The sequence below is a fragment of the Phoenix dactylifera genome, chromosome 7, assembly GCF_051530095.1.
Source record: "Phoenix dactylifera cultivar Ajwa chromosome 7, Ajwa_hap1_PhDact_Kaust_v1.1, whole genome shotgun sequence".
Lineage (NCBI taxonomy): Eukaryota > Viridiplantae > Streptophyta > Magnoliopsida > Arecales > Arecaceae > Phoenix > Phoenix dactylifera.
Genome location: NC_143196.1, coordinates 7,812,905 through 7,884,777, shown reverse-complemented (window position 1 = coordinate 7,884,777; position 71,873 = coordinate 7,812,905). Strand labels below are relative to the sequence as shown.

Here is a 71,873-nt window from a genome sequence, read left to right as displayed (position 1 = left end):
AAAGTGCTTTGTTCAATTTATAAACATGATTAGGGTATTGATGATTTTCAAAACCAGGAGGTTGTTCTACATATACCTCCTCATTAATATACCCATTTAAAAATGCACTTTTTACATCCATTTGAAATAGTTTGAAGTTCTTAGAGCATGCATATGCTAATAATAATCTAATAGCCTCAAGTCTAGCTACAGGAGCAAAGGTTTCATCAAAATCTATACCTTCTTCTTGATTATACCCCTTTGCTACTAGTCTAGCCTTATTCCTTATTACGATTCCATTTTCATCTAGTTTATTTTTATAAATCATTTTTGTACCTATAATTGGATATTCAGAAGGTCTCTCAACTAGATTCCACACTTTGTTTCTAGTAAATTGGTTTAATTCTTCTTGCGTTGCATTTATCCAATTTACATCATTTTCGGCTTCTTCTATATGTTTGGGCTCAAAGTGTGAGACAAACGCTAGATGGTTATTTAAATTCCTAAGGGATGCTCTAGTCCTAACCGGTTGAGATGGGTCATCTAGAATTAGTTCCTTAGGATGCCCGTGAGCATACCTCCAAGCTTTAGTTAGCCCATGATCCACAATAGCCTCTTGGCTTGATGATGCTCCTTCAATCAATTTTTGATTATCATCTTGTAATGTCATTTCATCTATCTTTTCTTCAAGAATTTCAGCATCATCATCAAGGTTAACTTTCTTACTAGAGAAGATGTCACTAGAATCATCAAATACAACATGTATAGATTCTTCTATAACTAGGGTTCTTTTATTAAAGACTCTATAGGCTTTACTAGTCGTAGAGTAACCTAAGAATATGCCCTCATCAGATTTAGAGTCAAATTTACCTAGATTATCTTTTCCATTATTATGAACAAAACACCTACATCCAAAAACATGAAGGTAGTTTACCTTTGGTTTTCTGTTTTTCCAAAGTTCATAAGGTGTTTTTTTTATAATGGGTCTTAATAAAACTCTATTTAATATATGACAAGAAGTATTAATGGCTTCTCCCCAAAAGTACTTAGGGAGGTTACTTTCACATAACATAGTTCTAGCCATTTCCTCTAGAGTTCTATTTTTCCTCTCCACAACTCCATTTTGTTGTGGTGTCCTAGGTGCAGAAAAATTATGAGTTATTCCCTTTTTACTACAAAACTCATTGAATAACTGATTTTCAAATTCGGTACCATGGTCACTTCTAATGGCTATTACTGAAGTATCTCTAGCATTGGTTACTTCCTTATGAAACTTTTTAAATACTGAGAAAGCTTGATCTTTATGTGCTAAGAACATAACCCAAGTGTACCTAGAATAATCATCTACAATAACTAGACCATATTTATTTCCACCTAGGCTTGTTGTTCTAGTTGGTCCGAATAGGTCCATGTGTAATAATTCTAGAGGTCTAGAGGTAAAGACACATTTTATGGATTTAAATGAGTTCCTAGATTGTTTGCCAAATTGACATGCTTCACATATTTTGTTCTTTTCAAATTTTAATTTTGGCAAACCTATCACGGAATCTCTTTTAACTAGTTTAGTTATTGTGTCCATGCTTGCATGACCTAACTTACGGTGCCATAACCAACTAGCATCATTATCTTTAGTTTCATTAACAACTAAACATTGGTTATGTTTTGCAAGATCTTCAAGGTCTACAACATATACATTTCCACGTCTAATTCCTTTAAAGACTAAACTATTGTCATTAGGGTTTGTTATAATGTATAGTGATGGTTTAAACATAACATCATACCCTTTATCACATAATTGACTAATGCTTAACAAGTTATGCTTAAGACCATCAACATATCTAACATTATCAATAAAAGTAGAAGGGGTGATTTGAACTTTACCAATACCAATGATGTGACCTTGGTTGTTGTCTCCAAAAGTCACAGCACCTCCCTTCTTAGCTTCAAGGGTGAAAAATTGATCCTTATCACCCGTCATGTGTCTTGAGCAGCCACTATCCAAATACCAGCAGTTTTTGTTGACCTTGGCTGCAAGACACTCCTACACAAGCAAATCATGTCATCTTAGGTACCCAAGTTTTCTTGGGTCCTTCATGGTTAGTCAAGTTGGTTCCTTTTGGAACCCATACCCTTTTAATTTTCCTTTTTGTTTTACCTTTCCTAAAATTACACACATTTGCTTTATGACCTATAGTTCCACAACAAAAGCAAGTTATTTTCTTAGTTGTACTTTCCCCAGCTTTAACAAAGAAGTTACTAAGAAGTTTTTGTTTATTTCTTGGTTGATATCCTAAACCCGCTTTATTAAATACTGCTCGTTGACTATTTAGTATCATATTCAATTTTTCTGAGCTATATGTAAATTTTTCAACTAAGGATTTGTATTTGTTAAGTTCTTTGGTTAGTGTTTGATTTTCTGCCTCTAGATCATTTAGTTCTTTTGTGAGATCCTTGTTTAAGATTTGTTTATGGTTTTTAAGTTCTGAGAGTTCCGTAGTTAGTTTTTCATTATCCTTAGTTAAGGTATTAGTCTTTTGAGTTAAAAGTTGGTTGCTTGTCTTAAGGTCTATATTTTCTTTGGTGATTAAATCCTTATCCTTAACTAATTAATCATACTTACGGATATAAGTTTGGTTAGTTACTTTTAATTCTCTGTTTTTAACATTTATAGCCTTATATTCAATCATTAGTTCATTAAAGGCATCATAAAGCTCATCAAAAGTAAAATCTAAAGGCGATTCGAGCGTTACCTCATTTCCATTGGCCATGAAGCAGAAATTGGCCTTTTCCTCTTGTTCCTCATCCGATGAAGAGGATGATGAGTCTGAGTCGGATAGTGTCGTGACAAGAGCCTTCTTTTTCTTGTACTTGCTCCCCTTCTTCAGTAAAGGGCACTCAGCTCTTATGTGACCCGGCTTCTTGCACTCGTAACAGCCAATCCCCTCATTTTCCCTTTCCTTACCTTTGTCCTTGCGGTAGGAATTTGAGGGGCCTCTCCTTTGATGATAGGACTTCTTGTGGTTGATGAATTTTCTGAATTTGCGCACAAGAAGTGCCTCACCATCATCATCCTCATGTTCTTCTTCTTCACTGCTGCTACTGCAAGATAAGTCCTTGTTAGATGAAGTAGATTTTAGAGCTATTACATTTTTCTTATGGGAGGACTCTTCCTCGTTGTGTTGTTTCATGGTTAGCTCGTGCGTCATTAGGGATCCAAGAAGCTCCTCAAGTGGTAATTTGTTCAGGTCCTTGGCTTCTTGGATTGCGGTCACTTTAGCTTCCCATGACCTTGGTAGACACCGAAGGATTTTCCTGACAAGCTCACTATTAGTATAGTTCTTGCCAAGGCTTTTTAGGCCATTGACAATGTCAGTAAACCTAGTAAACATGCATGTAATTGTTTCATTAGAATCCATTTTAAATAGTTCATATTTATGAACCAAAATATTTATTTTGGATTCTTTGACTTGATTCGTGCCCTCATGGGTCACTTCAAGTCTGTCCCAAATCTCTTTTACAGAATTGCAAGTAGAGACCCTATTAAATTCATTTCTATCTAAGGCACAATAAAGCACATTCATAGCTTTAGAGTTTAGTTGTGCCTTCCTCATGTCATGTTCATCCCAATCCTTTTCTAGTTTGGGTATCGTGACACCCTCTACATATATGGATGGGATGTATGGGCCATTTACTACAATGGTCCACATCTCATAGTCTTGGGCTTGGATGAATATTCTCATCCTAGCCTTCCAATATGAGTAGTCGGATCCATTAAAGAATGGGGGTCTTTGGGTGGACTGACCCTCAATGTGGGAAGATCCAAATGGGATTGTCATTTTGATCTTTTACTCTTGGGTGGAAGAGTTTAAGCTCTGATACCACTTGTTGCCCAGATAGACAACCCAAGAGGGGGGGGTGAATTGGGTTTTAAAATAATTTTAACTATTAAAACGTTTGTGGGTGACTAATTAATGCTTTTTACAAGATGATTAATTAGTTGCTGTGATGTGTATGAAATGAGAGTAATGGTAAGAGACAAGCAATCACAAACACAAAGCTTTTATAGTGGTTCGGAGCTAACCCTTGCTCCTACGTCCACTCCCCTAGTCTCTCTTGGGAATTCACTATAACCCCTTGGATTACAGCCGGTTGTTTTCCAAGCTCACAACCAAACTTGTTGTTTTACGAGCTCACAACGAACTCGGTCGGTTTTCCCAGGCTCACCGACTAGAACCAACTCCGATTGTTTTTCCGGGATCACAATCGAACCCTTACACGTTGGTTTTACACTCGGCTCACCAACCAACCTCAATACTCTTGATTCAATGCCCCGATTGAACCAAGCAAAGACAAAGGTGTAGATAAAAGAGACAAACAGAAAAATACAGCTTCTCAAAAGCAGATAAATGGCAATATGAACAATAACGAAGTTAAGAGCCCTCAAACGCTTTTAAGTTGGAGAAGAGGAAGGGCTTCTTGAACTTCGGGTCTCCTCTTGAATGTGTAGTCGACTTGAATGCAGGAGAAGGCTCTTTCAATGTTGGGAAGAAGTAGGTGGATGCAGTTAATGCTGCTCTTCCCTCTTTTTCGTTGAAGAACAAGTTGCAGAGATTGAAAGCTTGATTACTTGGAGTGGAATGGTTGTTCTTTTTCTTGCTACAGTCCTCTGTGGCTATTTAAACCAACCCCCACGGAAACTAGCCGTTAGAGAGCTTTTTCTGCCCGTTCTGCACACTCTGTACAGTCTGACAATGTGTCCGTTGGTGGGTTGGAGTCGACTCGTGCGATCAGGAGTCGACTCGTCTGTAGCGGGAGTCGACTCATACTTTTCCGGAGTCGACTCTGCAACTGTTCCAGATTTGAATTAAAGTTGCCTTCACGACTGGGAGTCGACTCGTCTTGACCCAGAGTCGACTCGCCAACTTCTGGAGCTGACTTGGCTTTCTCGGAGTCGGCTCATCCCATGAAGTCCGTGGACGTATTTTTGAATTTGGTCCACTCGAGTCGACTCGACTGTCCTGGGAGTCGACTTGGCTCTCAGTTTCCGAAACTTGGTCTTCTGCCCTTTTGATGTGAAGCTGCCTTGGAGTCGACTCTAGCTGTCTGGGAGTCGACTCGAATCTCAGAGGCAGTAACTTGGTCTTCTGTCTTCTTTGTGGTCGCGGAGTCTCGGAGTCGACTCGCGTAATGCGGGAGTCGACTCGAATCTCAGAGTCCAGAATCTGCTCTCTGACTTTTCTTTGTGTACTGCTGAGAGTCGACTCTTGCTGTCTTTGGAGTCGACCTGCCAACCATCGGAGTCGACTCGCGTTCCACTGGAGTCGACTCGAATCTCAGACCCGAAAACTGCTCTCTGACTTTTTCTTTGTATTCCTCTTGGAGTCGACTCTTACTACCCTGGAGTCGACTCGGTGAACCTCGGAGTCGACTCGCACACTTCGGGAGTCGACTCGTTGACAGATTCTGAGTTGAAGCTTTCAGTTCGTCTGTCTGTTCTCAGTCGAGTCGACTCGTACTGATCCGGAGTCGACTCGAGCTCGTGCCAGTGAACTTGATACGCTTGGAGTCGACTCGTGATACTCTGGAGTCGACTCGAGTCTCAGACTTTGGTTCAAGCTGACTTCTTAACTTATCCAAAAATTATGAACCAAGTCTTGAGACACTTAGACAAGATTTTCACTGAAACACTTAATTGAATTCATTAGTAAACAAGAAATATACTCAAATGCTTTGAGCTCATCAAAATCAAATAGGGTTTTAATCAATCACTCCACAGAAAGGATGGACAAGAAATTCCTCAGATGAGACTAAGCTAGTAGGCAAAGAAATCAATACAATCTTGCACGTGCTATTGGTCGATCTTTCTATGAGCAATCAGATATAAAGATCTCTAGGGACCAGGAAGTCCCTCTAGAGAACCTCTATAGCTTTGGTCTCGTCTATGGATATGTTGGTCTATGGGAACACTAGCTAAGCAAGTTTTGGAGAAGGAAGAAAGGGAAAATAGAAATTTATGCTTTTGCAGGCTTGACCATCATTTAAAGTAATATGCAAAAGTGACAAAAGGGCCCTCCAAGCATGCATATTGCTAACTGATAAGAGTAACCTAGTGGATATCGAATAAATATAGTAGAATCTCTAGATAATAAGTATAAAGCAATATCTAGAGGATCTACAGAGAATCTTTACGCCTCTAGCTTCTCAAAGTGATCTCCCTGAGACCCTAGTAAAGATAGGTTAGTACAAGAGAAGCTAGCATTATTGGTCAATCTTCAACCAAGGTTGCAGCCAATATAAGATGTGCATTCACAACCTTGACTGATTAAGAGCATAAAAGATACTTCCAGACCCAAACCATAAAAAGGTAGCATATCTTGATGAGAAAATGGCTTGGTATTCTGGTAAAAGATTTGTATATAAGTATTATAACTAGCCTTTTACTCAAGTCCAAGCCAAATTTGTTGGGAACGTCAATTGGAGTATTTGCATTAAATACTTCACCGGTGGATCTAAGGTAGAGAAGAATCCCTAGGTCTAGCAAACTAGCGCTGGTCATTCCATGATTCAGATAAAAAGTATTGGTTGAGGGTAACCAAAAACACAGAACAACAAGAATCAAAATCAATTAGCTATGGGGGAAAATTTGCAAAAGACCAATATATCCTAGATAACATTCTTTTTCCGAATAGATAACTTTTGTTGGGAAACATGATCAAACTAATATTTCCAAAGGTTGCACAAGATGGGCCATGGCTAATAGTGATTGGAGTTCTTCTAAATCAAAGTTTTAAAATTTGGCCTCTCATAGAGAAAAGTTTTCTTGGGATGATAAAGAAAGATGGAGGAAAGAGATTCGGGCACACTAGACTTAAAGACAAGAACAAGCATATAGAGATCGAGAGCTCTCTAGTCAATACTTGGGGATCCACATATCATAAAACCCCGGAATGCTCGAGCTGCTTTTGCCCTTCGCGAGTGAGAGCATGAAGCGAAACAAATCCTAACTCATCTTACCATAGATAGGAGCAAGACTATAAGAATTTGGCGAAGACAAGGAGACTTTGGAAGATAGAAGTTGCTGAGGACAATAAAGGTGGAAAATGATATTTTGAGGCTTTATAAAGATCTTTGCACCGTACTAAACCATACCCTAGAAGGATTCTAACTGATTACAATATCGTAGGAAGTAACCTAATCAAATGGTGAGGTGCCTCATGATGATATGTGGCCAATCCTTAAAAAAGAGAAAATGTATTAGCAAGTATCATAAATAGAGAGAAAACCTCTAGGGGAGCTAGAATCTCAAAAGATGTATTTATTTCAAACACTTGGTTGCTAATACCCAATGAAATGTGGACATGGTGTTTAGTACATCTCATCACCCTCATGATCGATGATTGATAGGTTGAAGATAAATCATGACACCGAAGATAAATGTACGCATGGTAGCACTAAGATAAGGTAAAACAAATAGGATTCTCAAATCAAGGGGGTCTTGGACCAAGTACTTGGCCCAAGTACTTAGAGGACAAAGCTCTGACATTACAGAGTTTTGCTTGAGGAATGGACTAAGTAGTAGGAGAGTGGCTTAATGCGTGCATATCGTATAGACCGAGTGAGAAGACCATTAGCTTGGATAGGTTGAATAGCTATCAAAGATAGGCAAAGGGAGAGAACACTAGTTGAGTTGAGTTTGAGGCTGATCAAGTACGGTGACCTACGGGTCTTTTACCATCAACCTAAAAAAAAAGGGTCATAATATAGTACAAGACCCAATAGTTATCAGATATAGTATAGGACCTGATGGTAATGGAAAGTGGCATGGGAAGAGTAGTTGCCCTAGTAAGCAAAATCATTAAGAAAAGTGGAGACCAAATGTGGGCAAGTGTCAACACTAGAAGTGGGTGTTTACCAAACTGTTTATCATTCTAGGTATAAATATGGAGATGTAACTCTAAAGAAAGACCCCTTTGGCCAATCAGACACTTAGTGTTATCTTTTATCTTTCTATTTTACTTTGCTCTCGTATTTACCTTTAGTTTATCTGATATAGTTATCTTTTTTTAATTTTATCTATAGTTCTTAAAGTAGAATCATAGCCCTAGCTACAACTTATCTTCTCCTCTTTTGAGCATACAATATTATGGTAGTCAAGTCCTTGAAGATTAAGATATCAAGACGTGTGCTACCAACCCTTCACCTTCTCTTATTTTCGATTCTTAACACCCATAGCACATCCACACACTTGCACAAACTTGCCAGGTATGCCATGTTGTTCTTTCTCTAAATAGAGAATCTAACGGCGAACAACTCTATAAAAAGATCTTATTCTACTACTCTAGAATAAGCCTTCTTCTCTCTTATTTTCTCTTTTCTTGGAGAAGAAGCTCCCTCAAGCCACACTCTTCCTCTCTTTATTTTTCTTCATACCAAGGCTTGTCCCATGTGCCACAACCACAATCCTAGGGCATCTCCTCTATGATTGTATAGACGAGAGAGGTGCCATGGTTTCCTTGGGCACCTCTACTTGGGCACTTAGATTTTTGGTCCCCTATCACTCCAATGTAATTGAATGTCAATGAGTACTAATACATTGTTAGACCTTTCATCATACGATATTATGGTCGTACCCAAGGTATGCTGAACTGGTACCGATAAGCGTATCGATTCGAGACCGGTTCGTACAGGCTTGCCACAGAAATGCCACTCTGTGGCATTTATGACTCGCGCGAGCACGCTGCACGGATGAACTAGCCCACGCGGGCAAGGGAACCGTGCACGGGGCGGTTCCCAGTGCGGGGAAACGCGCCGCGCGCGATGGAACAGCGTGCAAAAACACGCGAAGGGGGGACTGCGCGCGGCCCCGCGCCCGCGCAGGGCGCTCTGCCTCGAGGGAGAGCGTGGCCCTTTTGGGCCATGCGCTCTAACACCACAGCGCGCGCTGTGGTTTAAAATCCACAACGCACATGCTATAGTTAAAAAAAAACGGTGCCGGTGCGAACCAGCCAGTTCGCACTGGTACGGGCTGGTACGAGACTGGTACCAGTCCAAAAATAGTTGAAATCGGTATCTATGCTGTCCGGATAGCGGTTCCAGGCCGGATCGGGCCAAACCGGTCAGTTCGTACCGATCGGTTCGGCAGATCATGGTCATACCTATGGTCATGTTAGACATTTTTTTAATAAAATCTATTCACATGAAATCTTTCAAAAGTAATTAATTATTAACTATAATGATTTTGTCGCAATAATAGCAGCAGTACAATATTGTTATTCCCAGGGAGAGAAGGTAGATTAGACCATCTTTATGATATGTAGACATGGTTGCTTATGATCTTTCAATAGCTAAGAGTATTGAGGATAAGAAACATTCCTCATATCAGGATGCAGAGAATCCTGCTGATATGTTGACTGAGCCACTTTCAATTGACAAGCTCAAGCATTTCTTAGACTTAATTGGTGTTTGCAGAGATTTATGCCCTTAGAGATAGGTGTGGAATAGACGGTAAAAAATGTTTTAATATATTTAACTTGGTAAACTTCAAGCCAAGGCTAGTATTTATAGAGTATGTTTTGAGTTTACAAGTTTTAGAAAGTCGAGTCCGTACCAGTTCTAGAAGGTCAACTTAGAATACTAGTAAGTCCACATCGACTTAGAGCACCAGTTATATAATGACCTAACTTGATTATTATAGGAATACCAGTTCAAGTCTAAATCAATTTATTTTATTATATATATATATATATATATATATATATATATATATCTTGTAACCCAAGGTAAAAGAGTAATTAAGTATCCTAGAGATCGGGTGTATTTGTGAGGTAATCTATGTACTCTATAATCTCCATAAAATTTTATAGTGAAGTTTTTGCTTTGTCTCTGCCTATGGACGTTAGTCAATAGGCCGAACTACATAAATATTGTATGCTCTTATTCTTTTTTTTTTTTCTTCTTATTTCATTATTCTCCATGCCTATCGCAACATGATGTATTACTAAAAGACAGAGCACTATAATGGTTTGCCAGTTTCTATAACAAGAGAAATTCTGTGCATATAGGCAGTGGTTGAATCAAGCTGTAATTGGTCAAAAATAGAAAATGACATTCCTAAAGAAAGATAAAGATGGAAAGGAAGGCCAAACTAGTTTTGAAATAAACTCTCCTGTTGAACTAGTGCACATAGTGAAGGATGTCAATACATACAAGGGAGGTTTTCGGCTATATACCCAAAGCTAGTGCATTTGGTCCAAAAATGTTGGCAGTACAAGAAATCTCTTTTCCTCTATATGAGAATGATTATCACGAAAATAAAGCAATAACAAATGCCTCAAATCAACAAAATAACAAGAGGCCAATAATTTTTACATGAAAAAGCACAATGGGGGACATGGCCCAAGTCTACATCAAACTTTCACTATCGCCGATGATAAGATTACAATGGTTTTCTTCTTCTTGGCCAAGCCAAGGATCATCATATTAAGAGACCCCCTCTCCTAGACCATAACCTTCTCAAGATCAAATTAAAGGCTATCAACATCAAGAGACAATCACTTGTGGCCTACCAAATAAATCTCCTCATCAAGTAATAGTGGATAACAACATTTAATAGATAGGAACATACACATCCAGGTGAAGCACTCAAAACCCTTCCAAGATCTTAGATTTGGTGATGCCAAGAATTATGGACATGGGCTTGTGGATAGATCATCACAAATTCACTGCACATCTTATTCTTCTCATCTTCCACTTCAAACAAAGCTCTTCCTAACCTATGGGGCTGCTAGGGCTTCATCAACAAGGTCACTTGCAGTTAGAAGTCTCTTTAGAAATAATTCCTGATCTCCTGCAGATCTTGTGAAAACAGCCAAGTCCAATATTTCTTTTTGCAGATGCTATGTCATCGGATTAATATGTAGGTGCCACATGTGACTAGGAAACTGTAATTTTAATGGCATTATGATGCATGTAAGTTGGAATTATGAAAGACAATATGCAACGGGACATATAATTATTCGTTGTCATGTTTATCTATCATTGCTTGTGGCAGTTGGTAGTAAAATTAAAACTTGGCACACTTATAAAACAACATTAATGAAACAGTATCATATATTCAATTGTCTGTAATGGCTTCTTTGACAGACGGTAATAGAGGCCTCCAAAAAAGCTAAGGCCCACTGGAAGCAAGTTGTTTCACGTTTTTTTTAAAAAAGATAACTTGTTTGTATTTTCATGAGGTTTATATGCAAGATATCAACTATTGGTTTCTAGAGAATGAATACAAAAAAAGCATGGATAGAGAGGCCATGAGTTAATATCTAAGGCCTTGCAGTGGAGCTTCCTTATTTGTCTCCACCAATGGATGTATCCATTAATCCAAATCATGGAAATCTTTTTGTTTTGCTTGAGTGTAATATGTTTCTCACTTTTGCTCTTTGCAAGAAGAACTCTAAATAAAGGTATTTGTGGTAATGAGAGATCACTCCATGACAAGTGCCTTCTTCACCACCCCACCATCCAAATGGTTACTAAATCCCAATGATAATTTAGCCATAACTAACGTATCACTAAGCAGTATTTTTATCCAATATAAGTAGCACTAGGCCAATAAAAGCAACATCTTGGGCCAAAGGTCATCTAAAACAACATACGGTCCAATTCTAGGTGAAAAGCATCACTCCTAAGCCCCTAATCCTAGAAATTGTGTTGAGAGGTGCATTCTTCATGGAATAATATAGTTGTAGAGATTTCCTGCAAATAAGATGTTATCTTCCTAAATCACTGGCAAAGGTTAGAGAACCTCTTGGCTATCAAATGGTGCAAAGCAAGGGTGGAGGGAGCACATGAGACGCCAAAAACTGCATGAAGATTTTAAATTTGATGTATGATTTATTCTGTTGGACTCTTGACAAAATCTCCATTGCATGCTTTCTTTTTTAATTTTTTGTTTTAAGAACTAGAATAAGAGAAGCCCTGTTGATATCAGGTGAGGAAGGATGCTAACCCTAGACTGGTATCAATATCTAGTGACTTTAGCAACCGAGTCAGTAGTACCACTGATGTCTTAGTCAAGAATTAGAATGACTTGAAAGACTTCGTAGTAGTGGTTAAGAGAATCAATTGAATATATCAAAGAGAAAAAGTAAAGGGGGATATCATGTTCACCATTTATCATATTTGCTTGTCACTTTATTTTTTCTTCTTACTTTCTCACTTTATGTGGCTGTCCGATCATAAATCCTTTTTGGCCTTATTTTTTCTTTGATTAAGTTGTATATCTAGGTGGATTAGATAAGGTCTGAATGTTTTTTTGTGACCCAAACCCACCCAACCCAACCCACCTCATTTTAGTTCCAAAGGTCGAGTAACTATTGCGGGTGAGCCCATGTCCGACTAAGTAAACCACTATGGCCTTCTTTTAGAACTATGGTTCATTCATATTGCATCTAGCTCTTTATCTTGTGATCTCTATTCTCTTAAATCTTGCTTTCGCATACACACCCTATTGTGAAATTTATTATTTTATGTTGCCCCAGCCCAAGAGAAGGGTGAATTGGGTTTTTAAAAAATCTTTAACTAGAATGCAGTGGATAAACTATAATTTCAATATGAAAGATATAATGTGCTTTAAGAAATGAATAAATAATGGCAAAGATTAAAGTGCAATAGTGTCAAGAAAAAAATATAAATAAATACAAAGAATTTATAGTAGTTCGGTGTAACCCACATGTATATCCACTCTCCAAGACTCTTGAAAATTTCATTATAACCACCCAAATTGCAGTATGGTTGTTTTATGAGCTCACAACCCAACTTGCTAATTTTCCAGATCACAACGAATCCAGTCGGTTTTTTGAGAATCACCAACCATAACCTTAATCCGTTTGTTTTTCGGGTTCACAAACAATCCGGTCGATTTTCACAGGCTCACCAACCAAATCCTTACACGATTGTTTTTCGAATTCACAAACAACCCAGTCGGTTTTCACAGGCTCACCAACCAAAACCTTTAATCTTATTGAATCTCCTGATTCAACAGCTTCCAATTAAGATTTGGAAGAACCTTAATCAGTTTTAGAGCAGATAAAACTGTTACAGCAGAATTTAAGGGAATATGTAATAAAAACTGTAACTATTTAAACAAGGCTTCAAGGTAAACGAAATAATAAATATAGATCAGAAGCTTTGAAGATGGTTGTTGGCTGCAGTCGAAGATCTTGATAACACAGCAGCAATTTCTCTGTTGAATATTTCAATTGATTTTCTCACATATGGTTTTTCCTGCAAGGCTCTTTTGTGAGAATTTTCTCTTTTGAAGCTTGGATTTTGGGTGATATGATTTTCTCCCTTGATCATCTCCCTCGTCATGTTTTTTCCTTGGCGTTCCTTTAAAATTTATAGACTGTAAGCATAGGAGTCGGCTCTTTTCTTTAATCCATACAAAGTTTCTATGCTTGCCTCAAGGGTCGACTCGTCAATGTCGGGAGTCGACTCATGTAGATATTGGGTCAGCTCTTCAAACATAAGAGTCGCCTCATTTCTTTAGTGCACATAAGTTTCTTGCGCTCTCCCAAGGGTCGACTCATTAATGTCGAGGGTCGGCTCATGTACAAACTGAGTCGCTTCCTTAAACACAAGAGTCGGCTTATATAGTTGGTCTCAGGTGGTGATTCTTCTCTATTTTTTTTAAACTATATAGGGGTCGACTCAATTTTTGTATGGGTCGGCTCATTAAATTTTTTACAGATTTTTCAGAGATCTTTGGTTTTATTCTTCTTGATTCTTGGAGATTGTAAGTGCAACTTTTGTCTAGAGGTCTATCTCTTCATCTTTAAGCCAACATCATTAGAGTACATATTTAACTCAATTGTTTTTATGATCTTCAAAATCCATGCTTTAGGATTAACATTTTAATTCTCTACGATGAGCTCCATTATTTCCTCGATCCCATAATCCAGTACCTTTTACTAGGCCCATTGGAGTCTCCACTATGACCAAACCTGCCTTAATATATCCAATTCTAGATTAAGCTTTATTTGTTTCTGACTTCATCATGCATTAGGTTGCCTAAAAGTTAGGTTTCTTTTAAAGAAAATAATGTACTATGCAGCAAACGATACATAGAATGCCTAGAGATAAATTTAAATTGTTTTAGGGCTTTTTAGGTTACTGATGAATATTGAGAAAAGCTCGTTAATTTTCATGGGAACCAACTAATCTACAGTTATTGATTGGCTTGAACCACAAATTGTCACCTATAGCCCTCAATCAGTCCCTAACCTCTCAATAGATAACCGCCTTAAATAAACTACAAATGGTTACTAAGATGGATGGAAGAGGAAATTATTGTCCACTTGAAGTATCTTGGTTCTTGTTAAATTGGTGTCAATTGGGCTACCGTGTCATTTTTCCTCTAAGACTTGATCACACTTTGAAGAAGGTATATGAGAGCCATAACACATTTCGGATTTAAGGTACTCATCAACTAAATATTCCTATTGATTATTTGCATTGGTATGTATATATATTTATATGTAAGAGTCTACGTTTGATGGGAAGGGATTGATTATCCCAAACATTTGGTTGTTTTGATGGACAATAACTATTTAAAAGTAGATTAAAGATGCAATTAATAATCTAAACGTAGAGCTTTATTTTTTTAAAAAAAAAGGTTTGCAAGTTGGCTGATGTGCAAACCTTAAATCTAATTATCACCTTACAATTTGGCCCTAAAATTGATAACCATCACATCAATATTGTAGTAGGTAGAATTGTGAAGAAAGCTTCAAATTCTGGAAATTAAACATTTGAATATCTACTCACTATGACACAGCTAAACATAACATTTTAGAATCAATGCTAACAAAAAAAGATAAATCCTGGTCGATTACTATCTAGATCTTGTTCTAGCTCATGTCTATATATTAATAATATTTTGTTATAATAATCCACTAACATTACCTAATAAAAACCTCATCGTTTGAACAATTTTAGAATTGCATTTGTTATAAATAACTACGAATAACAACATAATTTGGTCTAAAAAGAGAATAATTTTTGAAGTACATCGACCAAACTACTATAATATTTCTAGGGCATGCATATTGCAATGCTCTTAAACCAAAAAGCATTGTGGAATAGCAAGATTGATTAAACTACAATCTATCTTGCATGATATATCATAAAATAAGCATTAATTTTGGTTCATCTGGTTTGGATATCCTCAAATGGTTGAACTAGAATAAGTTGTTGCATATGATTGGTATATGAGAAATTATCTAATTTCTATTTTAGATATTTTGATTTAATAATACGACCAATAGCTCTTCAAAAAGAGGTTCCAAGTTCAATCTCTAGTGATGGCAAATAACCACTTCATTGCTCAATATATTCAGAAATTTATATAGTATTAATTATGACCTAGATATTTGTAATTAATAGCACCCTTTACTTCCTCTTTAAATGGAATTTTGCTTCTTATACAAAGAAAAGAAAAAGGAACTTCACTTACACTATCTCCCTCTTCTCAGGTAGAGAAATTTCAATCCTAACCCCACTCCCTCTTAAAAGATATACTTTCATCAATAATACTTCAAAAACCTTTGTAAACATATTCATACTTATCATCATTATTCATTTAGAAAAAATTATATAATTCTTGTTTTTCTATCAACAAAAACTGCAATAAACATAATTCGATCTTACTGAAAACTACTTCATCGATCTCAATCAATTCCATAATTATTTACTGAGGCCCTATTTGGATGATAGTTATGTGATGGATAAGAGTGGGTTAGTGGTTTAACGATCAAAGAAAAGCCTGATTTTCACTTAATCGGTCAATGTCTAAAAAAGCAATCGAACATGCTTCACTTATTTCATGCATGGGTAGGTCACATAGTAAAGTGAACCATTAGAACTCTCTCTTCTCTCCCTTTATTTTTTTTCACTATTTTTCACAACTTATCCCATTAACTCTTAGACTCTCAACCAAACAACGAGCAATACTTATCCATGGTTATCTAATTGGGGAGTGGTCACCAATGATTTAATCTAGTTATCCCCCAATTAACAATTCGATGTTCAAAAGCAAGCGTTGTCTAGTTTGAACTTGTTTAGCCTCCCTTGGCCTATTAATTACCTCCTAAGAGTAGTTCTAATATTTGTTGAACCAATCTTTAAGGACCAAAGGGCTTCTTTTTACCAAACATATCTGGAATGTTTCAAGTTGTTAGCTAGGTGGCCAATAACCTGGTTAATAGCTAGGTAATATACGCCCTCCCTAGACTCACATATAGAACGGATGCATGTGTAATAGCCCACTCTTCTGGGCTAATGGGCCAGCCTGAAGAGGCCAGGCCCATTGTCCCGTAATCATGGTCGACCACGACCGACCATGATTACGGGAGCTGAGGCGATCACCGGCCAGATAAGGCCGGGCTCTCATCCACATAAGGCTCCTTCCTCCTCCTAGCTCCATCGATGAAGACCCAAGATCTTGCCGCCAATCCCAAGCTCTTCCTTCGAGTTCTACTTCGGTTTCCGCCGGAAAGGGGAGGCCGGTACTTCGAGCAACCAGGGAGAGGCTGATGCAGGGGGTGGTGTTGAGGTGTCCGTGGCCAAACGAGGAGAAGGAGCAGACGAAGATGAGGGAGCGGCACCGGCGAGCGATCACGGCGAGGATCCTGTCAGGGCTCCGGCGGCACGGGAACTACAACCTTCGGGGGCGGGCAGACATCAACGAGGTCATCGTCGCCCTCGCCTGCAGGGAGGCCGGTTGGCCGGTGCTCCCCGACGGCACCACCTTCCCCTCCCGCACCTCCGTCTCCTCCTCTCCCCAGGCCCCACTGGCGATGTTGTCCGTCGCGCCAGCTCTGATCCAGCCGCTTCGGGGGGTCTCCCCCCGGGGGGGCTCGGCTCCGTGGAGTACCGCCCCCTAAAGGGCGTCTTCACGCCCACCGCCGCTCCCTACGTCGGCTGGTGCCGGACGTCAGTCACGGTGGGAGGCCACAGGGAAAGCATGGCCAGCTGCACCGATGGAGTCGACGACAAGCAGGTAACTGATATACCTTCAATTCATAGAATGCCGGAGCAAGATTTTGCAGGCACCCCTATGTTCCAGTTTATGTGATGCTCCCTCTTGGTGTCGTCAACATGGAGTGTGAGATGGCTGACCCGGAGAGTCTAATAAGCAGCTGACAATAATAAACCTGTCAATGCTGATGGTGTCATGGTTGACTGCCGGTGAGGAATAGTGGAAGCGCATGCACCACAAGAATGCAGGGCTCGTTTGGTTCGCGAGAAAAGAAGAAGAAAAAGTATGGTCAACGGAAAAATAATGAGATACCTCTTGTTTGGTTGGAGTTTTCAAAGAAGAGAGACGGAAAAGTTATATTCCCATTGAAATATTATTCCCACATTTCATGGGAAACTCTTTCCCATGTTTTATGGGAAAGTTACTTTCCCATGAGGCGGGAATCATTCTATTTTTACTTTTTCTCAAAAAAATCCTTCAGCATTAAAGAAGTATTAAAGAGGTATTAAAAACCTAATTTTTATTAAGGGCATAATAGAAATTATACATAACTTTTCCTGGAAAGTGGATGGCCAACCAAACATAAGCACTTTCGAAATTTGTCACTTTTCCATTGTCAATCAAACATGCCAAAAGTATCTTCCTAGGTATCCTCTTTCTGGAAATTTGTTTCCAAGAAATCATATTCTAGGAGGAAAAATACTTCCCGCGAACCAAACGAGCCCACAGTGGCATGGTTATGAGAAGCTTTTTCAGATTATACGAGAACGTTAACTGAAGCTTAAACTGCATGTGGCCATGTCATTTCATGAACGTGGTGGCAATATTGGTGATGATATAGGTATTCCTTTGCGGCGTTGGGTAGTTGAATATTAGTTTATAATTTTTACTTTAATAATACATTTGGTATTATAGAGGTATGATTTGCAAGACAGAAATGGTTGAACATGATTCTTGACATTGCAGTTTCTAAGCAAAGTATGGATTGATAGTATTGTAGCTATGTTAGATTGTGATAGAGGTAAAAATCTCTATAGGTTACCATTATACATATATATATAAGTTATTGATTTATACTGTAGCATTTGCATCGTGAGTTTTACATCGATAAATTTAGTTTAGCATGTGACGGTATGATTTATATAAATTTCAGTATAAATATACTTGTATGGATATTATATGTATAAGTTATTGAAAACATAATTATGTGAATAATGATAATTTGAATTTGAGAGAAGTACACTGTGTAAGTGAAAATTGTTTTGACAAAAGTAACATGTAATCAGATAGATAAGATATGGTTTGAACTAACCTTGTCATATGATAGCCCCCATGGGCTTACGCATGGAATAGCATCCACAAGCTTATACATGAGATAGCGTCCACAGGCTTATGCATCGGATTTTGTTGTTTTGAACTAGGTCATGATCTTGGTTAGTCCAAAGCTAGAAAAATATTACTATGAAATCTAGAAATCAAGTTAATGATAAATGGATGACATGATATAAAAAACTATTGTTGAACAAATGGTTAAATTTGATTTTATACATACATATATATGCATACATACATATATATGCATACATACATACATACATACATACATATATATATATATATAGATATATATATATACATACATATATATATATATGCATACATACATACATACATACATACATATATATATATATATAGATATATATATATACATACATATATATATATATACATACATACATACATATATATATATACATACATATATATATATATATATATATATATATATATATATATATATATATATACATACATACATACATATATATATATATACATACATACATACATATATATATATACATACATACATACATACATACATACATATATATATATATATATATATATATATATATATGCTTCTTTGGTAAGGTGATAATGAGGGCTTATATGCATGTTATTTGTATGAACTTTCCGCGTATTGATATGATACTTATTTTACCTAATATTATTCATTTGATTATTTTTCTATTACTTATGGTGTAGCAGTTCGGAATTTTTATTGGGCTGAAAAAAATCATACCCTTCCTTGCAATTTTTTCAGAGTTGCTCGTTGCATAGTACTTGGTTGTAGTTGAGATCTCAGGTAGAAGGAATGAAAAGATAGAGCATCCTTGCTTCTGGTTGGATGAATGAATTTAATTATGTACAAGTTTATTATTTGTTATAAAATGAGATCATCTTTGTTCCTAAATAATGAAGTTGTAATAAGTTTTTCAAGCCCAACATATTCTCTAAGACCTTATCCTAGGAAATGTGCGGCTGTGTCACGTGGCCGACTTGAATGGTGGGTTTCGGGCGTGATAGCATGGCAGATGTCTCTATCCCATAGTGGATATGGAAGGAATAGCTTATGATCAAAAAATCAAAAGTGGGGTGGAATATCTAGTTGTTAATTCATGCAAAAGATGGGTGCCATGAAGCAGGCACATGAACGGTCAGAATATCATGAGTAAAGCAAGAGTTGTATCCCAATCTCACCGAAATCTGTATCACCATGCATGTGAGATTTACATTTTGGTCCACCCAAACAAAACCTAAAAGAAGGTTGTCAAAAGACACATGCATATACAAGAGCTTGGTTGGATGCTCAACTCCCCCATACTCATGATTTCCTTAGTATGACCCAAAATTGTTGAAGGAAGGAACAAAATGGAGGGATTATTGAGGTGCGAGGTGGGAAATGCCAACCCTATAATCCTAATATTTTGAGATTCTCAAGATCACCAACATAAATGAATTTGTTATATTTGGTTGTGCCTAATTTGTCCCTACACTTTGTAGCCATCATAATTCATAAAGAGCATGCAAGAATTTCTCAAAGGGCATCTGCTAGGGGTAGTCTCTTCCATGCGAAAGAAGCATTATCTTCCTTTACTTGAATCCACAGTTGGATCGCATAATAGTTGCTTTGAGATATGTATAGATGGATGACTGAAGGAGTTTGGAGTGCTTTGAGAGCTGTGTAGCACCATCCAACAGTCTCCATTGCGAAAGACGATCAATCATTCATTCGTGCGAAAGATACAACCTAAACCCCCCTAGCAGGCCCTAAAACCTGTTTGGATGCCTAGACAAACTATTCTACATGAGTTTCCCACACAGCAGAATTTTTAAAGGAAAGAGAAAAAGATCATAGAGAAATATAGATGCATTCAAAAGACATTAGATCATGGAGTATCAAAAAATTAGGATATGAGGTTCCTTCTAAAAGGTGGCTTCTAACATCTTTAAGATTTTTTGTGAGGAGCCTGGTGAGTGTGTGTTTAGTCCCACATCGGTTATTCGCCGGACAGATCTTAGATACTTATATAGAACTAAAAAATTCAAAAAATATCTTCCGACTAATCATTTTGGGTGAGGTCCAGAATTGTTGCAAATGGTATCAGAGCAGACCCGACCTATGACCCATGTAGACTAAGAAATGCTGCAGCATAAGTATATTTGAGCTGACTACGAGCTGATCGTCGTGTTCGTGATTGGATTTGAATGGATTTTGATCCTTAGCCTCGCAAGGATATCAAAAGTTTAAATGGGAGAGTATGTGAGGACTTGTGCGAGCGTTTGTTTAGTTTCAAATTGGTTATTCATTGGCTAGATCTTGGGTACTTATATAGGATTAAGGAACCTAAATAATAACCTTTGGCTAGCCTTTTTGAGTGAGATGCTGGGTTATTACATTTAAAAAGCAAAAACATCCAAACAAGCCCATATAACATCCATGAATATTTTTTACAAGAGAAACTTGTATACACATTGCTATCACTACTAGATTCATGTGCCTGATGTGTCATATTCTCTATTACTAATCTTTCAAAGTGTTTGCAGCTACTTAAGAGTTAAGAGGCTGCGTTTCAAGATTTATATTTTTCCCCTGATGATTGGAGGTTTGTAGTAGCAAAACTACAATTTTGTTATTATCCTCCATATCTTCAGATTTCAGTGTCTAGATGTCTTACGAGGTTTTGAATTGCCAAAGGATAGCTTTACAGTAGGAAAGTTTCCAATTTTTTTTTAATGATTCGGTTCATTAAAACTCAGGAGCAAACACCTAGTTGTACAAGTTACTTTATAATTTAAAAATATAAAATTATTAAGTACCATTAAATCATAGTACAATACATCCAATTGGACCTATATCCTTTTGCTGTCTGCAATTGTCAACAAATCCCATTGATGAAGGTACCAGAAGAGTTAATTAAATATGTAACATCTGATTTATAAGTAATTAGTAGTAATAATAATAAAAATATCATCTGCACAACTTTAAAGTGACTGATTCGAAGCAAGCCAGTTAAATGTAACTTCCTGCCCTTATCTTCCATAACTTAAACATCTTACTGAGCTAAAGAAAGCCATTAGTCTTTGGCCAATTGCCATCCTGCTGGCAAGAAACGGACAGGGGATAGGGAGGTGGAGAACCTAGCTTAGATGGAAAGATGAAAGGGACTAGATTACTATCTATCCATCCATACACAAATAAGACAGAATTTGGTCTTTCAATCAGCATTGGACGGCTGTCGTCCCTGATTTGAGCCAAATGAGTTCAATAGAAGACAGCAATGGCACCAACAAATGGGCATCATCATGGGTCCGATGATCGCGACACGGTGCACCGGCTCGTGTTACAAAGAGCCAACTGCAGGCCAGATATGGGTCCTACAGACCCAAAAATAAGCAAAGGTCTTGATCATAGCCGCCCATCGTGGCTTGCATGCCGTGTTGCCGTCCGATCTCAATTACCCTACAAGGGGACCACAATTCTAATGGATACCATCTATCCCCACTTTTTTAAGGGAATTGTGTGGCAATTAGGAGTTCACATGGAAGTGGTCCCAAGTGTTCTCAAGGTTCTCATGCCACCTTCAAACCCTCTTATTTGTGGGGGTGAATACAATATCAAGTATTCCAAGTTGCATACTTGCATGGTTCTTTACCTTTTTTCCAACATGCTCTCATCCATTCACCTAATGTTTAAAGAGATCTTCTCCCCTTAAAGCCTCTTTTTGTGGTGTGGTGCCTTCCAGCGAAGTTTGTGCACAGCACATGGTGTGTCTGGTGGATTGACAAAAGGAGGCTTTATGAGCATTTTACAGGTCATTCTTTTGACTCCAGTCCAAGAGCATGAACTGTTTCCCAAACTAGTTTCTGAGTTTGAGCCTCAGTCCTGATTACTGAGGACTCTTTGGTAGGAATGTTCAGAAGTTTGAAAGAATGTCCAAAGCATTATAAAGAGAGTCAGAGAGAAGATTTTTGAAGGTCTGTTCTTTAATTTAAGCTTCTGTAACACAAAAGAAGGGTGCAACTTTGATAGGCTCAAACTGACCAACTTAGAAACATTTAGCAAATGAATTCGTGAAGTCAGATAATTTAAAATCTAGGAGATCGTGGTGTCGACACAAGGATACACATTATATATGTAATCAGTCTCTTTTAAATGAGCAGCAGTAAAAAATTAGCTTTATAAACATAAAAGAACAATTAAAAATGGAGAGAAGCCAGGTTTAGTAGCTCGCAACATGGCAAGATAACAAGAAAACCAAAATAATGAAAATTTCACAAAAAAGAAGATAAAAGACACTCCGAGAGATCAGTTTGTTTCACTGGAAATGCGAAGCAGGCCTGATGTTCCTCAAATCACTGAAAACAAAATGTTTAGGATTCTTTAGTGCTTTTGAAGCATAACTTAACAATATGGCAAGCCAACATGTCCTTCAATTAACTAAAAGAATGAAACAAAGATGCAATAACTGAAGGTTGGAGTCGAGTAATACATGGTCGAACAAGAGAAAGGAAAGCTGAAAAGCTTATGAAGATTTCTTTTAAAAAGGAAGGTCCTTATCCTCCAATTACTAGTGTAACATTTGATTCTTGAATGGAACAACTGGCTGCAACACCAAGATAATAGCTCATCAAATTATCCAGCTATTTAACATAATAAATGACCTCATCAACAAATGCAGCACATGAAATAATGCATGCAAACAGCAAACATATTTATGCAAAACTGAGTTCATAGCAAAAATAATTGGTGGCCACAGTTAATAACAATCATAGGCTTCTATACTGCTTTATGTAAAGAGATCAAAAAACATGCATGACATCCAGACACACCACGAACAAAATCAAACCTTACTCGACATTTGATTTATTTAACAAAATATGAAAATATCTTTGCTTACAGATAGAACTATACTATGATATTCTACTTCTTTGGTGTAATTTATCCGCTATATGTAGAAGTGATTCAACAACTTCAGTCTGATCCCTGAACTATTTATGCTCACTGATTACTCTATTCCAATAGAGTTCGCTAGATTACATTTCTCCTAGGTATCAAGACTTTGCTTCTGTGATTTACAGGGATGAGTATATGACTATTCTTGTATCTTTTGTATTGTCTTTGCCGCCTTCTTCACAAGCATAAAGTGGAGGAAGCTTCTACTGCTGCGAAAAAAGAAAACTTCTGTATCAATTTGTAGCAGACTGGTACACAGCATTCTGCCTCTTAACTGTCCTCTGCCCTCTGCGGTTCTTTCTCTATATAGCTGTGGAAATGCTGCTTCCTAGCCAAGGTGATGAAAAAGGACTATCTGGAAGTTCGATATGACCACTACAAAGGCGAATACACATACAAATGTAAGTTAAGGAGGAAGAGCGCTGAGTTTATATAGTGTACTACTATACAATAGCAGCTTAAAGTTAAAGAGGAGCCTTAATGAGATATAAAGAAGAAAGGCAAGATTCACCAACTGGTAAAATATCATTGACCAATGGTACCTCCCTGATTTTAACAGACTCAACAAAATTGCAAGAGTATCTCTGCGCAGAATGCGGTAGCAATATAGGCATTATAACTAAGAGCAAGTCCGAAACAAAGTTGACATGGGTCGTCCTAATTCATTAATAATGATAACTGATACAATTTCTACAGCCTTTTCGCGGTCCAAATCTAAAACACAGATCAGTATAAAAAGAAAAGGAAAATCCAAAATTAATGGGAAAATAAAGTGGAAATTATTGAAATATTTATGCATCATGCTTCAATTTATTTTTCCAACTTATTCACTTACTTATCTTGCTCACTGTAGTTGTTGCTCGTCTGTGTAGCTGTGCCATCACTTGTAGAGCCATTATTTAGAACAATCGGCATATTACTGATATGAACTGCCAAAGAGGAAAATGAGCTTTGTGAGCATTACATGAAGGAAATGTTTTATGAAGAGAAAGCAAACACTATCAATAAAGCAAAATTTGATTTTTGAGAAATAACAGAATATTCTTTTTTGCTTTCACCTTCTGGAATGTTTAGTTCATCCATCCTATTACCAGTGTCCGGATGTAGCATCGGTTGCTTAGGGGTTAGCTGCAGCTCAAGGAGGCGTCTTCTCTCAAGTTCAATTGCATATTCATGCTCTTCAATTAGTTGCTTTTTTAAAGGTCCAGAACCATCACATAATCTTGGCACTGAAAGAGGTGGAGAATTTATACATGCTCCAGAGATACTCCTCCCTCCAAAGAGAGAGAGATATAGGTGGTGGTGGCAGGGAGGACAAAAAGAAATAAAGAAAGAATGGAATATCAAATAGAGTAAGATAGCAGTTATGACCAAATATGGTGAATCCTCCGCACCTGCATTTGTACCCAGATCCATTTCAAGATATTGATAAGGATAATATGCTGGAAGCTCCATCTTTTCAGCATACTTTCTGCAAATGTAAAACATCTAAAAATCATCAGAAAATTATTAAAAGGGAAAAAAGGTATAGTCAGATTTACAAATTGAACCCACAAAGATGACTAATGTTTTCATAATATTACCAGATGCTTTAGAAAACATTGTTTTTGATAAGTGTTTCTTGCCAGGTAATACAAAACCTGATACACATATATAGACACATACATACACATATATAGACACATACATACATACATTGTTTTCATCCCTTTCAGCAACTCACAACATGAAAGAAAGAGTTTAAAACTGCAGATCCAACAATTACCCAAAATGCATTCTTAAAATAAATGCATTCATTTGCCAAGATATAGATGCTTTTAGATTTTAAATGAAATAAATGAACGAAGCAGACAGCAGAGAATAATATTACCAACTTTAAATTTCAAAAAATCATCAATTAGCATGGAAGTACGTGATCTACATCACATGAAAGCAACAGCCCAATATGCCAGGAAGATTCTACAAGCTTCCTGATATACATGGTGGTAAAGCTACAGGCACTACTCAGAGGTCGACATCTTTATAATTTACGAGACACATGATGATGCATAGAAATTTTTAAGGGCGATAAGCATACTATTAATTGTATAACTTAGGAGATTATTACAGGTTTGATCGAAAAATATATCACAAAAAAAAATGCATTCTGGGCTTTATATAGGAATGAAAGTTCAACAATCGTTATGTGTACTTTACAGTGAATCTCAGGACATTAAGCTACCATTCCTCTATAAATAATTTTCCAAAATGCGAATCTCATGAAACTCTCCTTGTTCCACCCCAAGACAAGCACTTCAAACAACTGTTGACCCAATACCCCACAGAACCAGTGGGAATGGCTACACTACTGCATTATTGTAGCTGCAAACCGATTTGACTATTTTTTGAGTTTTTCTTATCATTCTGGCTCACCAGGACTATATATGTATTTGCAGAAGTCTTATAGATGAAAACTTGTAGCGTGTAGTAACAGCACAGGGGGAAAAGATTGATTTTGACAACTGATTTCCCCTAATGACTGAGAGAAGATTAAAGAGGGGGAAAAGATTAACCAATAAAATCCAGAACAAAGAATAGAAGACAGAAGAACCTTAACATAATGCTAATCTAGCAAAAGTCAGTTGTTTTGCTGCACAAACATGGCAATATCATGAAAGAAGAAACCAGTCGAGTGGCACTGGATACTGACCTGTCAGCGGGCTTTGGTTTTTCCTTATAAGGCTTAACCAAAACACGGAAGCCACCAATGTAATGAGGACTTCCCTTTGCTAAAATAAGTTTTACAGTTTCCGGATAGTGAAAGCTCACAAACCCAAACATTCGTTTCTCTTGTCGCGGAATTCTCACATCACGAACGGGACCATACTGCCTGATCAGATACAGAAGGCAGTACCCAATAAATGTAGGAAACTTGTTTCAATATGAGGGAACATTCAGCAATCTTGTTTTGTAGAACACAACTCACATGCTTCTTTGAACTTTCTCGAGAAGGAAGAGGAAGAGGAGGAGGAGGATACCTGAAGTAGTTGACAACATCTTCCTCTGTGAATTTGCTTTCAGCTGGGAAAGTAAGATAAATTTGATGAGAGCTGGCAAGTGATGCTCCCTGATCACTTCTCTCATTCCTGTACTCCATGTACTTTGCAGCTTCTTCTGCTAGTACCACCGCATGCTGCCCATGTGGTCTGCAATTCAATTATGACCATATTTTGTTGACATTTTAAAGTAAAAAAAAAAATATAATACTCTTATATTATCTTTCACTAGAATAGGTTCTGTCCAAGAGAATTGAAGAACACACACATTATCTAAGTAGGACTAAATATTGAAACCAGAAGCACCAAGAATCAGCCGTGCTAGAGCAACAAAGTACCTATCTATAAGCTGAATGCTTTTTAGTCGGGCAAGCAACTTTGTCAAGCTGAAACCAGCCTTCCCATGACGCTGGCTCTCAGTAAGGTACCCCTCAGCCTGAAGCACCTTCCCGTATCTCTCAAGATACAACATGGGTAATGCGGCTATAGAAATAGGCATCCCTCTCCTTGATTTCAAGATCTCTATGAGCTCCATTTCTAACCTCTCCAGTGACCCAGGCAGAAAAGCTTGGTCTTCATTACCCAACTCAGTAAAATTTGGAATATAGTTATAGGATAATCCATCAGGGATGATCTGACCATGGGAGAACCTACAGTTCATACCATGCTTACAATAACCCTTGTTAAAATAATGGCAAGCTTTGACAGGGAATTCTTGTAAAGCAGGAGGTGATCTCAAGCTTGTCCTGAAACCCAAATCTCCACCCAATGCCACCTCCGGGTAGAAGTAATTACCAGATATATCAGACCCCAAGAGGTTCATAGGATGTAACTGTTCCTCGAAGCCGATAAGCTCGCCTTGGTGATGGGGGCCTCCAATAAAATCAGCATATGAAGGAGGCAGAAGGTCAAAATTGGGAACAGGTGGTTGCTGATCAGCTGAAAGATGAGGCTCCCAGTATGGAGCTGGGACACGAAAGCTTGAAGGAGAAGAGAATGACCGAGGACATGTGGGAGGAGGGGACGTATGTTGGGGTGGCTGATCAGGAAGGAGCTGCATAGGACTCAAAGTGTTGGGTCTAGGAGATGAAGAGAGATAAGCTTTGGCCTCATTAATCAGAGAAAGAATTCTTTTATCAGGTCCAAAGGCGTACTCCATCATTTCTTGATGTGTATGCTTCAAAAGAAGGTAGCCAATGATCTTGGTGGCATTCTCCGGCTCAAGATCTTGGATTCGATTAAGTAGAATCTTTGTACATTCAGTTACCTCCATTGTCTAGTGTTTGTCTCTGCAAATACCAAAGGAAAGGAAAAGAACGTTAAGAATAGAGGAAGTGAACAGTTTGTCTAGAACCACCAGAATATGGAAGCAAGAATAGCTTTCATGTAAAATAGTACAGAACTACATGGTTGGCTATAACCATGAAGATTTTTTACAGAGCAGAGTGTAACAAGCTTACATAACCAAAATAAGCCAAGTTAAAAAATACAAGTGTTCATCCAAGCAACACTTATAACTTTAAAATAATAATCCAAACTGTGGTAACTCTGGAAAATAACAGATCTGGCAAAGCAATGACCTTTTATCTAAAAGATGGAAATAACACCATAACCACCACCACCATTAGAAGAAGATGAAGGGGAGGAAAGGTGAACAGCAAAAAAGAGGAAGAAGAATGAAAACTTTTCAATTTCTTGTGCTTTATTTACTACATGTTTTATTCGCTATGTTATAAATAGACTTAAAACCCTCTAACCTTAAAATTTTAAGCAGCAGCTTTCCATCCAGACAAAGAACTATGGGAACAATCTCTTGGGCAAGAAGGGGGGGGAGGGAAATCCCCCATAAAAGAAGTGACAGAGAAGCATATATCCACCCAAAAAGAAAAAAGATACTGAATGAAAACCCAATAATAAACCTTTACCTTTTGAAAAGCACACGTCTACAGACTTCTATGTTAAAAGTGGGTATCTTGTACATCTTTTTAGCACAACCACAACCAAACCCTACTATATTTAACCAGAAACATAAGAAACAGGAAATATTTAACATAAAACATCCACAGCAATGGCAGAGTAGAGGAGGGGGCAGAAAAAGGAGGCATCTTTTCCCTCAAAAGCTACTCCCCTCTCAATCAAAGATGAAGAAGACCATTCGTTCGAGAAATTCATCTGGAAAATCGTCTCTTTTATAAGAAAATAACAGCGAAGAAGGCATAAAACTGAGATCTTTGCCACCAATCTGCCTAAAAAACCACATATATCCACTCAACTCATCTTAAAAATCTCTTTTTTTCATTGTCTTTTGAAGTAAATGCAGAAAAAAGCTATTTTGCTCTGTGTATGAAGACACTTACTCTACTATTGGATGCTCAGCATCTAATCCTTCGTCTCTCTGCAACACTGCATCACCTTAAAGAGGACCATGGGAGGGAGCGATAAGAAAAATAAACAAACAATAAAGAACTCGCTGGCCCGTGTTCCAAACGAGGTGAAGACATATATATGTAATTGGCAATTTATTTATTTATGGAATTTTATGATATATATATTAAAAACTTTTATTTAAAATATAATAATAGAACATGGAAGGAATTACGGACTGTATTTCTTTAACTGCTCGTCTGATTGCGAGAATATTGGTAAGGAAAATGGCAAGACGCCAAAAGACTCCAGTGGTTATTTCAACTTAAATGACAAAAGAGCCCTTAACCGATAAAGGATTGACTAGACAGTCCTGCATGGATTGATGTGGAAGATTTAGGCACTACTTTAGTTAAGTGGTTCATTAAACTGAACTCCAGTCTTATGTAAACAATTCATCTAACAAATGACAATAATTTTTTTGTACATAAATCATCTAGATTGCAATATTTGCTTAATAATAAACGGGCATTATACTAAAGTGCATATTTTTTAGCTTGCAAATTATCCATATAGTATAACAAAAAAATTTCAAGTATGCAAGAAAATGTTCTACATCATCACGTATGGTGATTGTAATATATTTGTTAGAATAATTTTAGGGATTACGTAACAACTTGCATTATTTATAATATTTTTTTTATCAGCATGATTCTGTGTCAACCTATATTAGTTTCCTTTATTAGCATTATTTTATTAGAGTAATTTTAGAAATCACATGACAACCTGTATCATTTGTAATATTTTTTATTATTAGTGAGATCCTATATCAGTCTATATTATTTTTCATGAATAAAGTCTGTACACGAGTATATATAACCTCTAAGATATACCGAATATGAAAGGACAGAAAAATAAAATCACTTTTCTCTCTCTCTTTTTCTCCTTTTTTTTTTTTCTTCTTCTACAAATATTCCAATAATATTGTTGATATAGATGGGGGGAAAGAAAACCAGATCCTTTGAATTTTGAACTCCAAGCATGATTATAAAGAATGATGTACTAAGAGTTGTTAAATCATGCATCACAACTTTCATATCCCGTTCTCATGAAGAAAAAATCCAAGCTCTAAGCACAAAAGAATGCAAGTATAGGTTGGCAAAAGTCAGATGGGTGACTAGATTGGCCAGAATACTTAAGTCTCTCTCGAGTCCTCTGCCTCCCTTATTGTTGTTGCCCTCTACCCTTAACTACTTCATGGTTAGCTTGGATCTTTTTTCTTTTTTTTAAGGAGATAATTTTATAGCTGGATTTTTAACCTAGGATTACAAGGGGGACAATTGCCTAGCTATTTCTAGGACTTTTCTACCTTCATAATCACTTATGCTAGATATCTCCTCTACCCAACTACTTTGAAGCAATTTTGATTTTTTTTTCTCAATAAGAAAATATCAGAGCATGATTTCTAATTTAAGACTATTGGGGCATAATTGTCATGACAAGGTATGCATGGTCGTATAAACTTTTATATCTATGGTGGAGCTCAGGGAAGCTTGGAGTGTCACAGTGTTGCTTTAATTGACTAATACCTCAACTATTGGTCAACTTTCTTATTTATAAGATCTACACTATTGGATCCTTCGACTAAATTCTTGTGATTATTTTTAGATATATCGAAAAGTCTAATCAATTTATGCAGTTGTTACTTAGGAAAGGGAGCATGTTATAGCGCTACGAGTGTTTAGGTTTGACGTCATTCTCAGAAAGTCATAAGAAGCTTATATTTGTAATATACAAACATTATAATTGGGCATGAGAACCGTTAGTTCTAAGATTTTCTATAATGGTTTCGAATATACTTGATTGTTGCCATTCATATCTTCTATTTACCTTATAAAAAAGCAAATCCTTAAAAAGATGTTCGTTATTAGAATTTGTATGATTACCATGTGAGCAAGGAAATCAAATGCGACAAGAAGAAAGAGGGCAAGCTTCTAAAATCTCCATAGAAGTTAAACTCTTTAAGAAATTGGAATCCTAAATGTCAATAAATGACATTCCAACACCCATCCATACCTCCAATCATGAGCATTATACACATCCAATGTTAACCAACCAACTTACCTCGGTTACAACAACTTGTGTATCTTTTTCGTTTACTAGTGTAAACCACATTTTTTGTATGATTATACCTTAGTCTTAAAGTGATGTATTCTTGTAACTAAACCTGAAAACATCCATAGAATGTACATTTTAATCCTAGGCATCCATCTAAGCTAGCACATGATAATGGCTTTTCATAAATGAACTATCTATTTTTAATTTAATTCAAATATGATATACAACACATACATAAGCCCTCTTTCAACTTGGCAAAAAACATCTATCATTATTTTTTATCAAATTCCAACTCATAGTTTCATACAAACATTAAACTATCATGATTCACTTTATCCTAAATTTCATTCATACCTATATATATATAAACTTATGCATATGGGTAGCTACTCTTTTGCGTTATAGGTTTTCCTTATAGAGAGATGGACTTATTGGTATAGCTTGTTCAAAGCTTATGCATAATAAAATTAATTAATGCTATATGACATCCAAGTTAGCTCTTTCAATGATTTTGCCTTAAGAAGGACGAATCAGACAATTAGCATTTTAAGCCGATTGGTTGGATAAGTATCCAGAAAAGCATTCAGATGCTACAAAATAAAGTAAACTCTAGAAACTGCCAAATATTTTCAAAAAAAATACAAAAAGTAACTAATAATTTAAATAAAAAAGTTCATAAAAATTTATTTTTTGAGCATTTCTAAATATAAGAAAACGTTAAGCTAATTAAACAAAATTTTAAAAAGAAAAACAGATGTTGTGGCAGTGTGCATGGTCTCCACTTGCCTTGGAGACTTAGTATGAGGACAAAGAAGGCAATGCTGGCCAAAAAAAAGGGTATTCGGGTCACAGGAAGAGTTTCCACGTCACTAGTGAGTAGTGACCACTTCCACCGGCCGAAATAGTTCTGTGAAGTAGCCTGCGAGTTGGGCGTCTGCGAAACTGAGAAAATACCCATCCACAAGAACAAACAAAGTGGGGGCGACATTTGGAGGTTCCACGGATTTCCGTTACAGCAGGAAACTTTTTTTTTTTCTTCTTTTTTTAAGAAAAAAGAAACGGCTTGCAGTAACTACAGGAATATGGCTTTCCCATGATTCCATTAACACCATAATTGTGCTAATCATTTGCATTTGATTTGATCAGCGAATTGCAGGTGAATATTGGGGGATGGAGACTAGAGGATGATGCTTGGATGCAATGCCGTAACAGTGCATTAAATTTCATGCAAGCAAATCTCAGCATATGACCTCTTATGTATAGAGCGCGGATTCTGATGGATAGCTATCAAGCAATACAATCTTGTATGCCATCTGCAGTACAAGATGGATAGCTATCCGTCTCCTAATGGTAGATCAAGTGCAATAATATACTCTACGGTGCAAAACGTGCATCATAGAGGATCCTGAGTCTTCTATACGCTATAAATATCAATGTGATAGACAATGGCAGCTGAATGTGATGATGTATGTGATTCCTCGTTTAGTGCATGGCCGTGCGACCAAGATTTATTTAGAGGCTCATTTGGTTTGCGGAAAGTATTTTTTCTCATAAAAATATGATTCCTGGGAAGCAGATTCTTGAGAAGATGATGCTTAAGAAAGTACTTTTGGCATGTTTGCTTGACCATGAGAAAGTGACAGATTTTCAGAGTGCTTATATTTGGTTGACCATCCACTTTTCTGAAAAAGTTATGTGTAAGTCCTATTATACCCTTAATAAAAATTATGTCTTTAATGCATTGGATCAAATAAGGATCCTTGATTTGATGCTGAAGAACTTTTTTAGAAAAAAAATAAAAATGTTTCGATTTTCGGATCACGGAAAAGTAACTTCCTCATATTTCTCATGAGAAAGACTTTCTCATGAAACATGAGAATCATATTCTCACAAAATACAACTTTTCCGTCTCTCTCTTTTGAAAACTCCAACCAAGTAAGAGGCATCTCTTTACTTTTCCGTAGAGCATACTTTTTTCTTTTTTTTTTTCGCGAACCAAACGAGCTCTAGAGGATTATTACTGCTAGGCCCATCCAGTGACTAGTTTTGAGGCTCGAATACAAGAAAATAGCAGGTTAAGGGGACTAGAGCCAAGCCTCAAACTACAAATTCTGAATAGGCATCAGCATGACAAACCCAACTCCAAATTATAAGTTTGGGTTTGGTTGTAATTGAATAAGCAGGTTCAACTCAATCTACCATGTTGACCCAAACAAATCTTCTTTTAGGGGTCGTATGACTACAATGTTTTATTAGATCTATTTCTATAAAACCAAGATTTTGCGAAGCCAGGTTTTAGCAGTGTTAGAGTGAATATTTTTTTTTATTGATTGGTGTTTGGATGAATGATAAAATAAAGAAAAGAGTTTTATTTCTGTTTAAATCCATCTTTGAGATGGCAAAGAAAAAGAAAAATGGAGATAGTTTGGCAGAGTGGTGGTGTTGGTCGTGGCTATGGTGAGATATTAAAGGGAAAAAAAAAGATACGAAATCAAATTTTCCAAAGCCAGGAAAACTGCGGGTCGTTAGGTTTCTCACAAAACCGGTATTTCAGGTTTTATGAGCCCCTGGGTCGATTAAAACAGCGCTACGTTGTTTGAAAGATCCATAAAAAATCAAAAGTTTTTAGATAATTTATTTTTGAGAAACAGGAGAGCCAAACAATCTTTAACCAAACTCTAATTCCAAGTGAATTTTACACCATCTAAAAATATCATATTAAATTCTTTTTTATTTTTTCCAATAATTGTAACTTGATACATTCAATGATATGGTTATCTTGTACACACAATTGATTATTGGAAGGAGTCTAATATCTGTTTATCACTCATAATAAAAAAAAGTAAAATGATAGAAAAAGAAAAACAAAACGAATATGTTTCTTCTTTCCTCCTTACGTAGCATTTTTCTCCTCACTTGGTCATGCATGACTATTCTCTTCCCATGCCATGCAAGGCACACCACAAAAAGTTTTTTTTAAAAAAAATCAAAATATGGCACGGGTGTATATTTTTTACCCCAGACGAGGAAATATGAGGCTTCTTGCTGTAAAGGCCAAACTCGAATTGCACATTGGGTCGAGCTAGCACATAGCCCAGTTGATCTAGCTCGCCTTGTAAGAAGGTTGGGCCTATATTTTTATGAGGTGGCTAAGGTCGGGTCACAAATTGTTGGCATGATTTAAAAAACAGGCCGAACTTGGATTGGTAATTTATAAGTCCAATAGCTCAACCCAACCTTATACAGTACTTAGTGTGGAGTATGTTTTAAGTTGCAAGTTCTACAAGCTTGAGTCTATATTAGTTCTAGAAGGTCGACTTAGGATATCAGTTTAAATCCACATCAACTTAAGACACCAGTTATATATTAGCCTAACTTGATTATTGTAGAAATAGCAGATCGAGTCTAAATCAATTTACTTTATTATATTATATCTCTTGTAACCCCAAGGGAAGAGAGCAATTAAGTATCCTAGAGATCGGATGTATTGGGTGCTAGAGTTTGTAAGGTAATCTTATACTCTGTTTGGATGAATTTGACGAGTTTTGCAAGAATAAAGGTATAGTGAGACATCACACTGTATGAGAAACACCACAGCAAAGTGGAGTTGCTGAAGGATGAATAGATCCCTTATAGAGAGAGTTTGTTGTATGCTCTCAAATGCTAGACTTGGCAAATCTTTCTGAGCTAAAGCAGTTAATACAACATGACACCTTGTAAATTGGTCTCCATCAACTGCAATTGAATGCAAAATTTTGCATGAGATATGGTCTGGGCACTTGCTAAATATTCTAGTTTGAGAATATTTGGTTGTCTTGCATATGTTTATGTGAATGAGGGCAAACTTAAATCGAGGGAAAAAAGATGCATATTCTTAAGTTATGCAGATGGGGTAAAGAGATATAGATTATGGTGTACAGATGATTCTAAGTCATCCAAAATTATTATTAGTAGGAATGTTGCTTTTAATGGGTATGCTATGATAAACCAGAAAAAGGAATCTGTTGATGGTGCAAGAATAAACCGAGGTGTCAGTAAACATGTGGAGCTTGATGTTGAAGCTCTAAGAAAAGTGTCTCAAAACTCTCCAATTTAGATCAATAAGATAGAGATACATGATGATGCGTCACAACAACAACAAGAGTACAGTATCACTATTGGCAGGGAGAGAAGGCAGATTAGACCACCTTCATGATATGCAAATATGGTTGCTTATATTCTTTCAGTAGTTGAGAGTGTTGAAGGTGAGGAACCTTCTTGATACTAGGATGTAGAGAATCTAGCTGATATGTTGACTATGTTATTTTTAGTTGATAAGCTAATGCTTAGACTTGATTGGTATTTGTAGGGGATGATGCCCTTAAGAGCAAGTGTGGAAGAGACGATGAGAAAAGTTCTGACAGTTGATTTGGTAAACTTCAAGTCAAGGTGGAAAATTATTGAGTATGTCTTAAGTTTATAAATTCTAAAAGGTCGAGTCTACATCAATTCCAGAAGGTCAACTTAGGATACCAGTTCAAGTCCACATCAACTTAGAACACCAATAATATATTGGCCTAACTTGATTATTGTAGGAATAGCTGTTTGAGTAGTCTAAATCAATTTACTCTGTTATTTATATCTCTTGTAACCCCAAGGAAAGAGAGCATTTGATTGTCCCAATGATCAGATATATTAGAGGCTAAAGTTTGTGAGATAATCTTATACTCTGTACTTTTCAGTTTTTTTTTTTTTATAGTGAAGTTTTTTTATTGTCTCTACCTGTGGACATAGATCAATAGATCAAACCATATAAATATTGTGTGCTATTGTTCCTGTCTTGTTCTTTTTTTCTTTTTTCGTTCTTGTTTCATTATTCTCCCTTTCTATCACGATATATGGCATGTACATATATATTTGGCACATTTGTTACGCAAATATAGTAAGTGTAATACTAAAAATAATCTATCATATAAGTAAAGATGCTAGTTATTTGAGGAACTATTCTCCTAATTAAACATTGTATATAAATTACCGACACAGAATTGGAATTATAAACATGACTAAAAGGGAAAATGGGAGTGATATTTTCTAAGTTTTAATTTGTTACTAATTTGGGCTAGCCCAATTTTAACCTTTGCTCGCCTATAATTTATTTGGTTGAGCTTGGACCTGTGCATGTTGGTTGTAGCACAAACCAGGCTGATCTTGGTCTGGATTTTTAGTAACCTGGGCTGAATTTGAGGCCACTTTAGCCCAGCTCAACCCACCCAACGTGCATATGTAGGCCAGCCATTTGTCACTAATAAAAAGGGTGCCCCATGGTTTATTAGATTGGCCGGTCTTCCTCCCAACAGTTTAAGATTTTGAAATGTGAGCACATAACAAATGTTATAAGAGTTAGATCCATTATATGTCACAACCTCTATTGGTATTGTATCTCTCACCAGAGGATACTAGGGTCGAGGAGGATCCCATGGGTCAAGTTGGACCCAGGCTATGGGCAGAACCTCCTCTCTCAAGTAAGAGCCAGCCAACTGTCAGTCTGTCACGTGATTGGGTGGAAGAGACTGTCACTAATAAAAAGAGTGCCACATAGATTTGTTTGCTTGGACCGATTTTTCTCCCAACAGCTTAAGCTTTTGGTTGTATATCCACAACACATATAAAGCTTGGCTCCAAGTTTTGGCATTATATCTACTAAGATAATGTTTTCCACCTTACAGTTATTGTTTATGAAGTTTAATTTTCAGGAACTTTTCTTTTTTAAAAAGAAAGAAGCAGCCTGACAGAATCAAGTGGGACTGTGAAACGTATTTTTTTTTTCTGCTTTCTTTCTTTTTTTTTTTTGTTTGATTAATGACCGATTAAGACCTGACTTTAGGAGGAAAGATCAAAAATTATATGAGGCTACCTTAGCAAGCATACGAGCCCAAATTTCATTAACTCTAATTATGGAGAACACTTTGATTTTACTAAATTTTTGCAAAGAATTATGCAATGAGGGGTGATAATCCATGGTGCAATATGCCAACACAATGCAAACTCAACCCAAGATAAGCAGTTTGAATTTTCCATAAACTAGTCCATATTATGGTTCATCCTACTAACCTTTTTGTTAAGTAGGCTGGGTTCCATTTGAGGCTCCTCATCCGCTTAACCCATTTCAACCTATTGTATAATTAGATCGAGTTAATACGACTATGATGGACCTTTCACTATGTCTTTTTTCTTGGTCAATTGCCTCTCAGGGTATATTGATAAACCAAAATTTTATTTTTCTCTAATAAGAAATTATTAGTTCTTGCTATCACTGACCATGGATTGGAATTGATCTCAGCGAAAAACAGCCTCAACATTGGTTTTTTTGCATGTACTAAAGATAAATAGAACTTATGCAAAACAAAAATGATCTATTTTGAGTAATTTCACAAGCCAAGTACTTTTGGATAGGAAATTTAGAAATCATTTGGCATCACTTTCAATTTTTCTATTTTCAAAAATAAAAAATAAAATTTTCATTTTATTTTTAAATTTAAAATACAAATATATTTGATATTGCTAATTATTTTTAGAAATATATATATGATAATTAGGGATGCAATCGAGTCAAGTCAGATCAGAAATAGGTCTGGTCAGATACATGATAAATCAAAAATTTTCCAACCCAAATCCAATCTATTCATTAGACGAAAAAAAATCAAGATATGAAGTTGATCATTTTGTTAAACAAGTAACCTAATCTGACCTACAATGTATAAAATGAAGTTAAGTGGGTTAAAACAGTTAATTATTTACCCTTAATAACAATGGTGATGGAAATGTTCGTAGAGTGATGGAGATAGCATGGGAAGTTAGTGGCAAGGATGGTGACAGTATATTGAACATGGCTATACTGGTGGCAAGGGTTGTATGGAGATATTGTGACAATAGTGGCTAGGGCACCGATGATATGGCATAGATGATGGCAATGGTGGTAATGGTAGTAGCAGTGATCATTAATAATGGTGGTAGAGGCAGCAATGACAAAGATGGAGGTAATATTGGTGATCTTGGTAAAAAATATGAGTTTCTTATTTTAGAAATATTGGAAGTAAGAATTTTTTATTTTTATTTTTATAAAATAATATTAATAATTTTCAACAATAAGCATTGATAGTCGTGGTACAAAATATATTTTTTTGTTATTATTTTATTTTTCCTTTTTTACGTTATACTAAAGCAATTCTTTGAACACATACGATCTAGCTAGAGAGGAGCTTCAAGCAAACTTGGTGTTCCAAGTTTATTTCCAAATAGAGCTCAAATAGATTATTGCTTTGCTAGGGTCACTTTGCCTGCAGCTCTTATGATCCCATGAAATATTTTGAACCATAAACATGGGGTTGTAAACTTAAGACATACTCAACATAAGAAAATGGTATTATGATAATGGGAAGAAAAATCTCTGCTGCGCGCACCAGAGAAGATTGCTTGGGGACCTCTTACTTTTTACCACATGACTTCTCTCAAAGATCTTCAAGTAGCAACTTAAGAGGCAAGATAGGAGGAGACTCCTCCTGATAATGGAGTCCCTCCCGTCGAATAAAAATCCTCTGGTGCGCGTAACAAAGAATATTGCTTAGGAATCTCTTATTTCTTTGCCACTTAACCCCTATCATGGATCTTGAATTGGAAACTAAAGAAGCAAGATGAGAGGAGACTCTCCCCTTCCACTAATGGAGTCCCTCCTATCTCCATTATTTCCAGAAAAAAAATATATCAGTCCGCCTGTCAATCCCGTAGCACCTGTATCCCTCTTCTTTCTCGTTGTCCCAAACTCTCTCGATCGATTTTCTTCCCAACCCAACTGCTTTCTCTAGGCATTTATCATCTGGCCATAAAGTATATACTCATGAACACTTTGTTCTGTAATCTATGTATTGATATCGAAGAAGGTGTGCATTAGATCGCTGAATAATTAATTTGCTAGATATGTATCAACTGATCATAGACTGTATACCGGTAAACAGCGTATTCTAAAAGCTATATATCAAAACCACTAGTGGTTTATATTAGGTTGTTGGATGATTAATTTATCAAGTGTATAACAATTGGATAGGAATAATGTATTGATGAATGTTATATTATAGAAAGTGTATATTGATTTGCCTAGAAGTATGTATTAAATAGTCTGGATAAATCACCTGAAAATAGATCACCTAGGATGGGAAAGGGAAGAGATCAAGAGAGATTTAAGAGAAGGAGAAAGAAGAGGGATATGGGAGCTATGGGACAAACTCAACTTTTTTTTTTCTTTTTCTTTTTTTTTTTTTTTGAAATAACACAAATGGGAGGGACTCCATTAGGAGTCACCTCTTTAGTTGTTGCTTCAAGATCCTTGCTAGGGATTATGTGGTAAAATAATGAGTCTGTAGGTGATCTTCTCTTATGTTCCCATGCTTCTCTCATACAAGATACCAGTGTTAGTTATGCCTCCCAAGCAATGTAGCATCCACTTCACCATCTCTTTCCTAGATTAATCAATACCTACTAACAACATCGACTATAATTGAAATATTTGGATTTGTACAAACTATAGCATACGTCAGACAATTTATCCTTCTTGTTCTTTGGACATAATTCTAAGGACAATTTAAAATGTTGAGTCCATGGTGTTATGACAGCCTTCGCCTCCCACATGCAAGTTGCTCCATTGCTTCTTTTTTTTTTTTTTTTTCAATATAAGCCTTCTGGTATTAACCACAATTGACCCTGACCATGGTCTCGCATGAACGCAAGTCTTGATCAACCTCAGATAAAGATGTCTCCGACGCGACCTCCCTTCAACAATTTTTCTTTTTTAGGCGGATTTTCCTAGCAGCTTCTAATTCTTTCATATCAAACTCCCTACTCAGCAATGCCTTCAATGTTGCACTTCATCCATGCTCTTCGCAGCCATTAGCATGTCACCTACATAAAGCTTTATCCAACATCTCATAGTTTACACAACTGTCACATATACTCCTATAATAACCATGTCTAGCCATAAAACTCTTGAACCTCTAATACCATTGTCTAGGTGCTTATTTTAAACCATATAGTACTTTTAAGCTGTGGATCAATGCTCTTTTCCTAGCTAAAAAACCACTCAAACTGTCGCGTATATATCTCCTCCAAATCAAATCACCATGAGGGTACGTAGTCCTCACATCAAGTTGATCAAGCTCCATTTCCAACATCGCAGCAATAGCAAGAAGAATCCTGATAGTCACATGCTTTACCACCGTGAGAATATTTCATTACAATTCACTCCCTTTTTATGTGCATATCCCTTCATCACTAATCGGGCCTTGTATTTTTCTGGTTCGTAACCAATGGTTCTTTTCTCCTTAGGTAGTTGAACCATATCCAATGTGTGATTTTTATGAAAACAATCCATCTCCTCCATCTGCCTTCCAATTGCCACCATCTGTCTTCGGCTGCAGCCTTTTAGAATAAGGAACAATCTGCCACAACAAACAAAATATTTAAATTTATTTAAAAAAATAAATTTTAAAAAATAAATAAATCGCCTTATCTTTTAAATTTTAGATGGTTTAAATATTTTAAAATATTTATTTTTTTAGACCTTTTTTTAGAAGAGTTGCGACTCTTTCTCACTGGACAGAATTTATAAATAAGCTCTAAGTCTAGTGTATTGGATTACTCAATCCACATTACTACTTTTCTGCTTCGCGAGACGAGACAGAGAATTCTTCTTTTCTTTTTTTTTTTCTTCTTCTTCCAAGCTTCTTTGAAATTTTTTTTTTCATGGGGACATCTGAAAGAATCGGTCAGGTCAAGCCTCTCCAGCAATCGTGCTCATTAGAGGAGAATCGAGCTAAGTCTGATTGTTATACCTTAGGGACAAGATCGCTTTAGACTTGCACGTCGAAGGCAAATCACGTGGGCAGTATATATCACACGTCTCAATCCAAGCAAACTATTTTTAATCTTTTAATTTTATTCTAATAAATTATTTTTTTATAATAAGTTTATAAAATAAAGATATTATAGTTTTAGGTAATATATTTCCAACATAATCCTCCTACTATATTCCAATGGTCTGCATGTTTGTCTCTTCTCCCTTCTTTTTGCAATAGACTAGCGCTCCTTTGAAATGCCGTTACCTAAAGTACCATCCTTTATCTACTCCTGTGGAACATAATGAACTTATTGATGATTGGTCCTCCAGTTGTTCATCTATCTTCTCAAATGGCTCATTCTCCTTGTATTGCTGCCAAGTATCTTCATAGGATTTCTTAAACAAAGACTTCTTATCAAACACATCATTGATGATTTTCTTCCTAGGGTTAGGGTCCTACAGCTTACACCGTTTGAATTCCTTCTCAAATCTCAGTAGAATGCAAGCCTTGGACCTTGCATCTACTTGGTGCACTCCCCTCCCGTCTGTACACATCTGCAGGACATCCAAACATAGTAAACATCCCACAGCTTTATTGTCTCTTTTAGAGTGGCATGAGAAAAGAGAGAGGACTCTCCTAATTATTTTTCTTCTAGTATTTTTTTGTGGTTTTTTTTTTTTGTTGTATTTGTTCTGAATCTTGGGCTGGTGCAGTCGGTCTACTCTGTGTAGCGTGTCATTCTACAATACCCTGGAAAGTGTAAACGGACGAACAATACCTAATTTCTAGCAGAATTTTTAAGCTCTTTTGAAGTGAACTCACCAGCATTGTCAGTCCTTAATATCATCTTTACTTACTCGCTAGTCCACTTCTCCACCTTTTTTCTTCCAATGTCTGGACTTTGTGAAAATTTCTAATTTATCCATCGTGAAGAAGACCAATTAGTTCTCGTAAGGAAGTCATCAATATAAGATATAAAGTACCATGCACCACCTTTAATTAGATACCACAAATTAAATCAGCAAGTTTGCATGCAAGTACCTCTCGCTCTTTACAACTCCTTACCGTTCTACCACTAAGGTCAAAATAAGATACCATGACAATAATAAGATCTTTCGATCCTTTAAAATTAGAACAAAATAGTGGATTCACGAACCACTATTGTTTTTCTTTCTTCTTCTCATATTAAGCACTCTAACCCGTCCATGCAGTTTTGAATGCTGTAAAAGAAATAAAAACTGCAAACCGTCGTCCCCCTTTCTATGTTAAGCTTGGGATATAATATTTATTAAGTCTCACGCGAGTGACATCATAATCACTTACATAAATATGATACCATATATGCGTGTTCTCAAAAGCCAAGAATATCTCAACTTATTACAACTAACAGTTCTTCAATTACATGCGAATACTACTACATAGGCAAATGTTGGTAGATGGCATGGATATATACAATTGGGAGCCAAAAAAATGATTATTAATCGAAGTCGCACTCTTTTTCAAAGCTTGATGCTACAACTTCCTTATGTTTGTTCCAATATGAGATACACTTTCCCATCTCATTTATGCATCAAATATTGACTACTTAATATAGGGTCTAACATATAATGGCATTACCTGGATAGCACTTGATTATGAATAAATAGTATAATTAACAACAAAATATAAGAAAACTTAGGCTTGTAGTCACTAGTCACAATGACCAGGCTTAAAATGTTCAAACCACTAAAATATAATATATTCTAGCCTGATAAATTTTTGGCTATAATCACAAAACTCATTGCATTTCTTCAATTACTTTGGAAACCACTCTTGAAAAAGATGGTCATCTATAAAAGATTAAATTTTAGTTTTGTTGGTCAAGAGATTCAAATTTGATGAAGGGCTTGGAAGGGCATGTTCTCCATGGCTCATTTTATGCACATGCTAAAGTCAAATGGATCAAATCAAATTCTCATCCAATACAATCTAGCGTTAAGGTTTCAAGCCTAGATTTTCGACCCTCAATTATTCCTTAGCTTTTTAGGTGAGGTTGTGTAAGTCCAAGTCTAGCCAACTAGACGATGGATCCAATAGATCCATCATGTTGAGCTTAATTGAAGCATGTGGGTTTACATACATCTAAATTGGAAACAAATTAAAATAAAATGTCAAAAAATTGTCCATTGTTATAAATCTTTCCACCAACCGAAGAACGAGCAAAAATATAGGCAATCAACTGAAAACAAAATGTGTGAGAATTAAAAGATTCTGTGATGGTTTAATAGTTAATTCGTAACTTGTAACACGAGTAAATGCTACGACATTAGGCTTTCTTCTAATTGGCAATAAACCATGCCAAATCTTGCATTTTTATTAATAATCTCTTATATCATAACTTAAATCTATATGCATAACATATTAAATTTAGGGTTTAAGTTTGGATTCTATGTCAAACTAAAGTCCTTTTAGTTGAAAGATTGTTTGCTAACATAAAAGCACAACTACATCCATCACCTGTGGTGAGTAATACAATGATATTGCTTACATATATGCTTCTCAATAGCAAGAAGCCATGTCAAATCTCATGTTCGAATAACAATATTTTATAACGTAGTTTCCATGTGTAACATGTTATTTGAAGAGTCAAATCATTTTGGGATTAGGACTCGAACTAGAAAAAAAAGATATGGTCTAATATATTTGAGAGTTTCGAAATGCTAGCAGAATAATTTCTGCATTTTTTAAGATGAAAAAGTACTTCCTTCGTTTTATAATTATCATATATATATATATATATATATATATATGTATGTAATGACGGAAGAGAGACACGTGTCATGTGCAGACCCGATGAGTTTTCCTCTCTCGTGTATCAATCGAAAGAGCCCATCCAATTATCAAACTAATATCCATCAATTATTTTCTTTTTCTCCACGTAAATAATTAAAACATTTTTCATTAACAACGTAGTCAAATATCGAAGAGGCAATCGTAACGGAAAAGCCCTCGTCTAACGGGAAGCCGTAACGCCCCGAATTTCCCCGTAGCCCGTTACCGCCAATTCCTCCGTTTCAGCCAGCCGGTGGAACCGGTCAAGGAAAAATTTCTTATGGCGAAACTACCCCTATGAATGTCTCAAATCCAAGACAATAAAACTAAATGACTTGTGTCGTTTGGGAACAGCTTGGTGGCATATTACTCATTTGGCATAAAAATCAAACACCCCTGTCGGTTGCCAAATATAGGACGGATTTATATTTAGACCCAAGATTTTCTGAGAGGACAAAAAATCCACCCTGTACTCCATTAACAAACAGAAGAAGGAAAATATTAAGAAGAACGATTCGGGTGTCAGAGATTTAATAAGTCTCTTCTTCTATCCATTATGGTAGGATGCTGTGCCGCGGTCGGAGAAGGTACATTTCTTAAACCGGTCATATAAAAATGTGTTTTTTGCATTTGTTATTGTGTAGATTGTAGAACATAGTGATTGTTTTTTGCTCTACTCCTTCAAAAATCATTTTTTGGTGATGGATTATAGTTGTTATCTTTGTGCCATGAGGAAACCTTTTTGGTTGATGAAGAAAGATGGGCGTTGGAGGAGTGTAATCATGGGGTTGGATTTAAAGATGGGGCGGGATTGGTTGTGTTAAAAGCTGCATATTATGATGTTTGTTTTATAGATTAGATGAACTTTACTTAAAGAAGTGTTTGGAATCATTTTTTCTTTCTTTCTTGATGCGGGCTTATGTAGATGGGTTGCAAAACTTTCAGCTTTTTGTTTGCTTTGTTGATTCTTCTTTTCAATATGGTGCTTTTTCAAGGATAATGAAAATGGTATTTATGGTTTTTGTTTCAACTTTCTCTGCAGTTATTTGATTTTGGATTTTTTTCCTTCGATTAAAACGATTGTAAAATCGCTCTCTCTTCCACACCCCTTCTCCCCTCCTCCTCCTCTTCTTCTTCCGTGTGAGAGGTGGTTGTTTCCTGGTTCAAAATGGATCCTAAGGAAAATCTCTTCTCAAATGGCATTAATTTTTCTGTTGAGACAGGCTTCCAATTAAATGAGTTGTCTATTTTTAATGTTCTGCATCTTTGTCTATGGAATGTTAGCTTTATTCTTCCTTTTTTACTCATAATTTGTGGCTAGAAGAGGCTCTGGGGAATTACTAGGGCCACTGAATATAGCCAAGATTTAGCACTTTTTTACTTCAGGATTTTTCAATTCATAAAACGTTCTTACCAAGAGAAATTACTAGAAAAGGTAATGCAAGAGCTCAATTCCTTCATTTTTTTTCTGGAGTAGTCAACAATTAGTATTTTAGAATTTCTTCTCATGTAGTCTTCTTTCCTGCTCTAGTGTCTACTTATATGGCATCATGGATTTACTTAAGTTGTTTGAACTGGGTTTTTTACTGAAATTCCTTTCTTTTTGCCACATAGAGACTAAGTACGCCGATATGGATTTCTCCGAATTGACAAAGATAATCTCCCGTAGAGTTCAAAAGCTCGAGCCAGATAATGCTGTTAAGATCATGGGGTGCATCCTTCTGAAGGAACCTGGAGAGCAAGAAATGTTACAGCTAGCAATTGGCCATGAGAACATATTGGTATCCAAGATAAACGATGCCAAGGCCATGCTAAGTATGCTGTCCCCGAACAACTTCACTTCAGCACAAATGCTTTCCATACCCGACAATTCTCATCAGTTCGGTTCACACCGTCCTTCTGGGTCACGCCCCTTCTCCTCCCCTGCCAGCTTTCATGTTCCTGCTCCTTATTGGGATCCTCAGCTTGCTCCCGATCAGCACACTCCACTGCAGAGTTTAGATTTTGGCCCACGACTATATACGGATTCAGTTGGGGATGATTACTCTCTTCGTAACCAACCTCAGTTCTTGGGCATAGATGAGCAATTGGATAATTTGAATCCCATGGGCAGTTACTACTACCCGGATGCTGCATTGGCTGGGGAGATGACTAGTAGGACTAGCAGGAGATCACAGAGCCTTTCGGAGTTACCTATGAAGACCTGCCATTACTACGTCAAGGGGTTCTGTAAGCACGGAGTGAACTGCAGGTACTCTCATGGACTGTCCTTCCCGGATGGCTATTTGCAGGCATTTAGCCCCGGTATGATTGAATTGCCAAATGAGGATCATGCATTCACACCAGGGTCACTTGAGAATCTAGAAATGGAGATCATAGAGCTGTTGAGATCAAGGAGAGGGAGTCCTGTTTCTATTGCCTCACTGCCTATGCTGTATTATGAGAAGTATGGAAGGAATCTTCAGGCTGAGGGGTACCTCACTGAGAGCCAGCGGCACGGGAAGGCTGGTTTCAGCTTGACAAAGTTGCTTGCCCGCTTGAAATACAGCATCCGACTCATAGACAGGTAGTTATTTATGTACTCCCGTGGAATTTCCTCCAAGTTTCCCCTTTAACACACTTATCAAACTCTTCCTACTCAGGGCTGCATTATGCTAGTTTAGTTCTCTAACTTGAGTGCTGGTTGTTAAAGATGTGGTGCAAATTTAAACTTATCGTTTCCAAAATTAGTAGCATGATGGCATTAATTGTGTACTTCCTTAGATTGCTTTGCACTTCAATTTACAAAATGCACAGGTGGAGAGGAGTTATAAATTTGTCATGGTGGGTTTTATCTACTTGGTTGTCTATTTATCCTTTTCATTTCTGTGTGTTTGAATAGCAGACCACATGGGCAGCATTCAGTGATACTAGCAGAAGATGCCCACAGATATATGGAATGCAGGAATGAGAGAAGTGATCTGGGTTCAGCAGTTGCGAGTTCTCATCAAATATATCTTACATTTCCAGCAGATAGCACATTTACTGAGCAAGATGTTGTCCACTATTTCAGGTTAATAAACATCTGCAAGATTATATATAAAAAGATCTGTTGATTCATTTTTGTTGATATCGATGCCTTCCACCCATTGTTATTTATCAGACAATATGGCCCAGTTCGTGATGTGAGGATTCCGAGCCAAGACAGAAGAATGTTTGGGTTTGTGAGCTTCCATTATGCACAGACTGTTCAGGATATTTTGATGAAGCGGAATCCCCATTTCATTTGTAATTCTCGTGTTCTAGTTAAGCCATATAGGGAAAAATCAAGGATCATTGACAGGTAAGTTTCTTCTCTTCAGCATGCATGTTAATTTTCTTATAACATTGTAGTTGGCAAGTAGACTCTAGCAGGATTTTTGTTATACATATGATTTTGGTCTCTCCACCACTGTCATTCTGAATTAGAATTTGTTGTTCTTCTTTATTATAATCTGCTTCTGAATAATTTGAGTACCATTGCTGATGTTATGAATCTGAAGATATATATGATTAAACTGCCAATTTCAACTATCAGATTTTGTGCTGAAATACATCTCAACAGACCGGGGGCATTTGTTTTCCAATATTTCTGTTAGGATCTTATATGCAGAAGCTTTTTCTTATATATAGAAGCTGATTATTGTTTACACTTTATAAATTCAAACTTATATTGTAGATCTTGCAATATATAAATACCAAAGATTTTTAGTTGAGAAACTGGGAAAGTGTTCTCTTGAAGTTCTAGAAACATCTTCTCTGCATAATTGCTTCCATTTTTTCACTGAAGTGTAATATTTCTGCTGTCCGTGAAAATTCTTTGTCAGCTTGAATGTGCAATAGTAATCATAATTTTTCAAAAGATTGAAATTAGAAAATTCTTCCAATGAGAAGCACTGAGAGAGAAGTATCTAAAACTTAGGAACAGCAAAAAAGAATTCCTGTGTATAATGATTAACATTTATGCATTCATGCATGCCCCAGAACATGAAAGACATCTCAATTTCTGGAAGAATAAAGTATATTATGCTTCATACTTACTGTCGTGACCAGGGCCGGCCCGAGCCTTAGGCGACTGAGGCGGTCGCCTAAGGCCCCGGGCCAACGGAAGGCCCCCGGAAGGTGAAGAGAGAGAGAGAGAGAGAGAGAGAGGGAGGGAGGGAGGGACCGTGACCAAAAGGAAGCAAAGGCCCCATATAAAACGGGATGAGCTGGCTACGAGTCTTCCCCCTTGATGGAAGGGAGGTGGAGAGTTTCTTGGCCTGCAGAGGGGAAATTTAGGAAGTTGGGGACAGTAGTTTTGTTTTGGATGGAGAGAGAGAGAGAGAGAGGAGGGATTTGGTTGGCTTGATACACGCCTCTTTCATCCCTTCTCTTGTTTGGTTTTGGTCTTGGTTTTCCTTCCCTCACATTACTCCTGATCCAGCTGGGCCATCAGGAAGAAAGGGGGATTGGAAATGGACTTCTTGGAGGGTGGAGATTCTTTTAATTTTCTCCTCTCGGTTTCTTCTCCCCACTTGGGTGGTAGAGAGAGAAGGAGGGAGGGGGTTGAATGGCTGCTGTGCTGTGATGTTGCGGTTGCTGCTTGGGTACTCACTTGAAGGGGAGATGGAGGGATGGGACTTTTATTAATTAGATGGAGTCAATTTCCCATAATGCCCCTACTTTCTCTTATAGAGAAGCTCCTGGAGAAATTCTTTTCTTTACCTTGACCATGAAGTGCCATGGGATGACCTTTTCCTATTCCGCTCTTGCTTGACATGATAAACAAAATTGCCAAGCATTATCTCAGTTATTTAATCAGTTTTATGGCCCTTCTTTTAGGATAATTACTTTTCTGCATTTCCATTCAAAAATAATATTAAATTAAAAAGATTTCTGGCCTATCTTTGTTAGATTCATGTACCTTTGTTGAAATAGTGTACTTGATAGCTATCCATTTTCATATCATTTTTTTAATATTTTATATTTATTAAAAAAAATTATTATTAAAAAAAAAAAGGCCTCATTCATTGGATTCGCCTTAGGCCCCCAAATGTATTGGGCCGCCCCTGGTCGTGACTAAATTCATAATTTAACTAAAATATTTTCTACCATTTTCAGAATTGTCCAGAGGATTATGGCCATATTGTTAGAAAACATTTACTCCTTCTTATTCAATTTTACTTGGATTCCAAGATTATAATTCAAATTGAAGAATATATACTGCAGTCGTTACAACTCATGTTCACTAGGGTGGATTTACAAATTAATAAATAGAAAATTTTACAATGTTAATCATCTAAAAAGGTCAGCAAAAGGAAAGAATATATGGTACAGGTTTTGGTGGAGAAGATATAGTTTTATGATCGAACATAGAGACTTTAGGTGGATGAGATTTAAAGTATCTTTCCCTTCTGTTGTTTTATTCTATTTAATATCAATATTGCTGATCAAAAACATTCTAAGCTGCAGTCAATTTGGCCAGAAACTGGAAAGCGGTCCACAATTAAGTGAAAATATATGCAGACAGTATATATGTTATGCTATGAACCAGAACTTCTTCTGTTTCTCATGTGGTAATTAATGGTGCTGCTTCAGTATGGTTATAATAGACATTGTGTTAAAGTTGCATTCATCTTGTAGAGGCATTAGAGTTGGCTTTTCTAATTTACCCTAACTTAGGACTTCACAAAATAGCATGCAGTTTGACTGCTTGACTAATGTTTGGCCGATCTTACCATACCTGTTTTACAAAGTTGACGCTCAATTTATTTCTTCTGATTGTAGTTTTTCTAGAATCATGATCTGTAAGTTTTCTTACCCTGCAGAACCTGTATGGAGAAACTAAAGCCTGCAATGTACTATCCTTCTCAATATAGTGACGTGGAACCTGAGCTTCATGCAAGTAGGCAGTTGCCACTTCAAGTCTTGCTTCATAATACTGTCTCCTGTCGAAGATTGATATTTGATCTTTTTATACTTTTCTATCCTAACTTTTTTTTATGATGCATTTTCCCTTCAGTTTCTAGAGAATCCGATAGTTCAAGGATGTTCAAAAGCAAGTTAATTGAGCAGGAAAAGATATCTGAACTCGAGAGAAGGCGTCTCTCTGAGTTGAACTTGGCATCAAAGCCGCTATCTCAGCAACCTTATCCCAGTTATGACATGGAAGAATTTAAAGTTACAGAAGGTGTGACAATTTAATCTTGAGAGATGTTATTTTCCCTGTTCCGATTTTTGTCCTAGTCTATTCATTTAACTTCTTTGTGATGATTGTTCAGATGGAAATGAGTTCCCGCTGATAGATCATTTTAGCTATACTCTTGATTCTCTTAACAATGGATCGACAAGTGATGACAAAGCCAGGCAGTCCAGCAACAGTTACAGTGACCAGGAGAGGTAAATAATATGCAAAAGATCACTGTAAATCTAACACAATATGAAAAGGTCATGTTCATCGAAAACATTTTGTTCATTAGTTGCATAACTAAATGGGTAGAATGACCAGCACTTTCTGGTTAATGCTTACTCTGAATCTCTCTTTATTGATCACTAATGGTATCTGTTGATTCACTTGATACTCTATTTTTGTCTCTTGTTGTAAATTGAAATTGCATTATATTATATCAGTGTTCATATTCTGAGAATCAGGGGCAAAATTCTTAAAACACCGAATTGTGTGCATCTTTGTTGAGGCGATCTTGAAAACTCACTATCAGTCTTTCTGCACTTGCAACTTCCGAGGTTACCTGTAACGGCTGAGCATCTGCTAAATTTACTGAAATATTGAACACATTGAATTATTTCAATTTGTAAGGTTTCAGTGTGACTTGTTTTCATGCACACAAGAATGATATACCTCTAATTAAGTTTTTTCTCTGGTATGCAGTGGCCAAATTGAGCTCCCAGAGAGTCCTTTTGCATCTCCACCAATAGAAAACAGCATCTCTGCAGTCATATAGGGATCAAGTGAGAAAACCAAAGAATATATAGAGTGCTTCATTTCATTCTTCAGTTCGAAACTACAGTTTTCAAACTCCAAACTATATGGATCTGTGAGATGTTAGTGAGCTTTATACCAGTAACCACAAGATCAGTTGCTTCTCCATTGTTACTTCATGGGAGAAGGCTACAAAAGTAATACAAGAACAGATAAAGGGGGAAATGTTACACTTTTTATTGTAGATACTGGAGCATAACTTCATCGATTTGTAGAAGTGAAAGCATGAATTCAAGATGTTTGGTTCATTATTGAGAGGCTGTTGTGAATGACATTTGAAACAGAAGGTGGTGTGATACAGAAGGAACTGCTAATTGGAGTGGATATCTTAAATTAATTTGCAAATAAAGATTTGGCTAATTGTCGTAGGAAAAGACAAGGGCGATGATATTGAAATAGGTTATGCAGTATCAGTGATGTTTCTAGTGGTAGTGGGTTTGGATCCAATACTAGTTTAATCATGTCTTTTAGCAAAACAAAGGCCCCATTATTGAGAATATGATCTTTTCTTTTTCATTATTGCTCTGTGGGTCCATTTTTACGTGCTCACTTTATACCTCACCATCTATAATAATTGCAGGAATGTAGTGCTAATGGTATTATGACTGCTGCTTGTAGTATGATGTGAGGCTTTTCCCCCTTTCCCTTCTCCTTTCCAACATATCTCCTTGACCTCAAAATTGGATAATATTGATGCGTTGGCCGAGGAGAAGCTAGGGCTGCAATATATAACTAGCCTTACTGATTGGTGCTTGATGCCTTATATTTGGGTCGCAGTAAGTGGGCAGTTGTCTGAAAGTTCAATATCACAAGCTGCTTGTATCATTTTGGTGTCCACTGCTTATGTCTGGCCAGAATGATGAGTCTAAATTGATTTCACACAATGTTCATTGTGGATATGGGTTGTAGCCCTTGAATAAACATAGAATTTCATTATGCTCAAATGTTGGATTGTCCATTTTTTATATGGATGAAACATTGCATGAATCCTTATTTGAGGACAATCCATGCTTAGGGCGTGTTCGGTTGGAAGGAGTTAGGCTCTAGAATGGAAATAGAAAGAGAATCTCATTTTCATTCTGAGGGGGAATAGAAATGCTTCAATCTTCTAAAATACAATCCCACTCCTTTTTTAGTATTCAAATTTCATTCTGCCAGATTTACTTAAATAAATAATTTTTCAAAATTAACATTTTGTTTAATTGATTTTTTAAAATTTACTTCAAAATATTTCAATTTCAATTTCAATTATAAACCAAATGTGTTGGAGAATATGGCCATTCTAATTTCTATTCTAAACCATTCCAATTTTGATTCCGACCGCTAACTAAATGCACCTTTTGCATATATAAGAAAGTTGACTAAATCATAAAGTCTGATCTTTTGCCTTTTTTTAACCCCTCTTTTGTTCCTCTTTATTTTCCTAATAAAGACTTGCAATCTGAAATGGGGAAGGAGGCGAGGGAAGTGTAAAGGAAGACACAAACACATCCATTTTGCAGTAACCATCTATGGATTACACTATATTAAGTGATAAAGTGCATATGCTTTTTTGGTAAACCAACATTATTATCTATAGTTAGCCCCCCAAAAAATATTTGAATAAAAATGTGAGGCGAAGTGTTAACTTTTGCCATGCCTTGTATTTTAAACTGATCTCCTATCTCTATCTTTTATCATTTTAAAACAGTGCATGAAGCTTTCAAACTCCAAATTCTCTCCCAGACCTATATCTATGTCGCAACCGCATCTTTTCTGCAGTTACTTAATCACCACCTTAAAAATGCCACAACCTCCAGGGCATTCTTATAATTTTTTGTAACCCTAACGAAAACAGCCCCAGAGGTGATTGTGATAATAAAGTTGTGGATTGTTTGTAAGAGCCTGCAGGATGGTCCATGTTTAGAATCTCAAGCATTGTTCAGTTTTAGCGAGCAACAGGATATTCCTAGAGAAATTCATTCTCCTACACTGTAGGTTTTGGGTTGCATCTCTCAACAGAGGGACCAATGTAGTTATAGTACAAGCGGTTTTCTTCCTTCTTTTTTACAAAAGGGTATTGGCTAGTTTGTTCAACATGCCTCATAGTTGTTTTCAGAAACTTGTTCAGATGGAAATAATTTAGATCGCAATGCATCACAATCACAATTCTTGCCGGTGGTAGATTGGGTGGAATGAGTACATCTATCAACCGAGCGAATCACATCATTTGTGCTTAGTGTATTTGGGAGTAAAGCAATACATAGAACCTATTGGATATTTTCATTAAGAGGCTGGAGGAGGAAGTGCATTTGATTTGTGATCGGAGTCGCTTGAAATGAGAATCGGAATGGTTATATTTTCTGACGTATATAATTCATGACTGGAATCGGAATCAAAATTTTTTTAGTAAATTTTAAAAAAATCAATTAAATAGAGGGATATTTTTGAAAAATAATTTTTTTAGGCAAATCTAACATAATCGGATTTAAATACTAGGAGGAGAGCCAAGATTAGGTTTTGGGGGATTGAGACATTTTTATTCCCCCATAGAATGGGAATAGAAATGAGGTTCCTTCCAACCAAATGGCTCGAGTGAAAATCATTTATTTCCATTCACATAAAAAAATAAAAAAACTAAAAAAAAAAAAACAAACTCGTACAATAATTTCAAGGATCGTTTGGGATGGCCAGTTCTCTTTTGTTTAACGGCTGCTAAACTTGTTTGCAAATTGCAGTAGGCGGTGTGTTTAGCCATTTTGCTTGCATATGATTGCCATTACTACCTTTTGAGGTTGCCATATAATGATTATTAAATTATTAAATTTAATGTCATGTTCATGAAAGTAGCCAATCAAATATAGTCTCTTGATTCATGAGTCATGGCAAGGGCAAGCCAACCAATCAAGTCATCCTATTCCCCTAAACTTTTTTTGTGGATGTTTCTTAAGGTGGTGGTGAATCTTCAGGGCAGTGCTCTTAAGGCATCCACTAGGCTCCGCATAGACAATTTAGACAGAGTCATGGGACTTACCTGACCTCATCTCCTCCTATTTGTGCGGAGGCCCCACCTTTCTCCCAAAAGGCAAGTCATCCAGAGCTGTCCCTTTAGCCCTTTCAGCATCCACAAATTTAATCAAATTGTGTTCATACAACAACAAAAGAAAGCTTTGAGGATCAATGGAATATTTCAAGCTTAAAAATATCTTGAGTTTCTGTGGTAGTTTGGTGGCTATCCACCATATCCAAGCCTCAAACCATTGGCCAAGTACAGCTCATCCAAAGAATGTTTGCATGAGGTGAAGCTGCGAATCTATCTGAAGAAGATCCTGCATGGATTGTCTTCAGGATCTTGTGGGAGCCACTAATAAATCTGTGGCCAGGATTGGCTTGAAATAGATAATGATGAAATGGATTTCAGGCTATAAACATCGAAGGATATCGATATCGAATGCATGGAGGCTACCATGTTTGGACTCCAGTACAAATGTTAGGTTCGTTTTTCACCAATTTTAGGATTCATTCAGGAGATCTGTTTGCTTGCATTCACTTGTTTGTTTCAGGTGTAAATTCACATGTAATTCTAGCTTCAAAAAGCAACCTGCAGCAACTATCAACATGACTCGAGGTTAAGTTGCTCCAAGTCTGCAACTCAAAGCAATTTGGTCCAAGTGTTACACATTTTTTTAAATTTAAATTATTATAGCTGGAGTTATTTCTAAACAAACTCCGTGCAATTCTATTTCCCTCTGGATACCGTGATGAGTATCTCTGGTTTGTGCTAAAATAAATAACTTTCTTTCTCTGCTACGTTCAAGAGACAACCCTGGATTAGACCTAAGGTTTTATTTTGTACTCCAGAATCTAGTCTTAATTTTATAATTGGAAGTATCTCTGTCAATAGATTGGATCATTGCTGTCTTTTCTCATAGATGTGCCCATAAGTAACAATCCCAATAAGATACGATAGCTTCTTCATTCAACCTTTAGCTACTGTTAATATTGCTTGGGATTTTCGGGGAACCTGAACTCTGTCATTGCTAATGGATACTTTCATTGTTGACCTCTGAAAATATACTCATCCAAAGCACAGACCCAAATGGCAACAATGACACCAACATGAAAAGAAACATGACCTCCTAAGGTTTCATCATGTACTCCAGAATCTGGTCTTGATTTTATCATTGGAAGTATCTGTCAATAGGCTGGATCAGTGCAGGTTCATTTGGAGCTTTTTGCTAATAGATATGCCTCATGTAACAACCCAATAAAACACTGCAAGTCTTCATTCAACCTTTAGCTCCTGTAACCATTTCTTGGCATGTGACCACTGAAAATATACTGGTCCAAAGAAGAGCCCAAATGGCAACAATAACAGCAACATGAAAACAAACATGGCCTTCAGGCTCAAGCATGGAAAGAAATCACTTTTTCTATACTGACTGCTCCTCAAGTTTCTGCAAATTTTTTTTGACACTATCAACCATGCCACAGAATTGCCCAAGTGGCAAACAGAACAAAAGGCTCGCTAAAGAATTGATTCAAAAGACATCCATAGATGTTACATCAACCACCTGTCACCGAATATAGCCCCCGCGAAGAAGATGGGCTTTGCTTCTGACTTAAAAATACAATTTGTCCCCTTCAATGAATTTAACTTGTCCCCTTCACAAATACAATTTAACATGACATATACACTGCATTTTGATTCCTCTAATTTCGAAATGGACCAGTACAACCAGAGTACTTCAAGATCATCAGTAAAACCTAATAATACGAGTATAAAGAGGTCGGTTGACACTCAACCTTTGGTGGTCAACCTTTGGTGTTTGTATGAGCACAACACCTTGCTCGCAGAATGACACACCATGCCTGCAAGTCATGATCAGAAGCAACATGACTCAAAATTAAAAGAGGCACACCATAGAAGCATAAATCCAATAAAGACAAATCTGATGCAAACACTACAATTCAATCTATCCTTCTTCAATCTTCTAAAGAAATCTGAACCTTCTCAATCTCAAACTCAGAAAGGTACACAGCTATATCACCTTCCATTCCACGTTTAACTTGTTATCCACTTTCTACCCAATTTGTAAAGAGGATCTCTCCAACTAAGGCAATCTTTTCCCGGGACATCCAACAAAATTTGTTAGACACTGCAGCCTCTTACAAAATTTACTCTGCATGCACGCACTTACATCAGAGAGAGAGAGAGAGAGAGAGAATGACCAGCAGAAACCTCTAGTGCATTTGAGATTACACGCTTATGCAAAAGCAAGCTTGTCCACTCATAATATCAGTCTATCAGATGCAATCATATAACTAGTATAATTAAGAATATGAAGAAGCTTATTTCCAAGAGGGAAAAAGGAAAATGACCGTATGGTCGTTATAGTTATAAATTGCCGAGTACTGCAACAGACAGTCAGACACCATGTTGTAAATTACAGTTTTGTTAAAATTCTATTAGAAATTCCAGGGGGTATGGTTGGGCATGTATTAGTCTAATGTAACCATAGGGAAAACGATTATACTTATGACAGGCTTCTGAAGCAACCGCATGTCACTACTGTAACCAAAGGGAAAACAATTATACTTAGGCTTCTGAAGCCACCACATGTCTGGATTTCAATTGTCTAAAATAATGCTCCAATAGACATCATATTGTACTTAGCATTGCAGCAGCTGGGTTAACAGATCTGGAGATGAGCCTGGAAGCAGCCAAGAAGGTAAAAGTTAGCACTCCTACAATAAGCAAGTTTTCAATGCATACCAATACAACAATCTCTGCTTCAGAGGAAGAGCTAACCTCATAAAGTACTGGTGGAGCTGCTTACTTTGCCTAGTAAATACAGGTGGTTGGTTAGTGAAAAATCTCCAACTCCCATGCAGCTCAGAGTGCTATACAAGCACCATGATGGCATAAACAACCTAAATTTCTGCAAAAGGTTTGGCCTTTTAGAACCTTCATAGTGGAAATATCATCTGAAAAACAAAAGAATAAATGGGCTAGAAGTAGGCCCACAAGCAAAGAGCTTACTTACTGTATGGATAAAGGTGGTTCGAGAAAGTAATCTTCTAAACAACAACAAAAAACTGATGTTTAATGAACTGTCCAAGGACTCAAGCTATGCTTCCAGAACTTCTATTAGTAACCTTGGCACTACTTGAGGGCAATGCTGGTCAGCTATCTTTTCCTTTCATACATCCTAGCAAAGTCTTCGATTAGCAAACTCTGTCTAAATGTCACATACTTCTCTAAACTAGTTCCAGCCCATTGTTGACAGAAACACTCATCAGTAGGAACAAGCGAGCTCAGAGGAAATGGACCTTTCGGAGCTTTCTTTAGGGAAACCAAGAACTTGTGACGGGGTCGAATCCTTTGCTCCAGAGACAAGCTTAAGTACATGGGATACTTTGTCAGGGAGTGCACTTCATTGTGAAGTTCATTAACCAGATAAAGATATTTAGGCTTCAGATTCCCCTCCAATGACAAAGATAATACCTGAAAAGAAGAGAGTATTAGGTATATGATAAGGTATAGTTAAATGTCAAAATTTGCTGCCCAAAAACTTAGACAAGGATAAAATGAAGCTTAACCTGTGTAAGATTTGTTAATACTTTCAGGATATCAGAATTACGCATCCCAATGCCCCTAAGAAAGTTGATTCTAGGCAATATTCCATCCTCAATGCTGTAATGAAGGAGCTGCGGATGCTTGGTGACCATCTTGACTATATTATCTCTGGGTGCCCCTAATTCCTTCGATAGAAAGGAGAAGCGAGATGTCCATGAGTTATCAATCCTTTGGACCAATATTTGGGGGCTCAGCTGCACCACTTTGCTGACATCACTTTCCTTGATACCTACTTCTTCAACCAAATACCTGATTGTTGGCTTTAGAGAATGCTCCACGCTGTAAGAGAAGAAAGATGGAGCAGCAGTAATTACCTGACCTATTCGCGAATCAGGAATTCCTATGTTAACCAAAAAAGCAACATGGGACTTCAGATTGTTTTCAACAGTATACTCCAGAATTTGGGGCTGCCTCATAAGTATTCTTTTGATGTTGCTATGTTTGACACCAACACTCAACAAAAACTCCAATCTTTCCTTCACAGAAACCAGGTTCATCTGTAGGCAAAGCATATGCCTCTCATAGATGGATACAAAATGAGATTCTTTCAATCCAAATGTGCTCAAGTATTCAATCAATGGGAACCACTTCTCATCAAAATCTAGTTCCTCTACAAGTTTTTGGAACCTGCTTTTAGTAAATTTTCCATTCTTCAGCTGCAACCAACAGAATACATGAATATTTTTTGTGCTGTTCCAATTGAACAAGGACAAAATCAAAAGAGGTATCTATGCCATTTAACCATGAAAAATACCTTTTCTTGGCTATCCAACTCCACAGCATCCTTTTTGGATGTTCTGCCTGGAGTACGGTAATAGTCTTGTGAATTTGCTTTCCTCGGGATGATTATGTCATGTACATCAGAGGACCAATATGCTAGCTTCCGGCTTTGTCCAGTTTTTGAGAATTTTCTTTTCATCTCTTCTCTTTGGGCTTGTCGACTGCCTTCAAAATCTGAAGAATAGTCCTGAAAAATAATACAAAATGAGAAAAATAATCAAAATGATGAAATCACAAGAAGTCTCCCATCAGGAAAAATTTTGAATCATGAAGGTCATTGAATCAGGCCTAAGTACATTTATTTCAAAATATGTACTTATTGAGTTCATAACGAATACCAATCATTTCTTCTCTTTCTCAATATGAAAATATCATAGCAACATAATGCTACTTCAATCTCACAAAAAGAGTGTCTCAAGGATGCAATGGATGAAGTGATACTATTGATAAACTGGAACACAATAACTCTAGCACAACAATATTCCATTGACAAAGATTTACCTTATGATTTTTCCCCTTATTTCATATTTTACATGTCCCACATAACTTGCTCCATCTGGAAATTAGGTTTAAATGTTAAACCTTGAACCGTGAAATGAAAAGCTAGATACTGCTAAGATTAAGGAAGCTGGAATCTGGACTGTGAAAGCCAGATGAGATTGCATCCAAAAATTTCATCTGAAGACTTTGGCTAAAAGACAATCAGAACATCTAGGAGATGGAAGTTTAAAGTCTAGAACTTCCAGATGACAATTATATGAAAAAATTGTGTTAGAAAAAAAAAGTACCGCAGGAGGATTTTGGTTGTGGTGGATGCAGATTCTGGAAATTATTTGCAAGGAAGCTACAAGTATAAACAGAGAACTGAAGATCTTGAGAGTGGAAACAAACGAGCATCCTTAACCACGACCAAAATGTCAACCAATCAAATTGGAGCAAAAACAAATACGAAACTGTAAGATTACTAGTGTATGGTATGAAAATTGTCATAATTGATTAATAAAGCATTAGGTTATATGAAAAAATTGTCAACCTATCATGGAAGCCCATTGCAAAAATTTATGGAGAGAATATTGGAGCATGGTATGAAGTTTCCATCCAGGACATTTACTCTTAGATGAAATATCTTGAACACTTGACTTAGCAAGCATAACTGATGCTTTTATGCAGGCCGGGCCTAGCCTAGAAACAATTATCTGGCTTCGGACTAGGCTAATGCCCAAAATTGTTTCCAAATATCTGTCCAAGCCTGAACCCGAACCTGACCCAAAACCCAATCTAGCCCGGATTAAGGACTGAGAAACTCTGTCCTTCACAAAATGAGAAAGAGAAAGAGAGAACACAGGGGGAGGGGAGAGAGAGGAGAGAGATCAGGAGAGAGAGAGAGAGAGGGGAGAGAGAGTGGGAGGAAGAGGAGATCAAGAGAGGAGAGAGATCGAGAAGGAGGAGATCAAGAGAGATCGAGAAAGAGAGGAGCGAAAGATTGGTAGGAAGAAGACTAAGAGAGAGAGAGATTAGGAGATGGAAGAGTGGAGAGTGGGAAGGAGAACAACGAGGTCAAATAGAGAAGGGGTGTGTTGAACAGGAAGAGTGCAAAGAGAGAGAAGGGGGCACTGGAGAGGGAGAGGAGAGAAGGGGAAGAGAGAGAGAAGGGGGTAAGGCAGGCCTTCGGGCTCAATCTTTAGGCCGAGCACCGATCGCCCCTATCAAAATTTTAGGCCCTAGCCCGATCTGATTCTCCTCAGGCCTAGCCCAAAGGCCGACCGGGCGCTAGCACAGCCCGATGAGCCTTGGACCAGCCTAAGTCCATTTCCAACACTAAATAGATTGTCCAATTACAACAAAATGTGAATATTTTTTATTGGTATTGTACATGTTTCATCTTTAAGTAACTAAAGTTAAGATGGTAGTTTCCAAGTTCATTTCTTTCATGTGTTTGGGATCCAAACACATTAACTTGGCCTAGATTGACATATTTTATTTGGAAAGCAAAAATATATGCCAGCGTAATGCCAATAATTGGAACTTGCATTGCCCCATACTCATTCATATATGCAGGGGGTATGCTTCAAGCTTTAAATGGTTCATAGAGATGAACAATATACCAAATTCATAAATATATCAGTAAAAAATGTCATCACCATAAATATATGATCATGATTAAAAACACCAATTCCTTGATTTTTTTTACTTTTACATATTCCTGAAGCTTTTTGTAATGTTTGGGTTGATATCGTGAATTTACCAAACGATGAAGTTTCTTTTCTTGTCTCTAAGATATGAATGTAAGTATGTATATCTTAGTCAAATCTATTAATCTTAGGCTAAAATCATTCTTTTTACATAAAATCTTCTTGCACAACATCTTGTGCTTTCAAATCTTTTTCTCCTATGCATAAAACTGCTAGTTATAAGAATGATATTCTCCTGAAAGGACATAGCCTGCTGACCACCTTGTTATGCAAGAACAAAGTTAACTAATCAACCAGTTAAAGTTAACCAATTATTGAACATTGTTTTGTCTGAAAAATTTTGTTAACTTGTGTTCTAGTTACTTGTCTAGATGACCTGAATATGCCTTGGTTTTCTCTAGAGATTGGCAAGTGAATCACATATAAAAGGACATCCAGAAGAGGTTTCTTTTGCAGTAAATCTGTTATTTCCAGGTATAACTGCCTAAAAGGTAGTTTTTGCTGCATAATTACTCAGTGGTAGTTATTCATGAAGGAAACCACCACCAATTCTCTCTATAAATACTGGCGGAGGCTATCAGATGAAGGAAGACTATAGACACAAAATCCAACATCAAAAATTGTTTTCTGTATTGAATCAGGATTATACGCTTTCTTTATCTTGCATCTTTTATGCTTTCTTTGTTAACTTGTAGGTTTTAGTTATTATGTTGTACTCTTTTATCTATTGTATCTTTAAATTCTTTTATGTCATTTAAGGTATAATCTTTTGATCCTTCAATGAATATCTTCATTGATTTCAAGTCATGTTACAATCATTTAAAACAATGCTTCAATTGTGATGAAGGATTTACGAGGAGACTATAATGAATAATGAATCAATTCATGAAAAACCTTAAAAATCAAATTAAGGTCTGTGTTATAACTACAATCATTGACCACACGACGAATTTTAAGTCCTGTTCAGAGATGCAAAACTGAAAACCTAACAACATACTTTTAACTGGTGACTGTCAGCAGGTAACTAGCGACGGACAACCATCAACTAGTGATTCTCAACTAGTAATAGGTGGTAGACAGCACGCCAGTGATCAGAAAGAAAAATGCATCAACAAGCCCATGCAAGTGGAACCTCCTAAATCGCCTATTATGGAAGAACGGTATAGACTGAGTATGGCTCCTTCATATTCATTGTTCGAGCAACTCACCCTTCCATCACCTCTCAAAAGAAACCCTGAATCGCACCTTATTCGCCATAGTCAACAGTCATATCACTTGGGGATGTTAAGATTCAGCTTGTCATTAACCATCCTCAGTTCCATGTTAGTGACTGATTTTCCTTTGGTGCATCAGCATATTGTTTCTTTATTTAGCTTTGTTTTACAACTTCTTTGTTGTTTTCTTATTTTCTTAGCATTTCACTTGTTCTATGAAAGTTAAATGTTCTTTCATATTCACACTCTGCAACTTTAGTACGATCAACTTTCCTTACAGTTTACATGCTCAATAGGTAAATAGATACCAAGGTGGTTGAGCATTAGTACCTATCCCTGCAACTAGTACTAGACCTTTTATGTAGTAGCATTGTGAAGTAATCCAAAGAGAGGCAGCAAGATTTCAAGATAAAAATGATAGGAGGAAAAGTAAATCAGAATAGGAAAAGAAGAAAAAGAGAAAGAAAAGCAGGTTGAATCCACCACAAGAAAGCTTTTCTTCATTAAAAATTCGATCATCACAATTTTAATTTTTGAATCTTCGCCAATCCATAAAACAATAATAATCAAACAACGCTAAAGACAATCTCAAATAAATCCTAAACTTTCTCAATTCATTCTATTATAGTATTTTTAAACTAGGACTCTTCTGACACAATTTAACAAAATGGGCATTCAAAGCAGCCAAAATTAATCAAATTCTTGAGGAGTTTAAACTATAATTCTCTAAACATTTTCTAAATTTGAACTCTTAAATATCCAAATACGTATAAATAATAAAAATAGCATAAACTTAATTTATATCACCTTTCCAGATATAGCAAGTCCGTAGGTCAACATGTTTTTCAGGCTTGTTTCAAGACAGCATGATTTGGGCTTTCTTAAATTTTCCTTAGTTATAAGTTCAATTTATTTCCTACGATCAGTTTAATATTAAAAAGTGCAGATTATTTTAGTCTATTATAAAATTTATATTAGAAAACAGTCAATTAATATATATTTATAAAAGGTCATATAAAGGACTGGAGAAGATTTAATTATTCTATTTTCTGGTGTTGAACTGTGATTAGTTTAATTTAAAAAAGTGCAGATTTCTTAAGGCTGTTATAAAATATATATTAGAAAACAATCATCTAATATATATTTATAAAACGTCATATATTTATGAAAGGTGCAACTTACACAGATTCCAGGTATAAATATAAAAGGTCGAATATTTATAAAAGGCATCCTACACAGATCCCAGGTATAAATCGACTACTTGACTGTTTTATCCATCTCTTTAATTCACAAACTCTATCAAATATTCCATACACCTGTCAGCTTATATATGCCAAAAAAAGGGCCTATTTTCTTTTGATATTCAAATTTCAAAATCAAATTTCATCAAAAAAAAAAACTTAAATCTTAAAGGACTAGTTATAGAAGATTTGAGTTTCCTAATCAACCTTGTGGTATAGGAATCATAATAAAGCAAAATAAAGTAATCCTAATCATGAAATCAAAGTAATGAAATCACAAATAATATGGAATTGTATGGCAAGAACCAGAATTTCTTTTTAACTGGTTCCTAGATTCTAGATATTTATTTGGTTGGTACGATTATCAAAATGATGTAAACATACAGCACATACAGTACGTCCCGCTTATGTACAAAAAAATCTGTTTCATTTTATCATATGTATATGTACAAATGTGCATCTCCAATATGGGCTACTAAATAACAAAGGCAACTAACTTTTCCCTTCCCAATAAACGTACCAAAACAGGGAGACAAACACTAATATATCAGTCTATTTCCAACCTCATTCTCATAAAATGATTTCAGAAATGGCATGGCCATAAACTCTTTTACCTTAAAAAGCATGCTAAGGCTTCAAACAAAGAAAGTTAACTAAACCCTAATCTCTCAACCTATCTACAGCCATTTTCAAAATCTCACTATTCCTCAGCATCTTATTCCTCAGCGCAATACTTTAAAAGGAACAGGAGCCCATTTGCTATGACATTTTAGTAGGAGAGAAAAGAAGAGTATTGTTTTACAAGATTAAAATTTAGTGGTGTACAATGTCAATGACCAAGAAAGATTTTATGAAAGTCATGCTCTTCTCATTGATCATAGAGAGAATTAAAGGATTTTAAAGAAATAAAATTGTGCAATATTATACAATCAAATAAAGTATGTACATTAAGAAGAATATTATACAATGTTGTTTTCTATGTGATATTCTCCTCTAGGCCATGCCAAAAATGAAAGCACATAAAAGACTAAATAAATTAAATCAGAAACAATTTTACTGATATTCCAGATTACATTAGTATTCTTTTCTAAGACATACTGATGACCAATGAAAATGCAACTCTTTACTAGAATGTCCAGATTTATTATCATTAAATGCCATGTATGGAATGTGAAATGATGCTATGTCATTGTCTTACAACAAAAATTAATTATATCTCAAACAATATGCAATAAATAAATTACTTTCCTTTGAGTTCTTAGAGAACTTTTATACCCAATCTTTTTAAATAGGACAAACCGATTTGATGACTCTAAAGATCACTAAGCCAAGAGAATACAGTTTGGCAACACAGAGAAATCCTTGAATATACCCAAACAAAAAAAATATATATAAGGTGGACTTTAAAAAAAAAAAAGAATTAAAGATGATGCTATATTATGTCAGTTTTGGATTACAATAAAGCTTATTGCATAATGAGACAAATGGATGAGAAGCTTCCATCTACATCTGCTGTATCTTCTTCCATCTGAAGGTTATATCTAGAAAATCTAGTGCACCAGACATCTTTTCTTCCATGCATGACAAAAGTACTTCAGGATTAAAAGAAGTTAGATTCATCTTCTGTCCAAATGAAGGGTTTGCCTCAGAAAGAAAGGGTGGCATTAAAAGGTGAGTATCAGACTCCGTGTTTATGTAAAATTGTGCATGATCATATATAATATAATATCTTCAAATAAATCCAAAAAGAAGCTTCACTTAAGCATGGTATTGATGGTGGAGAATTGTAAAATATGGCTACTGATGATGGAAGCCTTAAATTCTCAATGGTGATTATGAACTAATTTATCTCAAAATGAAGCTAAAGAACAAAATTTAGTTCAACAATCCTAAGTAAATGGATGGAAGTGCCAGTCTCTAATCAAAGCCCTTTCAAAAATTACTTCGAACTCTCGAGTGTAAAGTGCATGTGGAATGAAGTGCTGATGTCTAGCCAAAAGCACTTTCAGCAATTATTTTGATCTCTGACCATAAGGATCCGTTTGGGCATGTATTTAGTCCCACATTGGCTATAAACTGGATAGATATTGGGTACTTATACAGGGCTAGAGAACCCAAATAATACCTCCTGGCTAGCCTTTTTAGGTGAGATCTTAGGTTGTGACAAATGGTATCAGAGCTGACCCAGTCCATGACCTACATGGACTAGAAGACACTGCTATACAAGCCTATTGGAGCTGACCATGGGCCAATTGTGCTGCTTCTGATTAGATTTAGATGGATTTAAACCCCTAGCCCGGCAAGGATGCTGGAGATTAAACAAGGAGAGTATGTGAGGATCCGTATGGGCATGTATTAGTCCCATATTTGCTATGTACTTGATAGATCTTGGGTACTTATACAGAGCCAAGGAACCCATATAATATCTTCCGGCTAGCCTTTTTGGGTGAGATATTAGATTGTGACACTGACTATAAAATTATCAATGCACCTAATTATTTTCTAATAGTAGATTTGTGATGAAGCTACAACTCTATAATATCTGGTGTATGATACATCCTCTTTTGCTTGATGGAAAAGGGGAAACAATAAAAAGCTTGCATCAACAGCCAAATAAGTAAAATATTATCCTGAGAGTGGACGTACTGCATGAGATTCACTTGGGTGTACCATTAACTACTATACAATTATTGGTCTATAACCACAAAAAGTGAAACAAAATTCAAGGTGACTACTGCAAGCATAAGGGTTAAGATCAAGCGTAACACATGTCTAGCTTACATCATTATTATCCAAGATTTCTATCACTGAAGTGTTTTGTTTATGGAGATATCTCTACATCAAGAGGTCTCACAAAAAGATTGAGAAAATTTTCTGAACAACTACAAACTTTGACATTTTGAACAAAGCATCGCCCCAGTTGTCCCTCTGTTAACAAGAGAAGGTTCTGGATTTGAGTCTTGCCTAAAATACAATTAGCCAATTGGAGAGTAAGATGACCTACGCTCCAAAATTCCCCTTGAAAGAGTAGAAACAAAAAGAGAAATTGACGACATATATATTTAGCTTTGACAAGTCAAATTAGCAAACTATTAAACTTGATCCATGCACTGGCTCCGCCCTCCATGCCACAACCAAGGTTTTTTTGTTCCCTCCCTCTTTATTGTTACCAAAAACTGATCTTGGAATCTAAAGCAGGTATGGTTTTTTATATTGTATGGGAACAATATTATTAGCTTGCTCGCATCTAGAATCACCCAAATCATCATACAATTCCTCATTCAATCAATCAATCAGACTTTGCGCGCACACCCCGCACCCTCGAAATATCATAACTTCAAAGACATCTAACAATTCATGCCAACAATTTTAGCAAAGACAAACTTTGACTTACACTCACCATGGTGACTTGGCTAACAAGGGAAAATGATCCAGTGGGTACATTAACACTAAAAAACGGAAATTCTTAAACAGAATTGGGACGATGCACAACCTACATAATACCAGCAACAACCAAAGAGCACTCCCTACTTACATAGCATAATAAATTAATCTTAGAAAGAAACTAGGCTCAAAAGAAGGAAATAGGGAATTAAACCAAGAGGCTCAGATCGTATGGCAATGCCTCCTCCTCTTCTTCGCTCTCCTCCTCGCCGCTGTCATGGTCATCGTCGTAAGGGGTTGTCCCCCGGCCGGACCGCGACCGGCGGCTGGATTTGAGGATGCGGGGGTTGGAATGGGAGGAGAAGACGGCGAAACCGACGCCGCCGCGGCGGGAGGCTTTGGGAGGAGGCGAGAAGAAGAACCGAGCGGGGTTGGAGTGGAGGCATAAGAGCGCCATTGCCTTGGATGCCCTTTTTTTTCCTACTAAAAAGGGAAGGGGAGGGAAGGGGAGGCGAGGAGGGAAAAATATCTCTGGTTGTTTTATCCTTATCCTTCCAACGTCTACTTCTGGTCCAATTAACGCCGTTATTCCGTTACAACGACGGCGGGGAATGATGGTTCGCTTGGAGGAGATCTGGATCCCTTATAAGTCACTTGGACGGCGATAAACCTTCATTAAAACATTGTTTTCTTTTTTAATTTTAAATTCGAATATATGATTATTTAAATAGATATTATTAAACTTTTCTAAACATTGAAATTATGTATTTGTTTGCCTACACAATCCCATCAAACCATAGCTCGAAAGTATGGAATCCTATCTTTTATTATTTTAAAGATATAAAATAATCTAATTACATATTAAAGTTATTAGATATAAATTACACAAAATTCAAAAAAAAAGGAATTAGATAGCACGTAACTTGCGCCCAAATGAGTTGCTCTCCTATCATTCATGTTGCTTCATCGCAAGGCATAATTCGCAATGCATTTACAAAGGGGGCAATAAGAATACAACCAACTGTAATTTTCAGAGTTATATCTTTGAGCTACTAAAGCACTTTTGATGTCAATTATAATAGTAATTATCTGCCTAAATGTATATTTTTTAAAAAATTTCAGCATTAAAAATCAAGGTTTTAACAACTACCGTAATGGTTTGTTATAACAAAATGTAATAGGCAATAATAAAAAATAATAATATTTTTTTTCTCACTTGATTAAAATTATAAATTTTTAGACTATATAATTTTTGAGAATAATAAATAACAAAAATTTAAGAAAAATTATGCAAGTATTCAAAGGAGATGCCTCATACGTGCAGATAGTTGGATAGCGATAAGATAGATATCTGCTTATTTGATGCTCAAGGTTTGCTAGTATTTTATTAGATGAGATTGTATTGAGGCCAATATCAGCACCAAATGTGAGAGCCCCTTTTTTTTGGCATCTCTCTAACAACTATTTATTTATTAATTTTATGAAACGTGAAACCCTCTGCCTGATGATGTTGACGATGTAGGCAAAATGGGATTACAAAACATGCCACTCCCATGAGAGTGACATCTTCATTGAACTTTTACATAATTTTCTCAATTTTTCAAAAATAGTTTATTTAAAAATAGTGAAATAAGAATAATGGTCATTATTTATGTCATAACATGTCGTCATAATACTAAATAATATACTATAGTAGTTGTTATCTTCTTCTTGTTGTTAAGTAATGTTGCTGGAAATTGGACCCGGGGGCTGCCGCGAAGCCAGGGGAAGGAGGAGCTCCGCTGCCGGAAGGGCGGACGGCGGTGCGCCGGCCGGTGACGTCCTCCTGGAGGGGTGTAAGTCCTGCAAAAAAGCCGGTGGCCGGGCTCCCCGGCGCCGGCCCTCCGATGCTTAAGTCAGAGGGGGCAGATATGTGGAGAGAGCAAAGAAGAGAGTATATGGAGAAGACAACCGGAATATTTGAATAAGATGAAGAACATGAAGAGGGTGATCTCCTCTATTGTGTCTGTGCTGTTTACTTCTTTTTACCCGGTCCAGGAGGGTTCTGTCCCGGGGGCCCCCTCCCTTTCCCTCCAGGTTTCCTTTTATAGAAGGATTTTTGTTACCTGGGAGGTGACAGGAGGTTTGTCCTTTTGTGTGATAATTGGGCACGATTTGGCCCATTAATGGCGTAGTGGAAAACGGGACCGAATCGGACCGGAATCAGAGAGTTGTCACGGTCGATCAGACCTGTTGGAGTGGTTGAACCGCCGGCTATGGTGGGCCTGGGGTCCGTGGATGGTAAGTGCATTTATTACCGAATGAACCGGCGGTCAGGGAGAGCCATACGCTCTGATGGTTCAGTGATCCGGAAATCGTCTTGGGCCGTGCTCATTAAATGACTGGGTGCATCGGAGACTTGAGGGAGTCTCATGCATTAATGGCAGGTCATGCCGAATACCTGCAGAGATCTTATGCCTTGATGGCTCGGAGATAGTGGTAGGCTATAGTAGAGTCGCGTGTATAGCCGCCGGACCTTTTGAGAAAGCTTGGCGGGGAGGAGTATTAGTCAAGGCATCGGCTCGGCAAGGGTGCCGAGCCGAGCTGGTCGCCCAGAGGGGCGCCCTGTGGCGGGGTTGCTTCAAGTACTCCTGGTCGGCGCCCTTTGGGCGAGCACCTCCTAGCCGAGCGCCTCTATTTGGCGCTCTCCAGTCAGCGCTTTCTAGTTGAGCGCTTCTCTGGTCGGCGTCCGCTGGTCGGCTGTTCCTATCCGAGCATCTCTACTCGGTTATTTTGATTGGGCGCCTCTTGGCGCTCTCTCTGGTCGGCGCCCTTTAGTCGAGCGTCTTCCTGGTCGGCTCTTTCTAGCGTTGGTTGGTCCGAGCGCCTCTTGGCGCTCCGGTCGGCACTCTTGGGCCGAGCATCTTTTCAGATTGGCGCTCTCTAGCCGAGCACCCCTCTGGTTGGTGCTCTCTGGTCGGCACCCTTTGGCCGAGCCCCTTTCTGGTCGGCGCTTTTTGGCCGAGCGCCTCCGTAGTGGTATGACTTTGAGATTTTTCCCCCAACACTACCCCCGACTTCCGAGTTCCAGTTGGCTACCAGCTGGAGCGCGGGAAGTAGCTTTAGTTGGGCCGTTACGGATTCCGAAAATTTTTAATTTACTGCGCATTTTGAATTATCGGAGGCTTCGGGGTGCCTTTAATAGGCGGCGTCTCTTCTTTCCCGAAAAGCCTCATTATTGGGGCACCTTTCGCGAAGCGTCCTCGCGTCGTGGGCTCATGATGGGGCCACACGATCTTCGATTGCGGGCGCCTTTCCGCACGATCCGATGGGGCGCTTCAGTGTCCGAAGCGCTAGCCCTAATTAAATGCGTCGTTCTGTCTTTTGGGTCGACACGCGTTGCCATCTAAACAGGATACAGCGTTTTTCTCGCTAATCTGGGCCGTTGGGGAGGTCTATTTAAACTCTCCCCTGGCCCCTTGTCCTCTCTCTATTGCCTTCTGCTTCCAGCTTTCCTTCCAGTCTTCCTCAGACCGAAGTTCTTTCTCTCCGGCGTTTCCCTCAGGTCCCTCTTCTTTTTGATTTCTTTTTCTCGCAATGAGTTCTCTCCCTAGCGAAGTCGAGTCCACCATGAGCGTCCTGGAGGTCGAGATGACCGAAGAGTGGTTCTTCCCTCTTCACGGGTTCCGTTTGGAGCCCGCCAGGCGGAGGGACCGGATAACCGATCCTCCGGTAGGCCGGATCGGAGTGCATCTGGAATCGCTCTGGGCCGGCCTCCGATTTCCTCTTCACGGCTTCGTGAATGAGTTGCTAACAGTGTGCCAGTTGGTTCCGGCGCAACTCACTCCGAACGCCTGGAGGACGGTGGTCGGTTTTCTATCCCTGTGTTTACTGCAGGGGATTCCGACTTCTGTCAACGTCTTCCGGCGACTTTTTATTTTTAAGTCGAACCCGGAAGACGGAGAGTGGCTTTACATCGCCCTTCGGGCGGGTCGGCCACTCTTTCAAGGTGCCCCTTCGTCCATTCACGGCTGGAAGGAGAAATTCTTCTTCCTTGGTTCTGCACAGTCCTGGGGTTTTGACCCCCGGTGGGGACCGGCTCAGCTCAAGTCCATCAACAAACCCCCCAGACTTTCTCCACGTGAGCAGGGGATCCTCGACGCCATCCGCAGCCTCGGGGACGGCATCTTACTGAACGGCCTCATATGTGAGGACGCTTTGGTGAACGTGGGCTTGAGCTCGGCACGTCCCCACGGTAAGGGTAGTTACAGTCTCTTTTTATTTCCTTACTGTTCTAATGTTCTAATCCTGTTCGCCTTTGCAGATATTGCAAAGATGGTGACGAAAAGCGAAGTTCTTTACGCCCGCTTCCAGAAGAGAGTGGCCGAGCTCTCGGGAGAGCCCACCGAGCCGAGAAAGAAGCAAAAGGTCTCGGCAACCTCGACTCTCTCGGCGGCAGCGGTGGCCGAGACGGGTCCTTCCCGCCCTGCGCATCCCGAGGCGGGGCCTTCTCGCCCCGCTGACTCTGAGGCGGGTCCTTCTCAGCCCGCGCGCCCTGAGGCTGATCGGAGAGAGGGCGCGGGTTCCGGGGGCTCGGGCTCCAGAGGAGCCCCGATGGCGCCTCCATGCCCGACGCCCTTGGCGCAGATCCCTGGTCGGCAGGATGCTCCAGTTGCCGACCAGGGGAGGAGTTCAGCGGGTTCCGTGCTTGCACGCCCCGCTATAGTTGTGCGGCGGTCAGATCGGCCGCTCGTCCGACCCCAGCCCCTAGCTCCGAATCGGGGGGCAGTCAGGGAGCTTCGGGGTCGGCTCTACCTAGGCCAGCCGATGCTGGCCTTCCGGGCCCATCGGGCTCGGGGGGACGGGTGCCCCTTGCACCCACTTGGTCGGTGTTCGAGGGAGATTCAGCCCTCGAAAACCCTCGAGTAGCGCTGGAGGTATTCCGGGTCGCGCTGCTCCCAGCCGACCGGGCTATGATGCAGTCCATGAGCTACAATGCTTTCATGGACTATACCCGCTGCAACGCCGTCCGGGTAAGTAAAATTTTCCTCCTTGTGTAATCTGTATAGATTTTTTATTTGTGGCGTCTTATGTTTTCCTTTTCGTCTCTTTTACAGCATTTGCACGAGACGGAAATGCTGATGCACCTTGTTCAAGAATACCGGGAGAAGGCCCGGAGGTGCCAGCGTGGGTACGACGAGGCCCAGACGAGGTACACGGCCACCGAGGCGAAGTACCAGGCCTCTGAGGCCGAACGACAGGTGCTCCAAGAAAAGGTCGGAGCATCTGAGGGAAGAATTCGAGCTCTTACCGCCGAGCTCGATGAGGAAAAGGGCGCGCACGCATTGGCGAGGTCCGAGCTGCGCGCCACAGAGGCTCGATTGGCCAAAGCCGAGCAGGCGTTGGCCTCCCGCGAGCAGGAGGTGGGGAATGCCCGCCTCCGACATTCGGAGCTCGAGCGGGAAATAAAAACATTCGAGAAGAAGGCCGCCTACCACGAGGCTCGGGAGCAAGCTCAGAGCGCGGTGGCGCTCTTTTGCGAGTCGGAGGAGTTCCGCGACCTCCTGGAAGAGGAGGGCGTGAATGGGCTGATCCAGGGCTTCCGGAATTTCCGCAATCAATTGCGGCGGCTCCTCCCGGATTTTGACGTGAACTTGCTCCAACCGGGAGCAGGGGTCGAAAGGCCGGATGCGGAGGCAGATGCTCCGGAGGCCGAGGCAACCGAAGCCGCCCTCGAGGCTACTCCCATTGCTGCTGAGGCCGAGGAGGTCCCGACTGCTGAGCCCGCCGCTCCCGACACTGCCGAAGCCGAAGTGGTCGAGCTCGGGTCTTAGTGTAATTTTGTTTTGTTTTGTGAAGTCGGGATGGCCTCCCATACTTGTAAGGGTCAAACCCGAATTTTGTACTTAGCCTACGGGCCTTTTTGAAATGAATATACATTTCTTTTTTGGA

General features: G+C 37.8%; 3 protein-coding genes, 1 long non-coding RNA gene and 1 pseudogene across 10 annotated transcripts; 2 read left to right on the top strand and 3 right to left on the bottom strand.

Moving 5' to 3' along the window:
• Positions 1 to 16,175: 16,175 nt before the first annotated feature.
• On the top strand, positions 16,176 to 18,496 carry LOC148702888 (beta-amylase 7 pseudogene; annotated as a pseudogene).
• A 4,024-nt stretch (positions 18,497 to 22,520) lies between these two features.
• Positions 22,521 to 22,968, bottom strand: LOC148702887 (uncharacterized). The gene is made up of 2 exons (XR_015967269.2): positions 22,855 to 22,968; positions 22,521 to 22,720 (listed from the first exon to the last, which is right to left on the bottom strand). It is a non-coding gene; the product is annotated as an uncharacterized LOC148702887 (long non-coding RNA).
• Positions 22,969 to 23,202: 234 nt separating this feature from the next.
• LOC103714934 (zinc finger CCCH domain-containing protein 18-like) lies at positions 23,203 to 28,959 on the bottom strand. Of its 2 annotated transcripts, none has more exons than XM_008802414.5 (8): positions 28,711 to 28,959; positions 26,692 to 27,642; positions 26,336 to 26,503; positions 26,008 to 26,187; positions 24,713 to 24,789; positions 24,377 to 24,547; positions 24,154 to 24,247; positions 23,203 to 23,693 (listed from the first exon to the last, which is right to left on the bottom strand). In XM_008802414.5, the coding sequence occupies exons 2-8, from the start codon at positions 27,624 to 27,626 to the stop codon at positions 23,621 to 23,623; spliced, it is 1,698 nt and encodes a 565-aa protein (XP_008800636.3). In that variant the 5' UTR covers positions 27,627 to 27,642; positions 28,711 to 28,959; the 3' UTR covers positions 23,203 to 23,620. The 2 variants fall into 2 exon arrangements, with proteins under 2 accessions (XP_008800636.3, XP_038983356.3); XM_039127428.3 differs by lacking the exon at positions 28,711 to 28,959 and adding an exon at positions 28,111 to 28,251.
• Positions 28,960 to 43,864: 14,905 nt separating this feature from the next.
• Positions 43,865 to 51,028, top strand: LOC103714933 (zinc finger CCCH domain-containing protein 18-like). 2 transcript variants are annotated; one of them, XM_008802411.6, is made up of 8 exons: positions 43,865 to 44,099; positions 45,127 to 46,078; positions 46,397 to 46,564; positions 46,655 to 46,834; positions 49,341 to 49,417; positions 49,535 to 49,702; positions 49,794 to 49,911; positions 50,402 to 51,028. In XM_008802411.6, exons 1-8 carry the CDS (start codon positions 44,069 to 44,071, stop codon positions 50,472 to 50,474), a joined length of 1,767 nt encoding a protein of 588 aa, XP_008800633.3. In that variant the 5' UTR covers positions 43,865 to 44,068; the 3' UTR covers positions 50,475 to 51,028. The 2 variants fall into 2 exon arrangements, with proteins under 2 accessions (XP_008800633.3, XP_008800632.3); XM_008802410.6 differs by having other exon boundaries at positions 43,873 to 44,099; positions 46,394 to 46,564.
• Positions 51,029 to 55,541: 4,513 nt separating this feature from the next.
• Positions 55,542 to 66,499, bottom strand: LOC103714932 (Mitochondrial transcription termination factor family protein). 5 transcript variants are annotated; one of them, XM_088701166.2, is made up of 7 exons: positions 66,157 to 66,492; positions 57,886 to 58,098; positions 57,095 to 57,787; positions 56,539 to 56,999; positions 56,304 to 56,433; positions 56,091 to 56,205; positions 55,542 to 55,674 (listed from the first exon to the last, which is right to left on the bottom strand). In XM_088701166.2, exons 1-4 carry the CDS (start codon positions 66,397 to 66,399, stop codon positions 56,682 to 56,684), a joined length of 1,467 nt encoding a protein of 488 aa, XP_088557292.2. In that variant the 5' UTR covers positions 66,400 to 66,492; the 3' UTR covers positions 55,542 to 55,674; positions 56,091 to 56,205; positions 56,304 to 56,433; positions 56,539 to 56,681. The 5 variants fall into 5 exon arrangements, with proteins under 5 accessions (XP_088557292.2, XP_008800630.2, XP_026663437.2 ...); XM_008802408.5 differs by lacking the exon at positions 55,542 to 55,674 and having other exon boundaries at positions 55,847 to 56,205; positions 66,157 to 66,499; XM_026807636.4 differs by lacking the exon at positions 55,542 to 55,674 and having other exon boundaries at positions 55,847 to 56,205; positions 56,535 to 56,999; positions 66,157 to 66,474.
• Between the last annotated feature and the right edge of the window lie 5,374 nt (positions 66,500 to 71,873).

Excerpts from the sequence above, each read along its gene's own strand:
- LOC103714933 (XM_008802410.6), top strand. The coding sequence starts at position 44,069 with ATGGTAGGATGCTGTGCCGCGGTCGGAGAAG. Across the intron at positions 44,100-45,126 it reads CTGTGCCGCGGTCGGAGAAG|AGACTAAGTACGCCGATATG; the intron begins GTACATTTCTTA and ends TTTGCCACATAG. Across the intron at positions 49,418-49,534 it reads GGAACCTGAGCTTCATGCAA|TTTCTAGAGAATCCGATAGT; the intron begins GTAGGCAGTTGC and ends TTTTCCCTTCAG.
- LOC103714932 (XM_008802408.5), bottom strand. The coding sequence starts at position 66,399 with ATGGCGCTCTTATGCCTCCACTCCAACCCCGCTCGGTTCTTCTTCTCG. Across the intron at positions 58,099-66,156 it reads CATACGATCTGAGCCTCTTG|GACTATTCTTCAGATTTTGA; the intron begins GTTTAATTCCCT and ends ATTATTTTTCAG. Across the intron at positions 57,000-57,094 it reads TATTAACAAATCTTACACAG|GTATTATCTTTGTCATTGGA; the intron begins GTTAAGCTTCAT and ends TCTTCTTTTCAG.
- LOC103714934 (XM_008802414.5), bottom strand. The coding sequence starts at position 27,626 with ATGGAGGTAACTGAATGTACAAAGATTCTACTTAATCGAATCCAAGAT. Across the intron at positions 26,188-26,335 it reads GATGTTGTCAACTACTTCAG|GCAGTATGGTCCCGTTCGTG; the intron begins GTATCCTCCTCC and ends GTATCTGATCAG. Across the intron at positions 24,548-24,712 it reads GGATCTGGGTACAAATGCAG|TGCCAAGATTATGTGATGGT; the intron begins GTGCGGAGGATT and ends CACCTCTTTCAG.